General features: G+C 46.1%; 1 protein-coding gene across 4 annotated transcripts; it reads left to right on the forward strand.

Annotated features, from left to right (window-relative positions):
• Positions 1–20,088: 20,088 nt before the first annotated feature.
• On the forward strand, positions 20,089–56,932 carry WT1 (WT1 transcription factor; the record flags this gene model as incomplete). 4 transcript variants are annotated; one of them, XM_084263530.1, is made up of 9 exons in its annotated part: positions 20,089–20,479; positions 24,720–24,842; positions 25,123–25,225; positions 31,605–31,682; positions 40,912–41,014; positions 42,377–42,527; positions 49,898–49,987; positions 51,952–52,044; positions 56,907–56,932. In XM_084263530.1, 9 exons carry the CDS (start codon positions 20,089–20,091, stop codon positions 56,930–56,932), a joined length of 1,158 nt encoding a protein of 385 aa, XP_084119656.1. The 4 variants fall into 4 exon arrangements, with proteins under 4 accessions (XP_084119656.1, XP_084119653.1, XP_084119654.1 ...); XM_084263527.1 differs by lacking the exon at positions 56,907–56,932 and adding an exon at positions 55,451–55,572; XM_084263528.1 differs by lacking the exon at positions 56,907–56,932 and adding an exon at positions 55,451–55,572 and having other exon boundaries at positions 51,952–52,035.
• Positions 56,933–71,574: the final 14,642 nt, after the last annotated feature.

The raw sequence follows: 71,574 nt of genomic DNA on the forward strand, positions 1-71,574 counted from the left end.
AAAAGTCTGTGCAGACAGGTCCTGCCCACGTCCACAACCACTCCATTGTGAGTGCTGTTCTGCCTTTTAGCTGTTGGAATCTCTTGGAGATGCTCTGAATCTCTTTCTCACACTCATGTGACTTTATTTTGTCCCACTATTTATTTGGATTATACCATAACATGTAACACTTCCGTTACTGCATACTGCAGTGTGAACAGCAGAACATCCCCCTGGGCAGTGGTAGGAGAGAACTCAGAATTTGGAACACTCTGTCTAGATACATTGTCCACGTATTTTAAAAGCAAGCCTAGTTCAGGAATCAGTCACATCACCTGCGGTGCTGTGCGAGGCTGACACTAACGTCCGTGACAGGATGATGCTATGTCACTTTGGCACTGAATGTCTTCCTCTAAGGTTGTGCTTTGCAAGCTGGCTTTTCCATGTCAGAATTGTCTTGCTGGACTGCATGGCTGGGAAGGAGGGATTTTTCTGATGTGTAGTCTAGGTAAGGGCAACAACAGCAGCAAGAATTAACACTAGGCTGTTCAAATACAGCACATTTCACCCACTGTAGTGCAAAGACATCTCTCGCACAGGAAAGTCCCGTTTTATTAAGGCAGCCTTGGTTGGAAGGTGGTGACTTGGGGTTTTTTCTAAGGTATTTCACAATCCCAGGAATTTATTTAGAGGATATTGATATGTCTTGTGGGTTTTAATTTTTCTCTGTTACATTTTAAGTGACTAAAATATAGATTGAAAATAAATCCCCCAGAGAATTCTTGTTTCTGTTATTGTTTTATTCTGTGGCAGTGCCTTGGAGCCACAGTGCTGGCTCATTCACCAGTGATAAGGGCTGTATAAGTGTAGAAATAAGTGAACCTTGCTTCAAAGAGAGAGAAAATATTTCTGTGGCATGCAGAGGAAAATAGATATGAGGAAGGCTGTTCTTTTGCTCAGAGCAGCTCCTTCAGAGTGACTTGCATGACAAACATCATCTTTCCTGAGAAGATCTCTTGCTCAGAATTGTGCATGCAATGCTCCTGGGATCCATCAGCACATGCTCTAAGTGCTTCTGGGCTCAAACACATCTGTTTTGTGAACTCTCCTCCCAAACTTCCCCAGATCTAGATGTTAGGAAGTGCACTTCTTCCTTTTTATGCATGGAGGTAGGAACCAAGGTCCGTTTGACTGTGGTCATATGATATGCCACTGAAGGAGCTGCTGCCTTGTAACCCACTCACCTCTGTCTTTTTCACAAAAGGGTGGAGATGAAATGAGTTTTCTTCAGAAAGCCAAAAGTTTCAACAGACTCAAGAGATCTCCAAACCTAAACTGTCTCCAATGCTGCCTCAAGAGTCCAGGGCCTCACCTCTTCCCCTCTGTGCAGCTGCCAAAACCTCTAGCTTCCTTTCACTGACAGCTTCACCGGTGCAGCTGTGTATTTTCAGTGAGTAGCACTAAGAAAATTTGGGGGTGGAATATAATTGAATTTTTTAAACCCACAGGAAAGTTTCTGGTTTGAATATATCAGTAACTCCAGTTCAATTGAAGCTTAATTTCTAAAGAAGTTGCCTGATGCTACCACAGATGATCCAGAGAGCTGTGGGGTGATGCATGCTGTGAACTGCACTAGCCCCAGTACTGTCACTCCCATCCTAATTTGCATCAGTAATAAAAACAAGGTACTAAATGCCAGTGCCAGACACAGGGAAGGATTTGGGTTAGAATCAGGTTAGGTCTCAGGAACCCCTGGCTGCAGTTGCTGTGCAGAGAGCAGTGGCAGCATCCTTTTTGCGAAGCACAGCAAACATCAGGTTCTCCTTGTCATCTGCTGAAAAGAAGGTAAACATTAAATGCACCTCAGTTCTGAGCAGTTCTGAGTTATGATTCATGCAAGCTTTGTTCACTGAAAATAATGTCATATTTCAAATGACTGTGTGCTTGCCTTGTAATCTCCTCTTTTTCTTTTATGCAGCCCTAGGTGCTGCTGAATAGAGGTAGGTCTGCTGCTGGAGCGCACGCCCCTGTAATCCTCCTTGCTTACTAGCAAGGGATTCTTTAGCTTATATGGAGCATTCTTGTAGCTGGTGTCTCCTCTTGGATCTGTTTTGAAAGTAAGGGAAGTCAGTGGTGCTTTATATGATACACTGATATACGAGACACTGATATGCTCTGGATTTATTTGCTGGCTGTGGAGTTGTTTAGCCCTGTCAGAGTCCTTGTCTGGACAATAGGAAATCTAAGAACAAAAATTCCAGATGACTTGAGCCAACAGAAAATGGTCTGGGCTTTCTTGGGTACACAGCTCTCACAGGGACAAGTTACAGTTCTGTGAGTGTGCCTGCCCAGATGAAAGGCCAGTGATGGGAAAGAATTGCATTCAGCTTTGACTATCATAAAAGCAGCTGTGGATTCTCTGGTATGAAAGCTCACTCCTCACCACCGTTTCCACCTTACTTTTTATCTTTTTTCCTTACACAACCAATTAGGTGGCGCTTTGAGAACAGAGAAGAGACACATCTGACATACCCTGAACAGGAAATGGTGGCAGGAGAGTGAGTGCAGCCATATCTTTAAATTCCTTCATGTTCCTGAAACAACTCTGCTGTCTCTTCAGCAAAGACTTTTGCCTGTACTCTCAGATACACAGGTCTGCTCTGCCAGTGAGTTTGCACAGTCCTTTCTGGCTCTTGCATCTTATCTTTCCTCTTACCTCTGCAGAACTCTGCAACCCAAATGATGAAACCACCTATTAAAATGAGCACATCCTGCTACTTTGCTTTCTGTGAAGGTGACACATGTTACATCTGAACAGTCAAGACTCTTGACCTTTGTTCTCAGAGTGTGACCTGGGCACATACCAGTCTCGTTTTGTTCTCTTCTGCTCCCATATCACAATCCAGAGGCCCAGTGGAAGCCATACCAGGCCAGGACTTCAGGACAAATTGTAGCAGGTACCTGCAGACAGCCTAGACACAGCCACTGAGATGGGAGCCTTTGTGTCAAGAAGCTTTAGCCTCGAGTGGTATTGGTCCCACCCTGTAGCTAGCTTGACTCTGAGGAACCGTCCAAACTTCTCCTTACCATAGATATTGACCTTGCTCTTTGGGAACCTCAACTGCTACTGGTATTGGAACCAAATCATGGAGGAGTTAGGTCTCTACACTTAATTGGATCCAGAAAAGGCTTTCCAAGCTTTTGTACCACTTCTTCAGGGGTGGTGTTGTTAGACTATTGATCTGATAGACGCTAGAACTCACTCCTTTGGTAATAATTCTGCTTCTGCCCTTTTCAAGTCCCCTGTTAAGGACTCTCTATCTGCTCTATCTAGAGCAAAATTTTGGATTTTGGATGTCACTGCATACTTGGTGACATTCAGGAATGGAGGGCACCATAACAATGGAACTGGTGCCACAGATCTTGTCACATGGGAAAAACTTACAACTGGGAATGAGAAATCAGACGTTTTTCTTATAAGACTATGTGTTCTAGAGTGACCTGGGCTCTTTTATGTCATCTAGTCAGTTTCTGTCAGAGCAAGGAATTCAAATACAACTCAAAAATACTTCTGCCTGGAGTGGGTTATGTCAGCTGGGCTTTTTTTTTCTGTTTTCTGGCCTCCTTTTCTGTGTGTCACAGGACAACTTTTTATGGGATTCTTTATAGGAAATGGGAGAGAATCGGTTTACATCCTGCTTAGAAAAAATAGCATCAAACAACTTCTTCAAAGTTCAACATGCTTCCCTAAGCACAAGTAAAGGACTAAATGATTAAATCAATCCCAATTAATTCAACATTTGGTAAATTCTGTCCTTACTCACACATTCTACTATTCCCAAGCAGAATGAAAGGTTGGTTTATAGGTGACAATGGTGCAGATGAAAAGAAGCAGAAAATACCCCCCTTTGGAGGGGCACAAGCTCATCTCTGGAGTGTTTAAAGCAACCTTATGTTTGTTGCACCTCTGGTTCAATGTCATCATGCATCTTTTCCTTCCCCCATCACTGTAAAGGCTCAGTTTAGCCTGATGAGGATAGATAAAATCTTCTCCCTGCACAAGCCTCCATGGTTGGAAGCAAGATCTGAAATGCCAGCAAATAAAGGCTTTTCATGACCAGTATCAACTGAGCTGTGCAAATAACTCCACTTACTAGTTTCTTGGCTGAACTGAAAAACTGAGAAACAAGTTGTTCTGTGATAGTGGAACTAATGAATCCTGGCTGCTTGGATTTGTATCCTTGCCTCAGAGCTCTTTGCCCACCCTTCAACCCCTGCTCCCTGCATGTCCCACATGACTCCCTCCCCTCCCACTCCCTTCACTTCCCTTACTTCTCCCCAGATAACAGCTGGGCAGTGGTAGCACGTACTGTAGTTACTTCTGATGAGTAGCTGGCCAGGGGGAGCCAAATTGTGGGAATAACGGCTGAGCTCACACGGCAGGGCTGCTTTAGTGGGGGCACTAGTTTAGGTCCCTTTGTTTCTGTGGAGCTGCCAGTTCCTTGAAGTCTGTGCAAGCTCTGCATTGCTGGGGATGTCACGTCTCTACGGAATCTGGGTGAAACAGGTCTGAGGTTGAGAAGTTATCTGAGAGGCAGACGGATTGGCAGTGCAATCACATAAGCTTTGTTTCCTAAGGGAACCTGCCTTCAAAATGCATCGCTTGAACTGAGATAAAATATCTCTGGTTTGTTTCCCTAGGCTTGTTAACTGCTTGGATTAAATTATATATGCCTATGAAAATGCACTTTAAGCAAGTTAGTACTTTTCTGTCAGTTTATGCATATTTTGTTCTTTAAAAAACAGCAGTGGATTTATTTCTGTACATATTTTACAAGAAAAGCATGGCACAGCTAGCCCTGTCTATTTTATGTTGGCTTCACAGATTTTTTGCTATGATGATGATGCTATTCTTTTGATATTCCTCTTCTTTTCATCTGCATTTGATCCATCCCACAAATGTGGCTGTCTTTATGGGAGAAATGCATGGTTACCTTTGAGATTTTGCAGATTTCTTAAAAGGTTATGGTACTAGTCCAAAAGTAGTTTTCTCCTCACCTTAGGGTGGTTTCAGGTGTTCAAGTGTTAGCTAGCTTTACTTAATATGAAAGATCAAAAATTAGAAAGGAATGGCTAAGTATACTTTAAGTATTAATAACTCATGGCCTTTTGAAATGACAAGTCCTAGTTTGCTATTTCCTTGAACAGATGCCATGTCTGTGTTTGGGCTTTTTTGTTGACAGCTTGAGATGAATACCCAAATGGAGACTTCTGGATGTGTTGCCACGTCCTACTTAATGAAGAATTTGTTTTCCTCTTTGTGACTATAGCAGCCATCAACATTCATTGATTGTCCATCCTTGTAAAAAAGAGACATGACTCTTAAATTCATAAATATTCTCTAGATCCATTTCTCTCAAATTCATCTTCCTTTTTCTAACTCATTCTGGAATTATGACCAGCATTGTGTAATGCACTGCAGGTCATTATGTGGCCTTGGCATTTGCAGAGAAACAACGTGATTAGGGTTTCTTTTCTGACCAAGCAGCTTATTAATATAACGACAGATAACAAAAATAATAAAAATATAACAATGAAAGGCCATCAATACTATTATCACCTATCCAGCTTTACAGTAAGAGTTGTACAAACTATAAAAATTATGCAGCTGGGAAAAGTGATCAGGAACTCTGAGAAGAATTGTGCAGAAACCCAGGCCCTGGTTCCTTAGCACTAGATGTTAAACTAAACTGCTCAGAATTAAGATTTTCTAATAATCACTTTTCATGTGCTGCTATTCTGCATTTGTATTGCTGAAGCAGCTAGGAACTGGTGCTGTACTGTTCTGAGCACTGTATAAACAGAACAGAGATCCCTACATTGCAGGATCATGAATTCCTGTGAAAATTAAATCAGTGCTTTGAAAAACATCAGTAATGACATTATCAGCTACTAATCTATTCAGTAAATTGTAGGTCTCCTTTTAATCTGCCTTCATTTCCAGATGTCATTCAGAAATAACATCCTTCTGCATGTACCTATGAAATTTTGTCCTGTATTTCATTCAATACATTGTGTGAACCTACTAAAAGATGCTACCCTTCCATTGATCTGTGTGATCACTCCACACTACAGGTGTGCTTCAGTGCATCAGACTCTGCAATGTGAGAGCAGACAGATGATTGTTAAGGCAGGAGAAATGCTCACTAAATCTAAGAGAAAATACAAATATCTCAAAACATGGGAGAGAGTGAGAAAGAGGTACATTGGTAGGTTAGAGTGTCGATTATTGTTATTACAGTATTCAAATCCAGTCTTGAGTTATTAAATGCATCACAGTATTAAATGCCCCATTATCACACTGCTGTCTGCTTGGTGTCTGGCAAATATAGTTCCCGGGGTAATTCCTGTTCACAGGAATAGCCAAACTTGATGCTAATTGCCAACTTTGTTGCCATGGTTATGCAGAACAAACACCTCCCTAATTCCCCGGGGCAGGAATCAGGCATAACACAAAGGTAGCTAATTTACTACTCTGAATAGAAATAGGTTGAATAGAAGGCTTTGGTCAGCAAGGATGCTAATCCAGTTCCAGTCATTAAGTATCCCCGTGCAGAAGCGATGCTACGGCTCCCAAGCTGTTAAAGCAGATGCACAGATTTATCTGTACTTTCCCTATTACAAATACCAAGTTCATTTGAGCCTTCTGTTCAGAACTTTGGCAGAAGAGAGGGAAGGTTGGATGGCCACGGCAAGTGAGAGAAATAATTTCTATACATGCATTGTCTGTCTTTGTTCATGTACAGGGGGTGTCTGCTTAGGGGAAATGTCTTGCATTTTTATCCACATGTTCAGCTGTATTAATGCTTCCAGTGGTGGTGAACTTCCATGCTTAAAATATCAGAGAGAGTTTTAGTATGACATGGTCTGCTCCAGCTAAGAAACACCTAAACACTTATGTCTGCTTGATGCCACTGTGTCAATAATAGCAAATAGAGCTCATAATACAAATTTGATGGGTGTGCAGCAGAGATGGGAGGGCTGGGCTGCTTCTTCTAATGGAAGGAGTCTTTGGGGAAAGACATGGGCACACATGGAAAGCCAGAGGAACTGGTGAGGTGCTGGTGAGCTGCCTAGTGAACTAGGTGGAAGGGACAGAAGACCACTGTCCTTCAGGGAGGTCTTTCCCTTCTCCCAGATAAAACTACAGTGCCTACTTCTCCAGTTCTTCCATTGGCTGCAAGAGCAGGTCTGGTGGAAACAAAGGAGATGGTCATTGTGATGTTTTGTACAATCCTCTTGCTTTGGCAACATCTTTTTTGGCCTATGCCCGGAGGGAGTGCTGTGCACAGCTCTTGGTGCTCACAACAACAAAGCGGATACCAGAAGTTGTGCCTCCAGTTCACAAGTGCAATACTGACTCTGTCAACTGGCAGCACTGTATGTTCTGCCTGCAAATGACACAAAAATATATCCTTAATGAACTTCTTCGGTTATAAAGGCCATTTAAATGACATATGACTTTCAAAACAAGATATTCTATGGGGCCTATATATCTTTCCCCACTTCTATGTTTGCTTTTCCTGCTTTGGCATCTGACATTAATGTCTGTCATTGAAGATCTCAACCTTTGGATCTTTCTCATGGGAGACACAGATCAAAGTGTTTAAGCTTTCTAATTTGGCATTGCTGGCATTTTTTGTTCACCACAAACGTTTCCAATGATACTAATGAAGTTTAGCAAATTTTGGAGGAAAAATCATTAAGACTAGAATAAAAAAAGACTCAACCTAAATTGCTCTCTGGGAAGTTTAAACTCAGACACAGCATCGAACCTTTCCATTTGTACTAGAAATGAGGCTATTTGCAGGAGAGAAAAACAATGTTGAAAACTTTAGACAAAACATTTTGGTTTGTTCAGAAAAGGTATAACTATTGATCAAAAATAAATTCTGTGTGGTTCCAGTTTATTGAGGCGTGCTTATTTCCAAGACCAAAACTGCTGTCTTTTTATTTTCAGTCTTTGTTTGAACTGAGATCTACATTCATTGTTACTGAGCTTTAATAATCTAAGGGTCACTTGAAGGGCTTTTGTTTGAGAGACCTTTCAAGCCAAGCCAAGGCAGCAGTTTAGAGAACGTTTCTTGTTTGTAGACAAAAATATATTAAAACAACCAAGGGAGCTATTACTCTTCCACATAATTATTTTTAATGTCTCATTGGACATGTATGAAATGCCTTTCAGTTCCTGTGGGAGAATTACTTTTTTGTTTTGTTTTTACATTTTGCAGCGTGGCTTGTGTTAAATTTCTGTGCTGCTTTTCCATTGAGCAACATTCACCCCAAAAGACTTTATAAATATGACCAGTATCTCTAGGAATATGCTTCCAACATAATCCACATTAGTACTTAGAGTTTTGCCAGCAGTCATATGGCCTGATACCTTGCATACCTTGTGCCACCTATTTTTTCTGGCCATAATCAAGAAAGAACGTGACCCCAGTTCACAGTGGGAAAAGTCAGAGAGCAGCCGAGAGTCCAGGACTGCACAAGGTGAGGCAGAGCCGTATGAAATGCTGCTGCACCAGCTGGTGTTCAAGGCAGGGGAGACGGGAAGGAGGGCTACAACTCCCTTCTCCCCCTTTTCCCTGGTAAATGCACGCCAGAGCAACTTTGTGTCTTTGGTATGAAAATTATCTGTAAATGTTCTGTGTTGTGTAGCTCCTTTCAGTTACCTATGGAAGACCAAAATGGAGTGCATCCTTCTCTTTTGTACCAAGAAGAAATTTGTGGGGAGGAGAAAAAGCACCGAAATTGGGTATGGATGCAAAGAGTAGCTTTATGTGAAAACAGAAACCATCCTGTAAGAATGTAGTTCTAGTACAAATGTGTGGGCTTGGCTTGGGACGCGCCAATATTGTGCCATTTCTGCTCCATGGGGGTGCAGGCTTAGCAGGTAAATGCAGGTGCTTCATTTAAATGTCTCTTTCCTATTGTGTATTCATTATCCTTTAAATCTGCCAGTTGCCCTTTCCACTTTGAAAGATGCCCAGATGTTTCTTGCTCAGGCATTGAGAGCTCCTTCAGGTCACACAGCAGTCGTCTCAATTCTGCAGCCATTGCCCTTCTCTCAGGCATGATGAAAATTTCAGTGACCCGAAATGGACTGTGATGTCAGAGCGGTCCTAGCACACACCTTGGGCAAGGGCCCAGAAAGCATCAGGGCTCACTCTAAACCTGAGACATTCATGGATTAGAAGTTGCTGCTTTATCTGTGTGATGCACACAGCTCACTTGGCACCGTGCCCTGCATGTCGCAGCACCTCTCTCTTGTCTCTTTCCTCGGGGCTCATGTGTGCTCTGAAGTTCCAGTGACTTTACCTGTCTCTTCTGCTATAAAAGGCAAATCAGACTCTGAGTTCATGGAATGACAACGTAGCTCTGTGTCAGTTTTTGGCACCTCACACAAGTATACACCATTATCAATGTCTAGTCAAGAAGCTGGTAAAGTTTAGCAAAAATGGGTATCTAGATAACTGTCTTTCGTAACTGGATATAAAGCCAGTTTGAAATATATAGTGCTCCCAGGTTTTAAAAAGATAAATTACCATGTTCCCCATCTTCAGATGACTGAACCTAAAATCATTTGACCTGAGGTTACAAAATTTTAAGTTACATAGATGAAGTATAATTTGTAATATGCTCTGGTTTGTGGGATGACCTTGCCTTGTTTGTGGATAAGAACCACACCTTTCTAGCAGTGAAAGGCTGTGGAAGGTGTATCTTTGAAGCAGGATATGATTATGGAAGCCAATTATTGTATCTTGGTAATGCAGTGAGTTCTAATGGTTTAAGTATGAGTTGCTCAACAATAAGTGATTTAATTGCTTATAAAATTGCTTTTACGTGAACTTCAGTATCTTAGAATAATAATTGTGTCTCAAACATATATTTTAATATTATAAGGATAATATGCACTTACCAGTACCTACCTAATGTCACAGTGGCAGAATGCTTAGAGAGTATTTTGTACACAAAATCATTGCAAATATGTACTTAATAACACGTTCCTTGAGACAATGACCATAAAGCAAACCAGAGAATTTTTGAAGATACTATTACTTGAGGGATTCCTGGGAAGTTGATCTTGCAGTGTCATCCAAAGTTCCCTATCCTCATCTGACAATTTTATGGCTTTGAACTCTCACTCAGTTGTTCAAGGTGATTTAGTCATTGGTTTGCATGTCCTTACATTTAGACAGTGCCAAATATAATTGTTTGCAGAATATTTAGTTCAACTCGGAGTGCTTCGATTCTGCAGAGGTGCTGCTGGAGGGAGCTCAGAGGAGGACAGCAGGAAAAATGCAGAGGTCTAAATACGCGCGGCCTGAATGCAGGGTAGGAAAAGCTGGGATGAAAGGACATAATGGTCTATATGTAACTGAAACATGTAAGCATGAGAGAGAGAGAGAGAGAAGAATTATGTTGAGTTTGGCAGGAGGATGTAATGAGTAATAGATGGAATGATGAAGGGGAAATAAAATTGGCTGGATGAAGAAAAGCTTCCTGACCACGAGATCTTGTTTGATTACTGAAGTTTCCCCGGGGGACTTCTGTGATTTGGGAAAAGTTGTACAAGACTATTCAGAGCCTTGCAGTGCTCCACAAAGCACAGCTCTGTAGTCACCTAATAACTGGCATCCAGGAGTGGCTAGTGCTTCCCCACTTTTAACTGTGTCTGAGGTTCATTGGATTCCTTGCATTTGCTGGGCAGCCCAGAGCATTCCTTGTGTGCTGGACGGCCTAAGGCTTCTGTTTGAATTAGGATTACTAAGTAATATTACAGCTTCTGGAGAAAACCTACCTCCTGTGAGCTCATGCATGCAAATGTCTTTACTGTGGCTATGGGGTTGATCCTGTTTCTTTGATGCTAAGTGCAGGGAAGTGCAAGGTTGGATCCAGCTGTCCAAGAGGATACAGTCTTTGGAGATGCTTTTGGTAGCAATAGCATGTGCCTTTGTGTATGCACTCATAAAACTGGGCCCAAACCTTTACAATATCTGGGTGGCTATCATCAATAGATGGTGTTGGAGTGGAGCATATTGCTGTGTGTGAAAAACTGAGTCTGAAATACTCTGAAATCCTTATTTAGCTGGAGAGGTTTTTATGCTTAAACAGGCACTAGTAAAATAAGGAAAGTTATCCAAGAACCTAGTCAACTTATTCTAGAACTTTCATTTTGTGACAAAGCAAATGTAGCTATTACAAGGTGTTATGTTACCCACACATAGAATTAATTCATTATAGATTTGGTGTCTGACTAGAGCTGACTCAAGTAGCTCCTCTGAGAGAATTTTATCAGATGAAAAATGAAGTGTGTTTCTAGCTGATAGCCAACCAATTTGCTGAACTTATTTTGACTTCTGCCCAGAGGTTTTGAGAGTAAATTGATAAGGAGAATCTATTTGGATATGAACAATTAGGAGAGAAGCATACAAAAAAAAACAGGAACCCAGAGGCAGTGAAGACTACAAGGCTTCTACAAATTGGAAAGCTCAGATCATGGTGTTAGGAAAATGGGTGAACAGACTTTTCCTGCTGGGTCTCTTCTGCTTGGCCTTTCAGTATACTCCTTGTTTTCTACCAGCTGCTCAAAGCAGTAGAACCCATTTCTTCAAATGCACATAGAAGTTGGATGCTGCTGCTCAGGGTGAAGCAATGAGATAAATATTGCTAAGAACTCGGTTTTGAAACTGCACACAATCTGATGCCTGCTCTGCTCCCAAGAGCTAACGGGTTGGAACTGTGGAAGCCCTGAATTTTTGAAACAAATCACACAGAACTGAGAGGGGTTTTTTTGTGTAGATTAATCTACTAATAATTTGTTTTTTAAAAAAATCTTCTTATAAGGATACTCTTTTTTTAATTATCTTTTTATTTGAATTCATTATTTATTATCTCGTGGGGGCATGATAAACTCTGTATCAAAAGGTATATAACTTGTACATTCTGAGATATATCTAATGTCTACCAAAGAAAAAACATAAATCATTGAGATGTGGAACAGTGATCACAATGGAAGTTTCATTTGCAAAGGATTTATGGAGACTTGCAGTCAGTATTATGTTTTGAATAAATGCACCATTGACCAGTATCAGATTTCCATAGGCTTTATCTTGTTTTTTCTAAGCAACTGCTCATAAACTTTTTTAATATCTTGATTAGCATGATGGTGCTACTTGCAAATCTGTTCATAGGGCTATTAATCTATGATAGTGCAATCTAGAGAAAAGAATCACACTCATTTAGTTGTTCTTTTTCATTGTTTAATTTTAAAAACATAAATAATAAGTTGACAGGGTTTCTTTGTGCCTTGTTTGGCTTCTTTCTTTTCAAATAACATGTTAAGTAGTTCAAGACAGGTTTGTCAAGACAGAACAGAAGTTGGTCTTGGTTCCAATTCTGTACTTTACTGAACTCTACTTTCATGCAATAGGAAGGAAAAACAAGTGGTAGATTTGACCAGTTTAGGAGTCTGTGACTCAGTGCCTACAGCAGAGTCTCTTTTGCTTTTAATTCCTGGGTTGTAGTGGTACTCAGGTGAATTTAGCAGGATCAAACATACATAAAATCTGAAGGGAAAGGATTCTTCTGTGTCTTATGAAGAAATCTGACTTTTAAGCCAAGTTCAACAAAAGGGCTCGCTCCCTCCCCTCCTTTCTTCCCCCACCTCTCCATGCAAGCTTCATTTCTAACCATTCCTTCATACCTCACTCTCCACATGAGCTTTGCAAGGCAGATCTGTTGGTGGCAGTGAGCTCAGTGAAAGCTGCTGCTGAACAGTCACATGCAAACAGCCGACTCGTGCAGTGACATGTTGACGAGAACAGTGCTGGCACCAGCACAGCCCAGTTAGGTTCTACTTGATTCTATGGAGGACACCAGGAATTCTGTCACTGCTTGCAGCAGATCTCTCTTGGCCTGAGACCCCAAAGCCATGGAGTTTTCAGATGACTATTCACCCTCATGGACAGACCACATATCCCATGCAGCAAGCACCATGTGGTACATCCACAAGGGAGCAAAGGGCTGTAAAGCTTTGGTCTTGAAGGAAAAAAAAATAAAAATTGAGTGGAAAGCTTACAAATAAAGAACTGGGAAAGCTCTTGTTTTAGTTGGAGCTAGACTTTCATTGTCTGTTGCTTCCAGCCAACTAGATGAGAAAAATGAGCTTGCTTGCCTTCTGTGTATTGCTGCAATCCACATGTATCAGCGCATAGAATCCAGAGAGGGAAAAGAGACATGTACCTTTGTGTATCCACAGTAAATGAAGGACTGGGTATGCTCAGTTATTAACGAAGCTGAAAGGCTGTGCCGAGGGGCTGAGGGCAGTGGAATCTCTCCCCAGGTTGTGAAGGAGCTGTTGGCGTGTGCTGTGCTAATGGGGATGGAAGAAGGGACTTGCCGTGTTGCAATAGCTCTCCAGCTCCAGCCCTGCCACCCCCTCAGAGGTCACATCCGTGGCAGATCACATGGAGCTGTGCTGCGTAACATGACAACCATCTGCGTTCCTCTGCCTACCCGAGGTCTCCAAGCATTCCACAAATACTGCTGGGGTCCCCCAGTGTGCTGGCAAAACTATTGTCTCCTCCTCTGTTTCTGCAGAGCATGCAGAAGGCACTGAACAGAACCAAGAAGGTTTTATGCCTCATCTGCTTTAGGCACGTGGCACAGAGTCTTTGCTGCTTGCCTTCTGCACTCAGAGGATATGCTTGGTTTTCCTCAATGGGTGATGCAGGGCATTAGACCCTGGTGGACTGGAGTCCATAAGTGCTGATTTCAGTGGAACCACGCTTGCTGTAAGGCACCCTCACTTCAGGTGCTTACACACGTGAATTCTGAAGTGTCTGTAGGACTACCAACCTCCCCCCCCCCCCATGGCAGGGGGATTGGAAATTGATGTTCTTGAAGGTCCCTTCCACCCCTAACCATTCTATGATTCCATGAAAATCCCATGAGAAGGGGTCTAGATCCTCAGATGAGGTAAAACAGACTAAGCTCACTGGAGCCCTGCTAGTTTCACGCTGAGGAGGGTTGGTCAAGAGGGTGTCTTTGCTCAGGGTTGCAAAAGGGCGTTGCAAGAGCAAAGTGAGATTGGGACTTTGCTTGCATTGTTTAAGTGTGTTTGTTTAAGAACAAAGTTGGAAGATAAAGGTATGGATGGTTAGTGTTTAGGAAAAATAGTTCATAGCCAGCCTACTGGAGATATGGGTAAAGGACAATTCATCTTCTGTCCCTGTCCTGTCATACCCAATGGTTAGTGAGACCCGAGGCTGCTGGTGTGTTCAGTTACAAACTGCCTTTCCTGACCTGTGAGGTACCAGAAATACTGCACTGTGTGGCTGGGGCTTTCCTAACACTTCTGAAAGGCTAATGTTAGGCTTGCATTCCCAGTGTGTACCCGTATTCAAAGATGGTGTCCCCGTGGCTCAAATAATTCTCTGGGTTTGTGCCCATGACACGTACTGTCACTGATTTGCTTCTATCGTATTACTTTAGACCTCAGAATCCAGTGCCACTATAAAGGCATACTACAACCAGGGAGAGATTAATTCCTTAGATCTCAGTTGCCACACATCCATTTATGATTTAAGGTATTTTTTTGACTCCCAAAATTATCATTGTATTGCTTTCAAAACCATTTAGAAAGAATGCCAAGAACTGAGCATATTCCCTAAGAGGTGTGTGTGTGTGTCCCCAATTTATTTTGTATGTAAGTACCAAATACCTATAAAAATTCTATATAATCGTTTCAGTTGCTCCATAAGTACATCCCATTGTGTATCTAAGACTTCTAAAATGTCTCATACGCCAGAACTGAAAGATGTTACTGATACTCGGCTTTGTATGAACTCCTATGCACCAGAACCCCGGCGAGGGCAGGATACGCAGGGATACTTTATGGCCCTATACAGCTCCGTGATTTATACTGAGCCTCGGCTTAGCAGCATGCTAATAAATTTAGCAGAGCCCCCGTAGTACCTCGTACCTCGCACCCCTCCGGCACTGAAGTGGGCACCGCCGCGGGGGGCGGGGGGAGGGGGTGGAGGGCGAGCTCCGAGCCGAACGCCGCCGGCCCGGGGCCCCGCAGGTGCGGGAGGCGGAGCGCCGCCGGCCCCCGGGCCGCTCGCCGGGTTGAACGCGGGGTCAGGGCCGCGCCGCGGCTGGGCCGCAGTCCCGGCGGGGCGCCGCGGGGCTGGGCCGGGCTCATCAATTTCCCTTGCTCGGTGCCTGCGTCCCGGCGCGGTACTAATGCGGAACAAATTGAGACATATCCTCTCCGTAATTAGTTCCAGCGTTCCAAAGATTTACGGTAAAATAATGGTCCGAGCCCCACCGGCCAGGCTCGGCCCGCCGCGCGCCGCCGCCGCACGGCGGTCGCGGCGCTGGGGAGGCGGCCCGGGGGCCGGGAGCGGGTCCCGCCGCCGCTCCGCCGCCCGGTGCCGGGCCCGCGGGGTCTGCAGCGGCGCGCACCGCCCGCGGGGGGGCGCGGCGCGGGGGCGCGCTCGGAGCGGGAGGCGTTCCGCTGGCGGAGCCCCCGGCCGCGCTCCCCCGAGTGGCGGGGCCGGCGGGGCGGGGGAAGGAGCCCGGGGAAGGGAGGTGTACAGGTCCCCGGGCGCCGGAGGGCTGTCCGCCCTGCGGCCCCCGCCGCGGATGTTGCCGAACCTCGGCGCTGCCCGCCCGCACCCGTGTCCCTGTCCTCGGAGGGCCCTTAGCGCCCGACCTGCCTGTGCCCTGCTCCGCTCAGCGGGGGGCCGGGGAGAGGGCACGCAGCTCTCCCCTCCTTGTGCCATAAATGATGGCATTTTTTTTTCCCCTTAAAGGACAAAATGTCCTCTGCCCAGCTCGAAAGCGTGCCAGTGCCCCCGTCAGTCCAGGCAGGGAAGGCCGATGCCGTGGTGCCCGCAGTTCTCGGCGCTGCTCTGGCGGGGCGCGGAAAGGCAGGGAGGAATGCAGGATCGGGCCCGCCGTGACGAGTTCCTGCCTCTCTGCGCCCTGCGCTCCTGGAGATGCTTCGCAGCTTTGTTTCTGCTGCTCTTGGCACTTAAATAATCAAACTCTGATCAGCTCCCTGAGTGAAAGGAGACAGATCCCTCTGCGTGTTGTGAGCGGCTTGAGAGGGATTGGAAGGGCTGGGGATTTATCTCTGTTTAAGTCAGGCTCCCCCACCTCCGTGCAGCGAGGGGATCGTTTGTGGAGTTTGTTAAAAATGTAGTAAGAATTACCGGTCCATTAATTGGTTAGCACGGCAGGGGAGAAAGCAGAACAGGGAAACGTCGTTTGGGGAGGTGCTTCGACAGTGCTCAAGTTGGAGCAGATTCCCGAGCCCGTTTTACCCGGGACCGAGTGGGACTCTCAGTAATCCCCGTCCATGAAATACCTGTTGTTTGATCTGGTAGAGTATGCCTTCGAAGATTCGGCGTTTTCAGGAGTTACCATAGCTGTGGAATAGCGGGCAAAGCAATAAAGCTTGATTACTGCCTGGCAGAGATTTGGATCAGACCGAGTTTGGAGAGGAGAGGGCAAATAGTTTTGGACAGCCCGGGTCTAGACACCGGCAAAGGAGATGCTGTCCCTGAACTGCCATCTCTCCGGCCATTGCTTTCAGCTGGGTACCGCGGCCCGGTTTGCGGAGTGTGGGGTGACTTACGCCAGAGTCTGACTGGGATCGGGATCTCCGGGGAAGAGACAAACAAATGTGCTCTGCGCGGTGGGAGCAGCTCCTCTCGGTATGCCGGGGTGTTCCCGAGGGGACCTGCTGCCAGCGCTCCCGGCCTGGGCTAGAAAATGCCCCCACTTTGCAGCGGAGCGGGAGATTTTTCTCTCTAGTGCTGGCTAGAAGGGGACGGCTGCGGAAAGTGGCGCTGACCGTTTCCAAAAAGCCCCCAGCCTGTCCCGGGTTAGAAGGCTCCGGGCTTCCCTCCTCGCCCTCCGCGGGCTGCACCGCTGAGAACATCCCCGAGATGCACCCGCCCTGTTTGCGCCGGGACCGCTCCGTGCCCCGCACGACTGAGGTGGCCCAGGAAGGCGCAGGTGCCGGTGCACAGCGCTGCGCAGGACTGAGCTGACGGCCCCGGAGCCCCTCCAGCCGAGCACGGCTTTCCCCAGCCTCTCTGCAGGCGCTGCCGGCAGCCGCGGACAAGGAGGATGCGCTGGCGGCCGAGGGGTCGCCTTGTTTCACCGCTGGGAAGTGCGAGAGAGGCGAAGGTTTGGAGGGACATTGGCAGTTCTTTCTCACAGGTGGAATAACGCAGACCTGAGCCAGCAAGAAAGTATCTTTCCCTTTCAGAAAGATTTATCAAGCTAGGATATTTCAGCAAAAGAAAGAAACAAACACAAAGAAATAAAGCCCCGTTCACTAGATTGAAACATAGTCCGCTGCCGGAAAGGCTTTTTCTGTTTGTACCAAGAGAGGTCTAGTTTTCGCGGGAAATTAAATACTTCGCTTAGGCTGCCAATGTACGTTGTCATTTTAGAGACGGAGGTGAAAGGGACCGACCTCAGGTGTCGGTCCAACACAGAGCTGAGCAAACCCCGCAGCAGCCCCGCTCACGACTCTGCACCTTCCCGCGGCTCCGCAGAGCCCCCGCGGGCACGGGGACAGGGAGTGAGTGCGGTGTGCGGATACTCCGGTGCGGTCAGAGAGGAGGAACAGAGCGGGAGCAAGAGTCTGGGACCGGCGGTGTCAGTAAGGGCAGCGCACTGCCCCCCGCACGGCCATGGGGGGCCTTCACGACTCTGTCAGAGAGGGTTTTGGTTTGGTGTGTACCCGCAAGACACGGCAGAACCTGGAAGCTTGGACGGTCTTTAATATCGGCAAAGATAATAAATGTTTCGCTCTTACGTTACAAGGATATTTCCGTAATAAATAGGTTTACGCATCAAAAGAGAGATTTTTAAAAGGAATTCTCTGACGATAACTTGTGAAAATTAAAGTGATTTCACTAACAACAAAAGTCAACTATTTTGGTTAAAAAGTTTAAAGAGAAAAGGAAGTTATACTTGGCTACTCTAATAACGACCTATTTTCGTTTCTTTTGTTGTAGCATTTACGTTTTGCAAATTAAAACATCGTTTCAAGATTGGTGATGCTTGAGGTAACCTTTAATGCCGCGGGGAAAAGGAGATACCAAAGTGTAAATTGTCACCGGGAAGACAACGGGCACGGTCTTTCCAGCGGCAGGTAAATGTTCGTGGCGATTCTTTTGTTATTTTATTTGTAAAGGGAGGGTGAGGCGGCCGGAAGGGATGCGGGCTGTGCCGTGCTGTGCTGTGCTGCCGGTGTGCGCCGAGCGACGGCCCCAGCGGCGGTTTCGGTGCCGCGGTGTTAATAGCGGCCGGTGAAGATGCGCAAGGGACAGGGCCCGCAGGTCGCGGTGCTTCCCCCGCGTACTCTGCGAGTGTATCTCGTCGGGGCGCAGCTCCCAGGAGCTGTCCCACGCGTGCTCGTAGAAGCTACAGCTCCCCTCCCCCGGTAATTATTAATTAGTAATTTGGAAGGAAGATGGTAGGATCTCCCTTCTCGCGTTTGGTGAGGGTGTCTCCGTCGGGGGAGGTTGCGGACTCGTCTCTGCCCCGGGTCTCGGCATGCGCCTGGCCGCGGCGGGTACCGCCACGTCCCGCGGGGCTCAGCCGCCCGCCCCTGGTCTTCCTCACGGTCCCGCACAGTGGAAATCACGGCATCCCTTGCTGCCAAGGCAGACCCGTAACCCGTTGTGTCGCCTGGAAGACCGTCGGGAAAGCGGAATAAGATGCCATCGAGGGCTCTCCCGCCGCCGCCCCCGGGATGCATGCCGAGGAGTTGCTGTCCAGGACGCTGGAGAAGCAAGAGAAAGTCGGGGGGTCCCCAGGAACAGTGCCAGGGGAATCTCCCGAAAGCGGGTTACTTACAGCGCTGCCATCCACCCCCGCCCGCCCAACCGCTTCCTTTCCTCTCACATACGGGCAGGGCGGAGGGACGGGGCTGGGTCCGGTCCCCTTGCAAAGGGCCGCCCTCCCCTCGCCGGCGGAGCCCTTGGTACCCTGGCACGGCCGGCTCTGCACGACGTGCCGCGGCCCGGCGCCCCCTGAGGCGCCGCTGCACAGGGACAGGGAGCACCGGTGTGTGAGGGGGCGGGGGCCCGGGCAGGCCGCCCGAACCCCGGAGGAGCTCCGGGGAACGCGGGTTCCTCCCATAGCGAGAGAGGCACCTGGAAAGACACTTTCCCCTCTCAGGGACGGGGTCCGCCCGCCCCGGGCTGGGTCACTTCCCCTGGCTCCTGCAAGGGCGGAGGTTTCTCCGCGCTGTCCCCAAGGCCTGCGACCCCGCCGCCCTCGGGAGTCCCCACGGACATGCAAGGAGCTGGCGGGGGAAGTCATCCAGCACGTACTTACTGGCCACCTGGATCCCTCTTAACAGCCTCGCAAGTCTCTTCTACAGCGAAGGGACGTTAGGGTGAGATTTAGTGACTCTTGCACCAGAATAAGAGTGGGAGTGATGTGTAGGGGAGATATATTCTCCACAGTAACCTCTCCCCCTCCATCCCCGACTCTCCTCACCCCCACCCCCCACCCCCGCGTGTCTGGTCCGGCTGGGTTCAGCAGAGCGGGCTGTGGGCAGCCCCTCGGCGGAGGTTGTGTGAATGGAGGATCGGCGTGGCTGACTCCTCCTCCCCTGCAAGCGCCTCTATTTGAGCTTTGCAAAGTTGAGTGTGAGCAGGCATCCGAGGTGAGGCGTGCGAGGCGACTGTGCCCCCCTAGCACGGACAGACGGACACACGCAGAGGCAGACACACGCACACTCCGCCCTGCCCTGAGCTGCGGGCGGGTGCAAGCCCGGAGGCGATCCTGGAGAACAACCTTTCCCTGTCGCTGTTGCCGGCTCCCGCAGGGCTGGACCCGGGGAGCTGCGTCGCGGAGCAAACTTCACCTAAAGGGCTGAGCTCGCCAGCCTGGTGCCTGCAGCCGGAGCCGGCCTCCGGCTTGGCGGGCAGGGGCCAGGTGTCCTGGAACAAGTGCGGCCCGGGAGGAGACTGGCTGCCCGGCGGCCGGCAGAAGGTCTGCGAGCAGATGGGCTCCGATGTCCGAGACCTCAACGCGCTGCTGCCCTCCGTGCCCTCCCTGCCGGGCAACAGCAACTGCACCATGCCGGTGAGCAGCGCGGCGCAGTGGGCTCCTGTCCTGGACTTCCCCCCGGGGGCCTCCTATGGCTCGCTGGGGCCGCACTCCTTCATCAAGCAGGAGCCGAGCTGGAACGGGTCGGACCCGCACGAGGAGCAATACCTGAGCGCTTTCACCGTCCATTTCTCCGGCCAGTTCACCGGCACGGCCGGGGCTTGCCGCTACGGGCCCTTCGGCGCCCCACCGCCCAGCCAGCCGCCCTCCGGCCAGGCTAGGATGTTCCCCAACGGGCCCTACCTGCCCAACTGCTTGGAGAGCCAGCAAGCGATCCGCAACCAGGGTAAGGGGAGCGCTGCCGGTCGCCCGGGGCTCGGGGGGGTGGCCCCCAGAGGCGTCCGCTTAGGCTTGCCGGGCCGCGGTTGATGTAAACACCAAGCTCAGCCTTTCTCTCCGCAGCAGCCGGGCAGGGTTAGGCAAGCCAGCCCTTCCGCGCCTCCTTTCCCTCCCTCTGCGGCAGCTCCGGGCAGTTTTAGGAGCCACGATTGTTCGCCCCCACCCCTCCTGTGGGGTAGTGGGCTGCAGCGGGCGGCTCTGCCAGGCAGGCTGGAGGCCCCCGTTCCCCTGTCCCCGTCCCTTCCTCGGTTTGGAGCAGCCTTTCGTCTCGCAGGGAGAGGTCGGGAACGGTGTACGACTGGAATGGAGCCGGAGCCGGTACCCCGAGGCAATTCCCTCTACAAATCTTTGCGGGGGGCGGGGGGGTGGGGAGTATGGGGTGTGGGGAGGTGTTATCGCCAAACCTCCTGAATCGGAAAACCGCTGTCCGCACGTTAGTGTTTTCAACGCCTTGCCGAATTAACCTCGGAGCGCTGAATGCCCCCAGGCCGGGGTACACAAACCAAACAGGGGCGACTCGTAGTTCCCTTTCAGCATCTGCGCGGCTGGGACAGGCTACTGTTTGCACCGCCCTGAGAAATTCCCGTGGGCTGCACGGCCGGGCGATGGGTCATCCCCCGTGTGTGGCACCGGCATCGTCATCTAATGGTTTTTCTCCCAGCGGCTGTAGTATAAACATCTGCCGGTGCGAACGCGAGGAAGAAGGGAAAGGGGGCGAGCGTGCGGAGAGCTTGCCGAGACCTTTCGGGTCCTTCCCCCCCTACTTCAGATGGCCCCGTGTTATTGAGCTCCTGCTCCGCACAGCCCGGCCGCGGTGCCAGGGGAGCCTGGCTGAGAGAGGGGTCGGACCGTCGCGACCCCGTGACTCGGAGGACGAGGGAGTAGGAGCGGCGAATGTTGCGTGCCCGGCCGGAGCGGGATGACTCGCCGAGGTCTCTACGCTTTTGGCCGGGGTCTCCTGCGCCCAGCCCGCAGCTCGGGCTTGCTGTGCGCCGCGGGGGCAACCATATACCCACAGAGAAGGGCTGGGGTGGCCGCCTCGGGAGGCGCGGGGGGGGGGACGACACACACACCAAAGCAGAGGGGACGACGTTTGCAGTGAGGAGAGGCGGTGGCGCGGAGGAGAAGTGGTGGTTTAGCAGCCGGGCCGCGCACGGGCCTCCCCCGGGCAGTGCCGGGTTGCAGTACCAACGCTCTGCTGCCTTTGTGCCCCGGTCCCTGTCCCCGCTGTCAAGCCAGTGCCGGGCTCTAACGTTGGAAGCCGCGGAGCGCCAGGGCCGTGCTGCCGAGCCCGGCTGGGAAAAGACGAGCAGCATCCCTGGAGCTCGGGGAGAGGCTCGGCCGCGTCGGGCCGGCGGCGAGGCCCCAGGGCCGCTGCGGGGCCCCGGGCTCCGAGTGTCTGAACCCGGCGGAGAGCAGGCTGCGTTCGCCCCAGCACGCCGGGCCAGGAGCTCTGCCAGGGATTATTGTTTTAGACACCTGAAAGGTTTTCAGGGTGAGCAAGAGACCAGAGAGCTGCGACGCCGCGCTGTCCTATTCGGGGCCTGCGATGCCGCAGACGAAGTATGGCCCGCAGAATAGAGAGGCCAGTACGGGCTCCGTGTTTTCGTGCGTTACAAGGCTCTTGGGATGGTTGAACTCAGACAACAGGGTGTCACGGGGTCGCAGCTATTTGGTGAGCTCAATCACCGGGAGCCCCGCACGCACACACACCTGGGTGTGCCCGGAGATCTGAGGCCCAGCAGCCTTACATCCCTGCATCGACCCGGCCCCGGCCGGTGGAGCTGAGACCCTGTAGCAGCCTGGAGAAAGACACCGTCCCGGGGACCAAGGGTACCAGGTCCTTCCCGTGCTCGGCCGCCGGTCCCTGCGTCTGCAGGGAGCAGGGTGGTGTGTGGGAGTGTGGGGGTCCCTTCAGCTCGGTGCCGCCTCCCCGCACGGGCAGCACCGGCGTTTACCCACAACTATTGTAGGTGACATGCAGCGAGCTCCTTCGGCAAGAGGGAAGTCGGCAAAGGGAGTTTTCTTGCTTTTTTCTTCTTCGTGGATGGATAGTGTTCTTGCTTTGGCTCTCCTCAAGGTTGAAGGTTTTTTTGTTTTGTTGTTTTGGGTTTTTTCAGTCGGTTGCGCCGACCGTGGGAAAGACGCTACCTTGGCTCTGCGATGACATTACTGCCAAGTCTGGGATGGGTGGGCGTTAGGGAACTAAGGCTTTGAAACCTCTGCCCAATTTTCATCTTCTCATTCGCCTGTCTCTTTCATCCAGCTGGGCTCCTCCAACCACTGGATGCCTCCAGCGAGCCCCGTACTCGAGCAGATGTACAACTTTCAATTATTTTCAGCACATTTTAATCAGGCCTGGCTCTGATAACGCCCTAATTAAAGAGACCTCGCTATCGGCAGCTCGGTTCAGAACTAGCTTTCTTATCACATTCCTGAAGCTTTGGGTCAGGCAACACCGGAAAATGCGGCCAAAACCTCGTTCTGCTCCGAGCTGAGTTTTGAAGGTCACCGAAAGCCTGTGCCGGGCCAAAAGTAACGTAGAATGTGTCAGTGTTTTCTGAAAGTTAAAGAGTCCGAGGAAAATAGGGAAAAGGGAGTTGAAGGTTTATCCTCTACCCTGAGGGCTAAGGGAGGAGATAAGGAGCGAGAAACAGCTGTGGGATGGGAGCTCGTGAGGTACCGGCCTGTCAGCGCTGCTCGCATCACCGCGAAAGGAGCGCTGCTCCGAGGCCGAGGGGATTGTGAGGGAGGTTTGACCAGGGACGAGTCAGTCCCACGTCTATCCCAGCCCCGCAGACTCTGGGCCGGCTAAAAATCATTGCGAAGGTGGAGGTTTCAAAGTGTTCAGATATTTTTTTTTCCCGCTCTATCTCTCCTTTAATTTCTCCCGCGCAACCCCGTAGGTTTAATTAACTTAATTTGTCCTGTAATGTCACTGGATCCAGGCTCTCTGCAGAGAGAATAAAATGGAGAAGGAACAGCCGGATCCCTTTGTTGCCTCTCCATTTTATTGTCTGAAAAATCCAATCAGCGGTGGTGAAGCAGAGACCTGCATAGCGCTGAGCACTTGGCACGGGAGGGACCTGAGAGAGGAGCCTGAAAACAGTCCCGAATACTCCCCTTCGGCTGACAAAATCACCCTCCGGCCACATCCACAGCCAGGCGAGGATACTGGTGTTGGAATAAGCGGGTTAAGAGACGGGGGTGTGAGGGAGGGAATCCTCCTCGTCTGTTCGGTTTCTTTTCCCAGCCCGCGTCGGACCTTTTGTTTTGTTTTGGTTTGGTTTTTTGGAAGAGTGACTCTCGGAGGAGCTTGGTTCTCGGGATAAATGCTGATGAGCCGAGAAGCCTCTCAGATAATATTACTTTGTAATTACTTTTTTAGCCGAAGTTGTTTAGCCAGCTCCAAGTCATTAATGAAAGTTGGTGTCCAAGCACCTGATTTACGATTCCGTGTCGGCCCGGGGTCAGCAGAGGTGGTCTCTTTCCATCTGAATCTGCTCGGTGTAGGAAACAAAATAGGCTGTTTATTATTTTGGAGAGCAATTTTCGCTGAAAGGAGGAGTTTTGTTTTTGCATGTAACATTCTGCCTCTTTATTGCAGACTCTTCAGAAAGCTGTTCTTACGGAAAAAAAAAAAGATTAAAGGGTAACTTCTAAATTGGAAACGGCAGAGGAGTACACTGAGCAGATGGGAATCTTCCTTTTTAATATGAGCAACAATTAATGAAAACATCCTTTTTATTGCCGAAGCCGATATGTTCTCTTAAAACACGAACGAGACTTCCGACTTTCCGCCCTTCGGAGCGGGCAGCTCGGCCTGCTTCTCCCCGCGGCGGGGGGGGTCCCACGGGGGTCCTACCCGCACCGCCCTGCTCCCGCAGCAGGTAGTGCGTGTGCTGGGGAGGCGGGTGCGGTGGCAGAGTGAACGAAGGGGCACAGCTTTGCTGTGTCTTTTTCCTCACCGTGGGCAGCAGCACCGGGGGAAGATCACCACGGTGCAATAGATGCGAAGTGTTTCGGCAGCCCGCGGCCGTGCCGTGGGTGCGTGGCAGTGGGACCCTGCGGCACTCGGCCGGGCATGGGCTCCTCTCGCTCGACGCCTGCTCGGAGAGGCTTCGCGGGAAGCTGGCGGTCGAGCGGGTTCAAAGCTTCTCCTAACCCCGCTGTGGTCTCTTCGGCAGGTTACAGCACCGTGGCATTTGACGGGACCCCGAGCTACGGCCACACGCCGTCTCACCACGCCGCTCAGTTTACAAACCACTCCTTCAAACACGAGGACCCCATCAGCCAGCAGCCCTCGCTAGGTAATTTCAGCCTCCGCAGGGTTCGGACCGTGCTCCCGGCCGCGGGGACCCGTCTCAAAGGGGGCTGACGGCCGACTGGCAATCCGCAGTGGCTCCGGAGCCGCGCCGCTGCCCCCCTGCAGGTCTGGCACAGAGCTCAGACTGCCCAAACGCTGGAGGACGGGACCCTGCAGCCCCCTCCGCGGCACGGCGCCGGGCGGGGGACGGGACGGGACGCGACGCAACGGGGACGGGACGGCCGGTTGCTGCAGGGCTTAACTCTTCCCCATTTTCTCCGCAGGGGACCAGCAGTACTCTGTGCCTCCCCCGGTGTACGGCTGTCACACACCCACCGACAGCTGCACGAGTAGTCAGGCCCTGCTCCTCCGGAACCCCTACAACAGGTACCTCTGCCTGAAGGCCGTTTTGCCTTGCCTCCTTCTGCGCGGGTTGTTGCTCGGACGCGGTATCTCCCCCGCATGCCATTCAAACAGCTTTCTGTTCTATGCAAGTGTCCGTTCTGGGTTCGACAGCAAGGAAACAGGTTTGGGTTTTTTCCTTTCTCAAAGAAAAAAAAAAAGATACACACGTAAAACAAACACACACAGAGAAAAAAGCTCAACCAAAACCTCAAACAAGCAAAACCCCACAAAACAAGAAAAGACGCCGCGCCTTCTGCCCCAGACCTGCCGTGTCTCAGATCTTTCCCGGGCTGCCTCGCTCACCCGGGCTCTGGTGTGCGGGAGGTCCGGCGTCGCCGCCCTGCGCTGGTCGAGCATCTTCTGTGGGGTTCGGGCTCTGTGCTCCTGGCTCGGGGGAGCAGCTGCAGATGCCGGCCTCCTTGGAACACTACTGTCCCCGACGGAGCCCGCTGGTGAGAATGGTTTGGGACTTGCCCAGGTGGGGTCATCCGCCCCGGGGAAGTGCCCAAGGCAACTCCCGGGGCAGCCCAGCGTAGCCCGGTCTCAACCCCAGCTCCAGAGCATCCTCTCGCTGCCCGAGGCACACGCGGTCCCCGCCACCTTCGGCTTCTGTACACCTTCGGCTCGGTTCAGGCTACAGAGCGGAGACGGCCCGCTCCGATCTCAGTGTCTGACCCTCAAGTCGCATCAGTCGGCGCGGCCCTGACCCTGCGCCTTCCCCCCGCTCCCGGCGCTGTGAGTCTCCGCTGCCGCTCTTCCCCAAGACCGGGAAGAAGCTCACCGGTGAGCAGCAGCGATGGGCAGACTATGGTACAGGGATCGGGCAGGCGATTAGGCAGTTAAAACTCAGCACCATCCACGGGCTTCCTCTTGCCGACCAAAAGCCCTTTCGATGGCTCCCAGGAGCTATGGGGACTGGCTTGCAGGACGTTATTTATTGAAAACGGGGCAATAAACCTATCGAATTTCCTTCTGAGAGGAAGGTGCATCTGGAGCTTTGCTGCAAGCACGAACTCTCTTTGCCAACAGACAGGTCCGTTGCAAGTCCAGCTTCCAGATTTCTTTGGTCTGGCATGCGGGCTGGGCGTGTCTCTTGCAGTTTTACAATGTTTTTAGTGAGCAAAGAAGTTCCCCAAAATTTATTCTTCAACTTTTTGTGAACTTGGAGCCAGTCCCGTGTCTTGGAGTTGCTAAGTAACTCTCGCACACAAAACAATATGCCTCCGCGAAGGAAGCCGCGAGCGGCTCCTCTTGTAGGCCGGTTATATCATCTCTGAATAATCAAGACTGGACCCGGGACAACAAAATTCTGTCACTTCCAGAAGCCACTTCGCTAATGAACTTGAGTTGACGTCAAGGGAAGGAGGGAATGAGGTAATGAAGGAAGGAAAGAAGCATATCCAGAGATTAGCTCCCAGAATAATTGGCGGGGCGAACTCCTGCGCTGAAGTGACAGAGATTGCTCGCCTCTCAGGGAAATCTATAAATACAGTTCGTAGGGAGGCTTGGAGAGGATAGTCCCGAACCGCCGCGGGCAGCCACCACTCTCCCCAGCCCCGCTGGGCCTCGGGCCTTGCTCTTGACGCCCCGTACCCCAGTCCCGTCCCCGGGCTCCCCACGGCGGCAGTAGCCCCTCGGGCGCTCCCTCATGCGGCGTTTGCACTCCTTTGTAAGTTTAGTGGAGCGAGCCCAGTCCCGGGAGGTGTGAATCCGATAGGAAACCGCTGCCTGTGCCGCGGGGTCTCTCCTCCATGTGCCTCTACTGAGGAAGCATCGGGGAAGGGGTGAGCACAGCCAGGCATCGCCCCGCCGTGGGCACCTCCCGCCCAGCGCTTCGGGACCCGGAACCCGGTGCGAGTGGGCAGCGCGGCGCTACGGGGCCGATTTCTTCCCGACCTTAGCCTTGGTCCTTCCCTGCTCCCGGAAGGTTTACTGCTTACTTCGGCAGGACAAGGATTTAATTCCTTAAACCTCACACGAACCAATACTAATGTGTTGGGGTGTAGGTCAGGGGAGAACTTGTTCCATGTCGAGGGCAGCTCCAGCTGTACAAAGCCTGCTCCAGCACCTAAGCCCCAACAGGTGGGTGAGCTCGGTAGGGCGTCCTCTTGTCCCCTCTTGCACATCTTCACAAACATCTGGAAAAACCGATTTTCCTACTACACTAGTGTTCTTTCTAGAAAGTGTGGTCAAGAAAGTGGGTGACTAGTTGCTGTGCAAAACCGGGCGTGACTCATCAGTTACGTTTCCGACGTCCTGAAAACCGACCGCAGTTAGTTAATAGTTATATCGATCTGGCGGAATCTTAATTATTTCTTTCTTTTTAAAGACCGTATTAATTCCGAACCTTCTTTGCGTAGATTTATTTTGCTTTTAGCAATTTAGGTCCAGGTTGCCAGCTCCGCCCTGACAACCGACGGCTCGATTGACGCATCTGAGCGCCGGGACTGGCAGTGATGGGGCGGTGAGGCCGTGCGCGGCCATGCCCGCCCTCGCTGCGCGCCTCCGAGGGCGCCTAGTGAGCGCAAGGGACGGTGCTCATCCCCGACGTGGCGGGGCTCATCGCGTCTGTCGCTGCTCGCACAGGCTAAGGACGGCTGGCGCTCCCGTCCGCCTGTAGCAGTGGAGAGGGAGCGAGGGCGAGATGGGGGGAGAGGGAGAAAACGAGCTCGGCAACGGGTGGTGTTGCCTCTTTCCACGGCGGAACGTCCCTGCTGTTTGCTCCGTACCGTCTCACCTTTGCGTCTCCCCGGGACGGGCATCGTTTGCGGTCCCTCGCCCACCCATCCCGGCCGAAGCTTCGAGTTCGCTCGGAGTTATACCCGCTCGCTCCGTCCCGCAGGGCCCCCAGACCTCGATCACCCCCCGCCTCGGATTTCTGGTGCGCCGAAACGAGCCCCACAGGGTGATTCTTCCGCGAGCAGAGGTGGAACAAGAAAGCAGCTGCGGGGAGACGCAGTAGTGAACATCATGATGCTCTCTCCTCCCTCATCATGATCTCAGCTGGGAGCAAGAGAGCGCCATGATGCCGCTATCGGCTTCCTCCAGCCTGGCCCGCGGGGAGCCGCGCCGGGTCACGAGTGGGTGTGAGCGGCAGGGTCTTTGGGTCAGGGAGCTCCTCTCAGGGACCTAGGGCTGAAGAGCGTTCCCTTGTCTCCCGTACCAAGGCAAAGCAGTCGGGAAGGCGAAAGCTTCAAAGAAACGGTTAAAAGATCATAATTCTTATACTGGAAGGAAAAGTATCTCTGAAATCTCTCGCCTCGGCAACTACTTGCTCTCTGTTTATAGCGCAGCCTGCTCTTCTGCCAAGGAATACTGCGCCTGTTGTTGATAGCTGGACATGGATGACAAACCAGCACAGATTGCAAGTGTGCATTGGGTGACCAGTATTTGTGGGTCCATTAAAATGGTGATGTGAACTTTTCTACCTCGCGCTGTTTAATGTAGTAAACATGCTCGATGTTGAAAATTTACTGTGAGTCACACTTACAAAGACTTTAAAAGTGGAGGAGTCTCGGTTCAGATTATAGCTCTTTCTGTGCAGAGGTCAAGAACTCGGTAATACTGCAATGCAGGCCAAAACAAACTCTATATGATCTACTACTGGTTTCCTTTTAAGTTCCCTTTTTGCTCAGCGTTGACTTCCTTTTATTCCACTCCAACTTACATTAATCCCCGTTGTAGAAATGTTCCCCCCTTCCTCTCCTTTCTCTTTAAAAGCATCTCTGTAATGAAAATAAGTTATTTTTAGTGTCGTCTTTGTGGCCGTTTGGAGGGCCAAGGATTCAGATTGGAATCAGTGCAGGCGTATCCCCGGAGACCCCGCTTTCCTTCTCATCATTCAAACCTCATCCAAAGCCGAGACTTTGAGAGGAGCTGTTAATTCCATGAGATCATCTCATGGTACTGTCAATAATAAACCATGGCGAGGCGTAAATGGAGTTAGGGATGTCCTGTTCTCTCTCACGTGTCAGATACGAGATGTTGAATCCCGTGTAGGTGCCCGGTGGCCTCCGGGCAAACGGCGGCCGCCACGGCCATTCCTGCCTCCGCGCTTGCCGGGGCGCGGAGCGCGGCGGTTCCCCCGCCTGCCTCCCGCTCTAGGGCCGCGTACCACTTAGCCAAAATTTGTGCAATCCCGAGCCTGCCTGCGGGGTGTGGGGGTGCCCCTCCGTGGACACTCAGGTGCCGGGGCAGAGCCCACACGGGATGTGCCGAGACACCACGGCGCATCCCGCGGGAATCCACTTCCAGGGCCTCAAGTCAAACGTCTCCTTCTCCCCGAGTCGAGCAGCTGAAACGCGTACCCGCTTGGCTCCCGCGCCGGGGGCGGCCAAGGCTAGCGTGAGGTGCCGAGCCCGGAGCCTTCCCTCCCCCTCCTCAGGCAATTATTCCTCTGGTTCCTTCCCCACCGCAACTGCAGCGGGAGGGCGGGGGGAGAAGGCTGCGGGTCTCCCCTGGGGCCGCCCCGAGCCAGAGGCACCGTCTGCGGCCAGAGCGGGATTTAGCGGAAAGAGCGGGGTTTTGCTCGCCCTCTTTCTCCGAGTGCTTTACGTGACGCCCAGCCTGCCCGAAAGCCACCCCGGGCTCTCTTCGAAGGCTCAAGCCAGCTCGGTCCCTGCCGTTAGGCTGTTGTCGGAGCTGCCGACCAAGGAGCGAAAGGCGGCTGTAAATCGGGGAGGGCAGGAGGGAGCTTTAGGCGGGGAGGCGAAGACGGTGCGCTGCGGCTTCACCGCGGCGCGGGACGTTGCGCTGGTTTCGGAACGGTTTGTTTCGGACACTGTCACCCAAAGGCGGCATGCAATACAGTGGCTGGGAGCTAGTGACAAGATGAATAAGTGTATTGCTTTATGAAAAAGCAAAGGAGGGGAAAAAGTGGATATTGTGGGGGAGGCTCTTATAAATGAACTGTCAAGCGAAAGAAAGTTAAAGGGAAATCTCCTGCTGTAAATGCATCGGGCGGGCACTTCTAATAAAAATCAGGGTCCTGGAGGAATTAATTACAGCAGCATTACAGGAAGAATTCGTGGAATTGCAAAACGTAGTTGGCACAGACCAGCACAGACTGCTATTGCAAATGGGGAAACTGCAGGAGAGTTTAACAATTCCTGAGCTGATATGCAGGACATTGTAGTAGCATAATAGCACTTCAGACACACTAATGAATAATAGTGTCCAGTGGTACTGACAAATGATATTACGCATACTTCGAGATTGAAGTCACTTAATTTGCTTTTATATGCAAAAGCTTCCCACTGGAATCTGACTTTTTTAGGTCGCTTCTACCTGCCACGAAGAAAAAAATAAGGGGGAAAAAATACCCTCTTCTAATAAGAGAATGATATAAATTCACTGCATAAGTCCTGCGAATTTAGGTGTAATTAATCAACAGGGAGACTTGCGTTTATTGTGAGCGGCTGTTCCCCGGCCCGGGCATCAATCACAGCCCGGCTGAAAGGCCCGGGGGCTCCCGCCTCGTTCCCTCCCCGCCAACGGCTGCGCTTCGGGGAGAGCCCAGGGCGGGGGAGCCCCCGCAGCCTGCCCCGGGGGGCGTGCCACAGGCGACGGCACCTCTTCTGCCTCGCCGGCAGCGCGGGGAGCTCTTCGTCTTACGGGCGGGGGGAACGGGCCGGGAGAGCCGCTCCGCGGGCGGCGGCTGCCGGGGGTCGCCCCTGCCCGCCGAGCGCCGCCGTGTCCCGCGGTCGTTTACCGCGGCCGCGCTCCCGGGTCTGCGGGTTCGAGGTGGAAAGCGGTGGTAGGGGAGCCGAGGTCCGCAGCAGCCGCCCGTGCTGCCCGCGGTGCGTATCGGGGGGGAAGGAGCCTATTCCAGCGGTGAGCTTCGTTTATCGCCCAGCCACTCCATTTTTCTTCTGCTTGTCAAGGCCCTCTATGTAGTAACATCCATCATGAGTCACGATAGCTGCTTCACTCCATTAACCACGTGGTCTCTCACACTCCTGGTTAAAACAGTTAACAGATTTGCCTTTTTGAAACAAATAATCTGCTTCGTTAGCCCTCCAGGCTGCGTATATTCGTTTTGTTAATTTCAGCGTGTCAATACTGGATATCGCTTTTCTGTAAGGATGAAGTTCTATGTCTCCGCTCCCAGCTATTTACAAGCTGTCAGGCTTGAGGATCCAAAGAGACTTTTCAGTCCACTGTCCTATTCTTTTCTTTTTTTTTTTTCTTTCTCTCTCTTCTCTTCTAAATTGGTATTACATCAATGGATTGTATAAAATTAAATTAATTTTGTGCTGTTATATGTTTAAGATAATAACAAACAAACTGTTGCTATGTTGACGTACCATTTTGCTTTTGATCGCAGTAACTGTAGGTCTAATTCTACATGTTTTCGCAACAGTGACAATTTATACCAAATGACCTCACAGCTTGAATGCATGACATGGAATCAGATGAACTTGGGATCCACGTTGAAGGGGTAAGGTGCTTTATTCTTTTCTAGTCTTTTGCCCCAGGGTAGTTTTATTACTGACCTAACTTTATCTTGCATTTTACGACTTGAACCCGGTCACCAGCAGGAAAAAATACTGACCAGTTCCGACAGCGGCTCACCGTCAGGCTGGACCTTACCGTGGGCTTTAAAACTACTCGTAATGACTCGAGTGAAGGTGCTGGCGCGCCGGCTGGGTCACGCGTGTTAAGCGGGGCGGGCGGCCCCGAAAGGCGCAGTCACCCGCCCCGCTCTGCCCCCGCGGGGCTGCGCGCCAGCCGAGGGCAGCGCGGCGGGGCCGGGGGTCCCCGGGCAGCTGCCGGTCTCGGGGGGCGGCTGCGGCCCCTCTGCGCTCTCCTCGAGTCGTCGCCCCTTCCTACCATCCCTCTTCCCTTTCCCTCCCTTCGCCGGGCCCTGCGTCCTGTGTCCCGGCCCTGCCGCCTCCCGGCTTCCTTCCTCCCGGCCATTGTCGCCCTCCCACCTGCCGGGAAGAGGCTCCAGCCCGCCTCCCCCGCGAGGCTTCCTGCCGCTGGGCGGGCAGGAAGGCCCCGAGGCGCCGCGGGGCCCCGCCGGGGTGGCGGCCGCTGTGGGGGCAGCGGTCCCCGCCCACCCCGGCCTGGGCGGGCATCTCACCCGCCGGGCCTCCCCCAGGCAGCCAGCTCTCGGCCTCCCGCTCTCCCGGGCTCGGCCGGGGTGCTGGGGAGGAAGAGGAGGAAGAGTCACCAGCACAGCGTGGAGCGCTCGGTGCCAGTGCCGAGCCACTCGACAGCCCTCAGCCCCCTCCGGGTGGGTTGTCTTCTAACCCACCCAGGGATGGGCGAGGTAGCGCGAGACCCGCCGGGCTAGTGCCCTGCGGTAACTTCACCTTGTTTCATCTCCAATCGCTACCATGGGCCAACGAGGCTCCTCTTGATCCTAGCCAAGATGAAGGCAAAGGTTGCCTGCTGTGCTCTAAATGTGAAAACTGAGGACTCCCCTACCAAAGGTGGATATTACTGCTCACATTGAGATGTTCTCAGTGTCTGAGTGCCTGCCATCTCAAGTCAACCACAGGAGGAATCTAGAACTAGATTTCTCCTGTGGTTCAGGAGATCTATGATCTATGTTTTCATGTGGTTGTCCATAAATGTGGAAATCCTTGTTCAGTGTGGACTTTGTGTATGGTGCTGTGGCATGATAAAGGGAAAATACTATGGGTCTGCTTCTAGCTCATTCATAAATGGTATTTGAAGGTTAGAGGTAGCGGATAGTAGCATAGTAAACTTTCATATCAGAATGAACTAGTGAATTGAGCCTGGAGAGGTCTGTCAAGGAACTCTACTGTGGTTAAGATGATTCCCCAAATCCTACAGTTATGTACAGTTCAGTGCCTTTGCTGCCAGTCCTCTCTTTCAAAGGTTATTTCCTACTTTTTGTTTTCTGTGTTTTTGATTTCCTCTTTTTACTGTACCCTTTAAAGATCAGTCATTGGAATATTAGACACTGTTTTGTCTCTTCTGAAGAAAATATCCTGCAAAATGGAGAAACACATCAACCTTGACTGAGGTCCAAGTTATTAAAGCAAGGAAGAGGTTATTCTTGGGGAACTCAGTAAAAAAAAAAAAAAAAAAAAGACACAATAGAAATATTAAAGGAGTACTGAACAAAATAAATGGCTTCTTACTTGTCCAGGAGTCAGACTGTTAGCAGTGTAAAGTATGTGACCTAGGATGCATGGAGAGGGGAGGGGGTGGAAATCAAGATGAATGATCTATGGTAAAACAAAGCTGAAAGTTTTGGTATAGGCCAAGATTGTAGAATCTGTGGAAAATCAGTGCTAGACATAGCCTCATCCCTGGTAATATGAGCCAAAATAGTTATCTGTCTTTTCTGGCTGAGAGTTACAATGCACAGTACCTCCAATCGCAGTTGCCACGAACATAAGGTATTCTTCCCAAGATTTACATCTTTAAAATATATGAACTGTTCATAAGTGATTCCCAGGCGTTTAGTATTAAGGTGCTTTTCTCAATCTTGTAATTTAAGAATTTTGGAATAAATCTTTCTGTTGAAATATGGAGCTTCTAGATTCTGTCCAACGATGACAGTCCTTGTTTAGCTCCTTGCCTTAAGTTCTCCCCAGCAATTCTTCCTGGCTTGAGTAAGACTTTTGCATGTTATAAGAAGGAAGAAAACATTACCAGTAGGTTCTGAAAGTAGTTAGAAAACTTTACAATTGCATAAAACTTATGGGTTATACACTCTACTGGACAGCAGACCTGTTCACTAGCTTGCTTTCTGGGTTCATGTTCAGCATAAGTTTAATATACAGACATGAAGCTGTTCCTGTGTGTTTCAGGTAGGGTTAGTTAGCAGCATCTATGCCTAACCTATGTAGTGGTTTATCTGAGAACATTCTGGTTTTAGATGTTTATATTCTTGCCATTTTTTGATAGATGAGGTCCAGAATCTCCTCACTCCAGATTAAAAGTTTGAAATTTGGCAAGGAATACAGTCAGGTGACCAAAACCTGTGTCCTTTTCAGTTGTGAAAATCATTCCCATTGAGTTGCAAGCCTATGAAAAGTCCTGTTCATGTATGATCAGAAGCCAGAGCCTAGCATCCAAACTAAAGCTATTGAATGATTTTTTTTTCTGAATGATTTTTCCTACCTGGATATTTTAATGTCAGATGCTAGAACTGAGGGGAAAACGTTCCATCATCTCAATGGGTTTTAGTCTTTGAGTGCTTTCAGTAAGCATCAGGGAACTGCAGAAGGCATGGCCTGAGGGTCAAGCAGAGGTGGGCAGTAAAAGGTATGAAATAGAGTGCCTAGCCAGCCATTGCTAAGTGGTGGTGCAGGACTGTGGTCATCTGGCAGAGTAGGACAATGGGACAGACTGGTAGGGGAAGGGGAGAGAGATTTAAGTGGGGAAGCAGATAGAAAAGGCTACATCCATGAATTCTACATGTTTCTTGCTGGCAAGCTAAAAGGAGGTCTGATATCCCAAATTGAGCTGCCTTCTCCAAGGAGTTGTTCCTAAACAAGAAGACAACCTCCTACTGCTACCATATAGTTCAAGTGACTTGAATCTGTGTTGTAGATTTTCACTTGGGTTCTGAATGCCAAAAATTAAGCTCAAGTTATGCTTATAACTCATGTGAGGGAAGAGCAGTCCATGTTTGGACCTCGTGAGCTAGTGCATTGATTATGTGTTGCCTGTTTGTTCAGGGACTTCTCTGTCACCTTCTGAACTTGGGGTAGACAACAGGGAGGGCTGGCTTATTGTCTGAGAGAATTGTCACACCATCTGGCAGCTGCAGGGATCTGAAAGGAAAACATCATGGTTAAGGCAGTGAACATCACCGTGGGACTGGATTTTATCTCTTCAGACTGTTTGCTGGTGGTTTGTCCCTCATTTAGAGGTATTTTGTTTGCAGTAGCTGAGATTGGATTTATACTGTTACAGGAAAGTCAGTAGGTCCTTTGCTTATTACCCCAAGAATTCAGGTCCCAGACATCTCAAAATTGATGCCCCCCTGTTAGTGGACACCTTTCCCTTCAGCTTCTGTCCTTAATATTTTTGTGCTTCTTTCTTACTTGTCCAATGTGGAAAATATTGCTTCTCTTTATAGTGTTGTAGACACCTCATGACTGTAAAATTCTCCTTGATATTTTGATGAGATCAGTATAAAAGCAATAGAAATAATTTATACCATACAGCAAATGATATGGCACAGTAGACTACATACCCAACAGCATGACCTAACAGAAATACTGCTTTGCTTTCTTGACTAAAAGGTTTTGATCTGTATTTCCAAGAGTCACCTGAAATCGTGCATATAACCAGACGATTTTTATTACTTTTTTCCCTTTAGGTTTTGCTCAGGTGTTAGATAGCCAGCACGTTCTGTGCACACTTGTGTGTAGTGCAGTTTGCTCAGGCTTACTGGAAGGAAAATTAGGTATGGTCTCTGTAGAACACTATTAAAGCTATGTCTAAAACAAGACTGTGGAGGCTTATTTTTTCCAGGAGTGAATTGTAAAGGTTTTTCTGTTTAGCAGTGATGGTATTATCAGTAAAATTTAGAAGTGCAAAACTTCCTACTTGGTTTCAGTTTTGTAGTCAACATGAATTGGAAATGGACAATGACCTATTGTCTCTACTACCAAATTTCCCTTTTCCCACTGATAGGTGAGGGTTTCATTTTGAAGGGAAGTGTTGGGTGAAATCCTGATTACACTTGGGTCAATGGTAAAAAAACCCAAGCCAAAGACCTATTATTGAAGCCAGAGAGACAAGGGTCCCCTGTAAATCCAGTGCCTTCCTTTCATCATCCAGCTGGTTTTCTCATTGGAGATGGCAGAAGGGCTGTAATCTGTGAAATCACATTTTTTAAATATTCCTTTGCCTAGGAAAGTTGCAGATAAAAACACAGCCTTATACTCCACCCTCTGTAGTAGTATTAGACAAAAAACAGGCAGAAACGTGATATTCTATATAACTAATCAGAATCTTTTTGCTGTCTCTGTACATATTTTTCCCAGGGTGCTAGGATGGTAAATATTTTAGCAGAGGGAATTAACTCTACTTCTCTTCCTTTATGTTCTGTTATCAACGGCACTAGCCCACACCCTCACTTTGCCTCATTTTTGGCTCTGTTTCTAAACCCTAAAATTCCTGTTCCTGCATTGAAACACAATTAAATTGAAGCTTAATGTGGTGCCTGTTTTATGTAATCTCGCTTTCTGGCTTTTTTTATTCTTTCAAGTCTGAATCTCATGAATCAATGTGTATTCAAGTTTCATCTGAAATTTTCTAACTCTCCTCAGTGTGTCCTAAAGCTTCCCTTTTTTAGTTTATGAAATAATAATAAAAAGCTTAACTCTTCAGATTAAGATGTAACTGCTTTATACATTAGACAGACAATTTCAGTTTAACAAAGTAAAAATGGTGTGAGAGAGAAATTGCAGCTTGATTATTTTTTAAAATATTCAGATTAGAATGTCATCTTTTATGAGTTTTTTTTATAACCACTTAGATTGATACAACTCTCTAAAGCTGCTCTGTTTTCCATCACACATTCTCATCTGTAAAACCTTCATTTTTATTAATCTTTGTACAATCTGTACAACTTTGAGATTAATCATTTTAAAAGAGCTACTCTCCGAGTGTTAAGGATTTGCTGGGCTAATGGTAAATGCAAGTGCTTCTAAATACTCTGCAACACAGAGCGCTTGCTTAGCGTTTTATGTTGCGTAAGTATCACTCTTTGTTTCCCAGTTATCTCGCGCTACGTTTTATGGCTGTGTTTCCAGGTCTGTTTCGGGCTGCCTAGATCCAGAGAACAAAATATACTGGAATCTTTTTTCACCAGCTAACTCCATGAATTCTAAATATTTATAGTCCAGTTCTGCCTTTCTACGGTTCCCATTGAAGTCAGAGAGAGTTGTATATTTACAAGTAAAGGCAGAACTGTGAGGCCAAATCCTTCAGTCCTTGCTTGAACAGAAATTTCTGTTGGATCCTGGCAGGCCAGTTTGGCTGCATCTGACCTTGCTTAGTTCTCCTCACTTCTTTTGGGATTTGTGGTGGGATCGGTCTAGTGCCTTTCCTAACTGTAACTCTGGGCTATACTCTTTGGGGTTTTTTTTTTCCCTTTTCTTCTTTGGTTAATTCAACTCTCCCCCTGTCTTGATTGTCCCCCTGGCTTTAGCTAATTTCTCCTGGGGGCTGCTCAGCCCTTGGAATAGGGGAAGACACAGGGTAGGAGCTTTGGCTCCTACCAAAACTGTGGGCTGGTAGGAGCTGTGCTCTGAGTGCACTTGCAGCAGGGCAGCGAGCGGCTTCGTTGGCAGTTCTCCAGGCTGCTGTGGTGTTGCCTGAGCAGCTCATCCTGCTGGGAGAGAACACATGGGTCCTGGTCCCAGAAGCCTGCCTCTCCTGAAACATCAGTGTTTGCCTACCCTGGATTACCACCGTTCATCCAAACAGCGCAGTATAATCTCTAATATGTCTTTTTAATGTATAATGCATACAGGGTTAGTGGACCTGGGGTGTCCAGCATACACATTACAATGCTTTGGTGGAGATCTAAGCTGTTACCTAAGAATAGAGGAATTTTTCATTATTATTATTCTTATGTATTTGGTGGACTAAGTGTATAGGGCATTGTCTCTTTGCCTACTTAGACATGGAGTGCCTGACTAGAAAAGATAAAAGTTAAGGGCTCCTACCCTCTTAAGATTTCCACTTACTTAATGTGCTGCAGTTATAAATTTGCCAGTTACCTGTATCGCTCGTGTAGGTGGGATTGCGTTTGATCACCGTCGCTTGTTTGCAATAAGGCAGGTGTTTGAGTTTCAGTAAAGTATTTAGGGGACTTATATCAGTTCTTCCACAGTGCTTTTACTTTAGTATATAAACTGCAGGGATACGAAACAAGCCAGCTCTGCAAACGATGATACACGCCTTGTGGCGTACCTCATGGGTACATTGAGTAAAGAGGCCAGGAGAAAAAAAAGTATATCACTGTGAGGTTATTATCGATGCAGAGTGCAGGCTGAAGGTCAAGAGAGCAGTGGCATAGGGGCAGCTTGTGAAAACTCCTGCAGTGTTCCAGTTCCTCCACTGACTGGCAAGAACATTCACCTGTGAATCCCCATCTCCCTGAAGGTCAGATTATTCCATCGAGCTTTGTAGAGAATAAATAGTATTTAACCCAAGAAATCTCAGGTGATCTGTTTGGCTGTCGTCATCCATATGACCATGCTGAGTAACAGCCGATGTTGATGGAAATGTGCCCGATGCAATGCAGGAACTAGTGTCCCTGAGTGTTATAGCATCCATCCTAGGGAGCTGGCTAAGTAGATGGCTGCTCATTGCTTAGGATATTATGGTTCAAGAGGCTCAGAAAACAGATTTCAATCTTTAAGGCTTTGCTGTCATATGTACAGTTTTAGGGATGTGTTAGCTAGAGATATGAAAAAGGCTGAAAGTCGAGGAGGGCTTCCTTCCCAGCAATAAAGGAACTGTGCAATAAAAATCGAGATGGAGATCACCTGGAGGATACCTCCCATTCATGAAGCCATTCCTTAGGGCACAAACAGGGTGGTGTTCTGCTGCTTATTCCTGGGAGGAATATTATTTCAGAGCTGACTGGTCTTTACAGAAACGGTTATCACTGAAAGATGAAAACATGACTTTGGAGGGAAAGTTAGGCTGTGTATAAGCTTTTACTGCAGATTCTTATTCCTCCTCCTAAAGTTTCTGTCCTAGGAATTCTCCTTATCTAACTTTGTGTCTCTTGTTTATTGCGACGAGTAAGGTTGCTAGCACAGGCATGAACGAGAGGTTTCACTGTTACTCAGCGTGACTAATGCTGAAGTTCATGTTTACCCTGATTTGCTGCTACGTTACAGATCAGCAGTAGCTTCTACTGCAGAACATCCTCCTTAGAAATAGTAAAAAACCTCCATTAAATAAGAACATTTCTGTTCTAAAACGCACTGTTTAATTTGTGACTCACATGGTTATCACCATGGGTTGAGTACGTTTTGGGGTTTTTTTTAAATATCAGTGGACTCAGTGCCTTTCATCAGAGAGGAAAATTTGATGCTGGTAGGGCACCTGCAGCGAGCAAAGGATCATTTCTTACTTGTATTAGGGAACAAAAGGGCACATCTGGGTCCTGAGCAGAGAGGAGTCCCTATTTAGCTGTCAAAGGGACACATCCAGAGAAGAGTTTAATCTGTTTCAATCAGGTAATGGCATCTTCCTTTCCCTGTTACTACATATAACACAACAGAGCAGAGATACATTCTTTCCACCACCCTAGAACTTACTTCATTATGGTTACCAGTTTAAAGAGAGATAAACAGAGCATACCTTCCTAAAATGTAGAGCCTTTGGTTTGAATAGCCAGGTGGAGCCTGGACTTTAAGCAGCAAAGGACTCGAAGGCATCTGCCAGGTGGCAGCCTGCAAGCTGCTGTGGGGATGGGTAAGGAGGAATGCGACCCACATGCTGCAGTATGAGTGCTTCACAAGTAGTGCCCCCCTCCTGTTCAGTGAGGCTCTCAAACTGTTTAGACATCTCCCGCATTCCAGTTCCACTGTCTGTTCTGCAAATCACTTCAGAGGTTTAAAACTTCCTTGTAATTTTACTCTGCACATGAACTTCGAGTGAAGAGAAAGGAAGGACCAGTGAAATGAGAGTCTGGGCCTCGGGGACTGCTTCAAATTGCTATTGCAAGCATTTGGCAAAGGCTGGGATAACATCCTATGTATCCATCTTTGTCCCTAGCTGTGTGCCCTTGGGCTTTTTTCTGGGCTTTTGTAAAACATGAACGCTTACCCTTGCCAATGTGTATTAATACAGGTGGCAATGGACACTCCAATGCAACATACTCATTTAAAAAGAAAAACTTTTGGTTGCAAACAGGAGACACTGTAATGTTCCTAACAGGCTGTATAGGAGAATGAATTATTAAATAAAACATACTAGCTGTGACACCCCCAAAGCACAAAAAACGTTACAAATTTTTTGTGATGATGCTGCATGAGGAATGTTGAAAATTTATACCTGGTAGGGACAGGCTGGTTTTGGGGTTTTATTTTGTTTTTATAAAGGGTTAATTTGGAGTGCATCCTACAAGCCAATATGTGGGATAAATAGTTTGGACACAGATTTGTAATCTCTGTTTATGAGTACATGACTGCTATTCTTATAAATGTCATCACTTTCTTGGTAGTATCTGGTGATATCTGAGTCATGAGGTGCTGACAAAAATCCACTGCACTTAATGTGAAACTTGAAGCATTTTGCTCATTCCAAAAGATATTAGCAATAGCCAGCCCCACATTTAACTGATAAATAACGTGTACATGTGCACATGACACAGTTATGCTGCTATGTGGGTTTTTTCCTCTTACCTAAAATCTTTGTGGAAATATATCAGAGTTCAAATGATGACAATTTTTTTTTTTTTTAAACTGGGCTGTCTTAATGGATACTAATAAGTGTATGTATGCAGTCAGAGCGTTGTGCCAGCGGGAGCAGATCCATACGAAGGCAGAGCAGGCTTCCTTTGCTGAATTCCAGTTGAACTTGGATATCCTGGCTATAAAAGCAAACTCTGCCTGTGTTATCACTGTCTTAAGAAATGAAATCTCTCACATGGAGCTGAATGATGAAAAATAATTTCATTTTTCCATTCTTCCCCTCTCTATTTACAGCCATACAGCAGGATATGAAAATGAGAACCACAGTGCTCCCATGTTATACAGCTGTGGGGCTCAATACAGAATACACACCCATGGAGTTTTTAGAGGCATACAAGTGAGTATAGTAGGGTATTCTTCATAGGGAAGTAAAACCTCTGCCTGCTTGTAATGTTCCTTTGCTGCTTCACTAATATTTATAAACCCATCCTGGACTTGCGGTTTCTCTGTGTTATCAAGAAATGCTTTACATGTGTCCAGACTGCACTGAAGCCATTGAAGTACAATGTAAGACTTCTAAAATTGTTTGTTTCTTCTTCTGAAGTACATCTGGGTGGCAGTATTCCCTATGAGCTTCTCAGGGTGGTCCAAAGTGTACAATCCCGTTTCCATTGGGCTTCTAGACCCAATCACTTTCGCCAGGTGAAGCTTCTTGTGGTTACAGTGATTTTGTCTGATAACTGTATGTACAAAAGTCTTAGATGATATTTTGCATTTATGCATTTCTGAAACTTTACTAATTCAAATATATTTCCTTAAAACAAAATATAATAAAGGATTGTTTCCTAATGATTAAGTAATTAGTGAATATTTGGAAGGAACTTACCATTAGTGGGAGTTAATTTCCTCCCTTTCTGAAACAGTCATATCATCAATAGATACCATTGTAAAAGACAAACTTTCTTAAACTAATGGCAAAGTCATTACATAATATTCGTTTCTTCTGTGTTCCTCTGTGTTGTCAGCATGCATCAATGGTTTTCCATAGCATCTTTTCTCCTTTTCCTTTTCTATATAGTCTAACAAGTCATTATTCAGTGGCAAGCTTGCAGAAATAGGCTGGTGAGCCAGCTTTTGTTGAGTGAAAAAGCAAGCCGTTGACATTGTTTAAGGGAGCTAATTATCCCAGAAGGAGAAGATCATCTTTGATTGGAACATTGTAAGAGTGGCCAAAACGCATTAAGGCTGAACTATTCACCAGCTCCACCTAGACAGTCTTTCTTGTTTTGTTTCTTCCAATTTGTATTAACCAAATACATTAATTTCCCTGCCCTTTAACCTCATATGAGTATTTAACATGAAGAGGAGAATGCTACTCTGGCTTGTGCTCGTCTCTCTCACACTCGCATGAGCCTAAAACTATTTCATATGCCAATGATTGTTCTTCCAGGATAGTGTGAATATACACGAGCTCACAATGTGGCCCATTTTATCTTGCATATGAATGTTGATGAGAGAAATTAATAAGTAGAGTTCGCTGTGTTTTACCTTAAAATAATTTTAACACTCTGCAAAGACCAGATTAAGGTATAGTAAGGTTGTACTATTAACATAGAATAAAATAAAATTGCCTGTTTGCAGTATAATATACTTAAGTATTCTTTGTCCTGGAGAGAAGTGCCTCTGATGTTTTGCTTTGAATACGTTAAGTAAAGCATGAGTACATATGCATTGCGTTAGCAAGTCTCTGTCATTGCAGGATGTCCGGCGGGTGCCAGGAGTAGCCCCAACTATTGTCCGATCGGCGAGCGAGACAAATGAGAAACGTCCCTTCATGTGCGCGTACCCTGGCTGCAACAAGAGATACTTTAAGTTGTCCCACTTACAGATGCACAGCAGAAAGCACACTGGTAAGTGTCAGCGGGGATTGGTATAAATCACCTTGCAGCACTGCGCAGCGGGGCGGGTAGGCTGATTGTAGAATGGCGTAAGGTGCAAGAAATGATCTGGCAGGTCAGGGGCAGCGAAGATCTGTCAGATGAAGTATGTACGTGCTCTGTCATCTGGGCAATCCCTCTTTTGGATGCAGAAGACTCCCTGAACCTAGTGAAGCAAAACACAGAGCCGTGCTGACGGTAAGTAGATCATGTCCCTCTCTTACTATCACAGAGCATCATTCAGGGCTGTGAATTTTTAATTTTTTTATGTTTGGGAGCATCAAAGTTTGCTCTGAATCTTAACTGTTGGTAACTATTAAGAAGTTTCCTCTGTGGGAGGAACCTCGACACTTAAGATCCTCTTGTCTGCCTGTATAAGCCTTTTCTGGTTGTGGGTGGAGATGTGTTGGCAAATGAGCTTCTTTGCTGTGGGGTCTTTGCATGAAGAATTGAACCTGGAGCCAGTCGTTTGTAGGCTGAGATCTGGATTCCCTTTGAGTTCAGGCAATGCAATTTACATCTCAAAATTTGGAAATCAAATTTCATGCTGCATGTTGCCAGAGTGAACTGAATTATTTTCCCCATTGGGAGAGTTATACTGTTGGAAATGTATAATTGTGATAGACTTTCAGATATGCTTAGGATTTTTTTGATTGCCTATTTTTATTTAGACAGCTCTTTCTGTGTTCATCTAGAAATCTAAAAATCTGTGGATAAAATCTGTAACCATGGATGCTCAGTTAACCATTAGTGTGATGGAAAGTCGAAGAGGTGAAACAGCCAACAGGAAGGTGGTCCAAACTGCTGGGACCTAGCAGATTGCAAGTAGCTTTCATGAAATGTTAGGCAGATTTTTCCTTTTGGGGGATCATCTGGTGGCATTAGTTACTTGTGTAATGTATATAGGTGAGAAATTAACATTACAAAGCATTTTTAAATTCTGAATGGGCAAGTCACAAAATCCTGATAGACGTCTTCAGTGTTGCTCAGATTATACAGTCAGGATAATTGAGATTGTAGCTGGAGTTTAGTCTTTAGAGACAAAGGCCAACAGAAATGCTATTCTATTTTCTGTTAATAAATTAGAAACAGAAGAAAATTTTGAGATCTTTTGGGGTCCATTAACTGTGGTATTTTTCTTGAGTATGCTTAAACAGTTCTGAATTTTTCATGTAATCAGTATTTCTTTCATTCCTAAAGCTATTTGCTCTGTATTTTAACAGTCGTAATTTGTTTGTTTTGGTCCTGTATTTTATTCCATTTAGTTGCTTGGCTTTTGCAGTATTATTTCTGGATGCATCACAAGGACTTCAGCTTACATACATATTTTTATTTTTTCCTTAACTGGAGAAGATTTCCAGCATTATACCACATGTAATCTAGGCATGCAGAGTCATAAAAGCCCCAAAAGACATACAGGATAGGACTAAGGCTGTTTAGTATCACTAGAGAGACGTCTCACGTTGTCTTTGAGGTCATACGTGCCCCTCCTTTGGTTTGTGCTGTAGTGGATCAGGGTAAAGAAAGAACTTTTTTCCCCCCTGCAAACTTCTCTTCTGTAGAGGTTGGCCCAGACCTCTCTGCCACTACATTTTGATATGTTGACAACAAAACTTTCTCATTTCTCACACATTTGCAAGAGGCCAACTTGATTCCCAAAGCTTGTATGTGCTGATACAGAAGTTGCTGTAGATAAGATCACGTAAGCTTTTGAGGTTGGTGGCAGGTAAAGAGAGAAAGCAAAGGATAGTGCTCTTTTGGTATGAGAGTTGCTTGAGGGACTTTCCTGTCTGATGCGTTCAGCTTTATGATTAGAAGAGAGTTCTCCCCTCTATCAGGCTGGCAGGTTTGGCCTCAGCCTGTTGTATGGGTATGAGTCACTTTCAACAGTTACTATCAGGAAATTTTACTTCCCAAACTCCCTGCTGCTGTAGAGGTGGCTGTAATGGTCTTTTTCTGTCCCGTGCTCTTCCTGACTCCTGGGCGGTTGAACAGACTTGTGTGACATACATTCATTTCCATTCTCCTTTGCAACTTTGTGTCTCTCTCTGTCTAACCCCGGGCTGTGTCTCCTGCTTGTGGAAAAGCCACTTGTCAAAAGCAAAGTTTGGAAACCAGTGTTCTCCAAGGACAGATCAGGCATCACTATGAAGAGTGTGTGCATCTGGTTGCTAACAGTTATGGCAGCTACAGATGACTCTTCTCTGCACCTTCTTTCTTTTCTCCACCTGCTTGGATCTGTACACTAAGGGGTGGTGTGCCTGGAGTGAGGCTGTCGCTTGGTGTGGATAATTTCGTGGCTGTGTTGTAGGGTCTCCGATCGTCTTTCTGTTTGTAACCCTAGGAACTCTAGAACCCTTTTCTAGAGATCTCTGATAGCTGCAGAAATTGGACTTGGTGGAATCACCATATTTGAGAGAAAGTAGTTGGCAAAACATAACACCTAATGTTCTTATTAAACAAAGGGACGTGTCTCCTCTTCTTCTGCTTCAGTGTCTTGAGGAGGAATCCTGATGAGCCAGTCTAAAGTCAGGAGAGCTATCAGATGTCAGCTCAAGTGGAGGATAGCTTGGTTGTGTTTTATACCTATGCACAGCCAACATAAAATTTTACTAGCCCCTTTGTAGGGTGGTTCTGAATTCACTCATGGGTTTGAAGCTCTTCCACCTTTCTTAATGTAGTTGTAGGTCAGTTTTGAAAGCAAGCTGTAATATACATAATATTAAACAGTATCTTTGTGTAGTAGTGTTGGCTCTTGATTATCTTGTTTCTTTGTATGATAGATACTTAGAGAGGACTGGCTCATCAGGTCTTTCCTTCTTCACCAGAATTGCAAAATCAAACACGGCCCTGAAACAACAGTGGATTCTGTAATCAGTTTTTACCAATGTTTCAATATGGCCTTAGTTGAAAGTATGTTGACATTTTGTAACCTCCAAGACTGCTTATCCATTGCTAACAATGCCTTTATTGAGACGTGTACAGCCAAAAAAGCTTTTTTCTTATCTTGGTGCATTTTGCTGCAGTAGATAGGCCTCTGAAAGGAAATGCAAAAATACTTAGAACTTTTCAACAGTACAGCAAATACTGTGAGCTGTCATCCTGTGGCAGACTTCAGAGACTTCTTTGCAGAAACAAAGTGATGTCTTGACCTCCATAAATTAAATTTATGGTGGAAACAACAGCATTCTTGCCAGAGACCCTTTGGATTTGGTGCCATACATTGGAAAAATTGTATTTATCCTAACAGAAAGCTGAGCATTTTTGCAGAGAAAATATCCTCTGCCTGTTTGCCAGGGATATTCTTCAGCCTTATTATGCTCAGCTGCAGGGATGAGCTCCAACAATGATGAGTGAGGATCTGTAAATCAGGAAGGTTATCTTTTATGTGGTGGGGGACCCAGATCTTGGTGGTGAATTTCACAGAATCGCAGAATCGTAGGGGTTGGAAGGGACCTCAAGAGATCATCGGGTCCAACCCCCCTGCCAAAGCAGGTTCCCTAGGACACAGAAGGCTCTGAGGAGTCTAAGTAGAATCATAGAATCTCTAAGGTTGCAAAAGACCACGAAGATCATCAAGTCCAACTGTCTGTCCAATGCCATTGTGTCAACTAAACCATGTCCCAAAGGTCCCACATTTACATGTTTTCTGAACACCTCCAGGGATGGTGACTCCAGCACCTCTCCAGGCAGCCTGTTCCAATGCCTGCCTCTTTCAGTGAACATTTTTTTCCTAATACCCAGTCTAAACTTCCTCTGATGCAAAGTAATACAGCCAAATAATGATTTTTATGCTAAGCATCTAACAATGGTTTCCTTGCTTTGACCAAAATAAATATCCTTTCACTATGGTGTGAGCCACCGCGCTGCTAAATGCCTTACCGTCATCACAGCGCCTGGGAAGGGCAGACTGATGCCCTCCATGTGCACAGACAGTAAATGGGTGTAGTTGTGCCTGAGCCAGGAACTGTGCTGGCTGTCCTGCTAAGGCTGCTCTGCTAACTTCTAGGATAGCGTTAGTGTGCTCTGAAGTACTGACCTCCATAGGCAAGCTGTGGAATGCCGTTCTGCGGAACGCTGTGGAAGCTGAGAGCATTCGTGGGTTTGAGAAACAGCTGCACAAGTTGATGGGAAGCAACTCCCATTAACAGGTGTGAACTAGAAAGGTGCTAACTCACCAACTGCTGGATGCTAGGAGAGTGTCCAAGGGGAGTACTGCTGCACTGCATCCGTGCTACCTTCTGCTCTCCTGCAGGCATCTTTGGTGAGTCATGGCAGGAGAGTGCTGGACTGGGTGGACATTTGGCCTCCCCAGCATGTACTGCTTTCATTTCTGTGGCATAATATAAGAATATCGGTGTATTTAAATTACAGGATTAGTATCAAAACAGTAATGACCTCTCACACCTAAACTCCGGTGTAAAGATGACAGAAAACATTTCCTACAAAGGCTCCCTACTAAATAAAGACACATAATACATTTTATCTAAGTTTGCTAAAGCAAATTATTTTGAGTAGAAAAATGTATTAGCGAAGCAAAGTTGTGATTCTGTGGTTGTGCTGGTTCGATACAAGGAAAGGGATTTACGTTGCTGAAGGAAGTATGGACAAGGCTTTGGATTCTCATTCTGACTTGCAGTCTCTTGTTTCAAAGTCAGACTCCTCTCCTGTTTTCTTGCTAATGGCAGCAGGCTTTTGCTCTTGCAACACTCCTTCATTAAATGCAGTGCTTTCTCTGGAGCAAAGGCATTTCCTTCAGAGAAAATGTGTGTGCTTCCTTTGGTTTAATTATTTTTAAGCCAATAGGTTTATTTTATTAGAAGCATTTATTGACTATGTGCAAGGCTGATTCACCCTTCTTCACGGATTGTTGAGCTTTATTTTTTCTAAATATTTCTTTAAATATTACTGAACTGCTGTTCCCTCTGTTCTCTCTCATCTTGGCTATTTCATTATGTGCCAAGCCTAGCCTTTCTTTTGCATGCCCTCTTTCAGTAATGAAATGTAAATAATCATGGAAAGCTCCAACTCACAGGTGGAAGGAGCAGTGAAGCTTCATCTTCGTCTCCTGTTTTGTTTTGAAATTGTATAAGGTCTCATAGGAAGGTGACAGTATTATGGGATATTTTTCATGCATTAAGACTCTTTAGCCTTTTACTGGAGAGGGTCTAATAGACCTGGGGAAACCAGACACTGCTCTAACCCTGCTCTGTGTAGAGATTTAATGAGGTACTAACAGACTCTTTCTGATCTGGGACATTTCTGTTGTCCTGTTCTGATGAAACATAGGGGAGTTAACAGGTATGTGACAGTTGCCTTTGGCAGGCATTTTGCTTGGCAATAGCTGACATGGAAGATGTCAAAGGCAAGAGAAATTAGGATTTCTGTCCAAATATTGTGCCTGGTTTTGTTTGTTTGCTTTTGTTTTTTATGCAGTGTCATCATATCTCTGTCTAAGCATCTTGGGTTGATTCCTTTAATATATGCATGGGTTAAATTTGTCCTTAATTTAATCAAAATTATATTTCAAAGTATTTAAAGAAATCCTTCCATGTGCATAGCATCAGACATGCTACACTGTTTTATTCAGATACCTCCTTCACCATCTTCTGCGTTTATATTGCAATTAGCAGACAATCATCCTGTCACTGCATTCTGCTCTGCTGACATTACCCCTCTTAAATCTGCCAAAGGGCTGAATTCCTTGGAAGTAAGTGGTTTCTGAAAAGCAGGCACCCCCCAGGGAGCCCTTGTGGTCAGAGTGTGTGGAACTATTTCAAACACCTGTGGCAACTTTAATCCCTTATGCTAATAAATTAGGCACAGCAGACATGGGAATTGTCCGCACCTAGGTTTCAGGATCCAGAAAGTCCTGCGGGTGGCTGCGGCAGGAAGTTTGCTTGTTCTTGCAGATTGACTTGCTTTTGTAAAATTTTGATTCACCAGGATGAATTTGGAATGCTCTTCTTAACGTGCTTATACTGGGTTATCTAGATCAGAAGGCTTCCTCTTCGTCATAATAAAATCAGAAATGCAGACACTTGCAGCAAAGATTTATCGGAGCACTATGTGTTTAAAAGTATACCCAGAGAAATTAAACCCACTACCCAGTTCAGCTGATTTTATTTTTAATTTAGGCCCTTCACACTAGACCTTTGTTTTACATCTCATTTTTTCCCAGTAGACAAAGCAGGTCCCAGCTGGTCTCGTGTGTACCTTCCGGATAAACTCGGGATCCTCTGAGCTTTGTGGGGAGAGATGTTTCGTTAGTTCTTGTGCAGAGGCCTCTGCACAGGGCTGTGGCACCTTAAACAGACTTTATGTAGGTATAAATGCAATTGTACCTGAGGCTCTTGCAGGATTCTGGTCCTGTGAGGAGGGGCCTTAGATGTGAATCAGATCTGAAAGGTCACACAGCTTGTCCTGTAACAGCATATGGATTGGGTGTTTTTCTGTGCTGACCACACTTTCAGCAAGGCTGTGGCATGCTACATGCCAGCAGTGTCTCCCTCTTTTCTCGAGCCCCTGGATTGCCTCATTTCTCTTGGCATGTTTATATGGTTGGTGAAGTCTGTTGCATCGAGCAGCATGTTAATTTGACACAGCAGCTTGTAGGGGTTTAATTTTCTTTTTAAAGTTGGAAGCTTGCTTTTGGTCCCAGGGGAAAGACACCCTGAGGTTCTCTGCTGAACTGTATGGGAGGTGAAGGAAGCATTTGTACACATGGCTTTGCAATAATTCATAGGCTTGCCTGCGGGAGGCGTGCAGCTACGTGAGAAGCTCTATTTAATGGTGCTTTCCAGAAGAAATATCAGTTGTGTTTCGGGGAAGAATGTGCATATTACTGTGGTTGAATTTTGCTCATTTTCTTTCAATTTAGTGTGGTTAAAATTGCTGCCTACCTGGATGACATTGGCTTAGCTTTTGCTTCGCTTCGAATTTAGAGCAAACTGCAAGTTTTATGTATTCCTGAAACAGGGGAAAGGGCTTAGGATGGGTTTCAGGGAAATAGAAAGCAGAAGGCTTCTGTTCTTTTCCAACAGACAATAATAAAAAATTTCATGCAACTGGAAATTTTTTTGTAGCTTTACCCCAACAGGCTGTGTTTTTAGAATGAGCAGGTTGAAGATCAGTGTCCATGCAGTGGAATTATGCCAGCCTTTCCCCAATGATTCCACCACAATTACGTGGCTCTATAACAAGTGAGTCCCGGTGTACCACTAGTCTGCTTTAGACCAGAGAGAAGTCTAAGTCTTTCCATGTAGCATGTTTCATGTTCTGATTCTAGTTGATGTGTTCCCTCATTTAGCTCATTTTTCTGATAAACCACTTGTCCTCTGCAGGTGAAAAACCTTATCAGTGTGATTTTAAGGACTGCGAACGAAGATTTTCTCGTTCAGACCAACTCAAACGTCACCAAAGACGACACACAGGTTTGTTGACAGCACATCTCTGCTCATTGGAGTTCATCTTTAAATATGAATTGTGATCCAGACTTTTGTTTTCTGATGTTGTGTCTGCTCATACATGATGCCTCTGGTGCCAAATTCTTTAAGTTAGTTTTAGGAGAGGACTGTAGCTGAGGGGTTTTTTGTTGGCATTTCAGCACTGCTATGGTTCTATAGGTGAGACTTTTAAAGTGCCACCCTCTTGAAACAGCTTTCTTAATGAAACTGTTTGCTCTGTACTGTATCCCCAGTAGAGAGAATATATTATTTTAAGAAAAACAACTCACATTATGAGTGAGTAACCTCATAAATGCCGCTGTTGGTATTCTGATGTTCATGTGGTGGTGCCAATAGGTGCATGTGTAGGGACAGCCGAAACTACTTGTGACTTCAGTCCAAATTCAGTCCAAATTGTTTTTTTGCACATACCATTTTCAAGATAGCTCATTTGGGCATTTCATGAGTTTTTTGAGATCTAAATTAGATTGACAGGGGAGACAGCTGCCCATCTCTCCATCACAGAAGAGGAGGCGGTGGTGACTCCAGCCTCCTAGCTGGGAGTGGAACCATAAGGGCACACTGCTTGGAACTTGGGAAAGGGCTTCAGAGTACCCCTGTGCAGTTTCAGCCAGAAATTGCATTAGGCTCTCCTGTGTCTCGGGGAGTGTCCAGACAGTTGGTTTACTCACTGTTCTGTGACAGGTTGGTAGACAACTGGCTGAGTATGAGTCAGCAGTGTGCCCAGGTGGCCAAGGCAGCCAACAGCATCCTGGCCAGTATCAGAAATAGTGTGGCCAGCAGGACTAGGGAAGGGATTGTGTCCCTGCACTTGGCACTGGTGAGGCCACGCCTTGAGTTCTGTGATCAGTTTTGGGCCCTTCACTACTAGAAAGACATTGAGGTGTTGGAGTGTGTCCAGAGAAGGGCAACAAGGCTGGTGAAGGGTCTGGAGCACAAGCCTGATGAGGAGCAGCTGCAGGAACTGAGGTTGTTTAGCCAGGAGAAATGGAGTCTGAGGGGGAGACCTTATGGCTCTCTGCAACCGGAAAGGAGGCTGCAGCCAGGTGGGTGTTGGTCTCTTTTCTCTCAAGTAACAAGTGATAGGACAAGATGAATTGGCCTCAAGTTGTGCCAGGGGAGGTTTAGGTTGGATATTGCCAAAAAGTTCTTTACTAAAAGAGTTATCAAGCACTGGAACAGGCCTTTCAGGGAAGGGGTTGAGTCACCATCCCTGGAGGTATTTGAAAGATGTGTATATGTGGCACTTTGGGATGTGGTTTAATGGGTAGGGTGGTGTTGAGTTGATGGTTGGACTCAGTGATCTTAAAGGTCTTTTCCAGTGTGAATGATTCTGTGATTTCTGCTTACTACATTTCTTGCTAAGGATGTTCTATCCCACTGAAACGCTGTTATTGAGACATGTAGGAAGTGTCTCTGAAAGCTGACAGTAAAAGTACTCTGTTGGGATGATACATTTTTAACAACTGCATGCTAGAATATATTGTGTTCAGCAGTCCCCAAGACTTACATGTAGTGTGTAAAGTAGCTAGAAGAAGTATAAAGTAATTTAAGCTATGGGGAGTACATAAAAATATGCCTCTGTACCTCAATTCTTCTTATTGGTTATATATGGTCATAGATGGTACCACTGGAGACAAACTACAGGATCAGAATTAACATCTAACATCTGACAATCTCTGTAGTCCAACAGTGTAAGTGGGTGTTTGTTTATGATGGTGTTCTTTGGATGCCTCAGACCCAGCCATGAGAAGAGGAGGTGGTAGCCTGATTCATGACTTCCTGTATCTTGTAGGTATGAAGCTGGGAGGAGCAGTTACAGTAACTAGTGCAAAAAATCCAGATGTTAGGAAATTCAGAAATAGCTGATTTAATTCACCCTTCCTAAAGGCATTGGGATATAAGAAGAGACTTTTTTTGTGTCTTTTCAGGTGTGAAGCCCTTCCAGTGTAAAACCTGTCAGAGAAAGTTCTCCAGGTCTGATCACCTGAAGACTCATACCAGGACTCATACAGGTAAAACAAGTGCGTAAACTTTTCTTCACATTTATATTTCATTATTTTTAAAGTTTAAATCAATGTTGTTGTAAATTATGTGATTAGAAAGTCTCTTAACCAGAAGTTAAATGTTCAAAACAACGGAAAGAATTTCAGTGTGCTGATTTTTTTCAGTGTGACTGCAGTCCCCAAGTGTCACAGTCACTTTTCACAAAGGGATTGAGGTGGGTTTGGAAACTGTGCTTGCTTTCTTTCTTTCTTCACGTTTAAAGAAATATCAGCCTGACAAAATATATTTTGTCAGCTATTGTGGAATGAACATCATGGTCTCAGCCCACAAATGTCAAGTTGATCTACTGCCTTTACTGAAAAAACCCTACAAGACAGAAATTTTAATTCTAGCTTCAGCCGAAGGTCTGTAATCTAAAGTATTCGTGCCTACTCATGCTTCTCCTAAGTGTCAGTTGAGCCTAATGCAGGGTAGCACGGCAAAGCTCTTGCTGTTGCTGCTTGTACTGTAATCTCTCCAGAAGATAAAAGGAGTGCCTTTTGCAAGCTCACACTGACAGATGCTAAAGTAAAAGCTTACTCAAATATTCAAGGACCTTTTTGCAGAAACCATAGCATTTCATATAAATATGGGGGGAAAATAGGGGGCCGTTTTAGCCTACTCTGCCCTGACACAAATGTAAACACCATTAAGGAGCAACTGCAGCAACCTCTATATTTTAAACTTTTAGAATTATTCCTATGAACTGACGTTTTCTGTTCCCTTCATTCAACTATGTATGGCTGTATTTTTACCAAGCAATTCTTTGCTGAGCACTTTGACAGGTTATGCGATGTCACAGTGTTTTCTGTACTGGTGTTAACCTTTTAAATTCAGTTTCTGTACAGATGGACAAGGAGCCTGAAAATCTTTTTCTTTCTGCTAAGGATTCTTTTTTCTCTTCTGGAACATAAACCCCACCTATTTAAGACTTTCAAAAATGAAAGAGAATTTTAATAAAGCAAATGATTCACCTGAGAACAATGGCATTTCTGTGGCACTGGCCAAATAAATGCTTCAGGTAACGGACCCACTGGCACTTGCAGTCTGCAGACGGTACAGGGCATGGCTGTGTTCTGGGTTGTCCCCGTAGCCTCATGCTGAGCTGCAGGGCCTGTGTCTGTGTGTATTTGCCTGAAGAAAGATATTTTCCTAATCAGCGAGATGTACAAAATGGCAGGCAGTTGTCACATGCTAGCAGGACAGCATACACTCTATTTCCCAGCAGATTTCAGTGCTGTAATTCATGACTTCCCAGTAATTTTTTAAATCCCAGATTAGCTAAACTAGGGAAGAACTTCCTCTCTCTTTTTTTTTCTGGTGAAACTCACCTCCCCATTCTAGTTCCTCACCTCATGTGATGCAAGCCCACGCTGCACTCATTGCTGGAAGCAGCCTTACTTGAGCACTGATAATGTCATAGCACAAACCTCTGCGTGGGCTTGCTGCTTGGCACTGGCACAGTTTCTGTGCGAGCTCTGCAGCCCAGCTGCGTCCTACTGCTGCTGATGCTCCTGTCAGTGGTTTTGGATGTGTCATGGTCCTCTGACTGTAAAGTACTCGTATCCTGAGGGGAATGAGCACGAGTGGTGGGTGGGGAGTTTTCATCTCCCTCTTGCCCTGTAGCTTCATTTCTCTCTCTTTCTTGTACCCCCTAAATTTTGCATCAAAACACCTAGCTCCAGTTAACTTTGTCCATGATAAATCTCAATGAAGCAAAGCACTGGTGACATGTAATTCCATCCTAATTTTAAGTCAACTGACAAACTATTTGTTAAGCTAGAAATTGTCTCCACAAGGAATGTTACCGTGACAGCAATCTTTGCTGTTGAAAGCAAAAAATAAGTGAAAGGAAAACTCCACCCATATATATATATAAATTTTTAGCAATGGAAATGTGATTTCTGATATCTGTTCAGTGAAGCTGTACAAAGCAATTTGTGCCTGGTCCCGAACTAATAGAGATTGCCACTCCCTGTTGCAAGAGGACAACCAGAATTGCTTGTGAAACAGCAGAACCATGCCGCTTTTACTGTGGTAGTTCAGTAAAAAACTGGTCAGTGCCAGATAGCTCACATGGGTTCAGAGGATGATTTTTCTAATGCTGATGAAATGAAATTTGAAATAAAAGAAGACCACTTTACACAATCTGTGATTTTTTTGTCAGTACCTCTGGCCAGATCAGTTTTGTCCCGTACTGTTTTATGCGCTCCTGTGAGATGAGGGTTTTGCCAGAATGTATGTTAAGTGGATAAAGTAGACTTCAACCCCCTCTCGCCCCCTTTGCTTATATTGTATGGGATTTTGCGACAGAAGTACACAAGAGGTATGCCAATCCCAGATCCCCTTCTGCCTGAATTTGGAAGTTTGTGAAAAGCAGAAAGTGTGAGGCAAAGAAAAGGAGATGTCTGGGTGAGCTCGTACCACCCCGGTGTGTCTTGAGTTTGAGAGTACAGAGGTGGTCCCAGAGCTGAACCCACTTTAAAACATTGCATCTATTTTGGGGGGGGGAGGGCAGAGAAAATGCAATTCTAAAAGAAACATGAGTCAGTGGGCACTGCTCTGAGCTAATGAAAGCATTCCTTCAGCATTCCTGTGGCATCAGAGATGTGGCCTGAAATTCCACTTAAACTTTGTGGAAAATTGAGAGACCGGATGAAAGTGTAAAGAGGTGATGGCATTTCTTGTTCAAATTGAATGCACTTTGCTTGCAGTCATTCCTAGTGAATATTGTGCTCATGGGAAAACACTGAATATTTTAAGCCTTTAACATCTTCCATAGATGTGAATCTACTTCATGTAGACAGTAGAGGGAAACTTTCAGCCTGGCTCAGCAGGCTTCATGCTGAACTCTTGCTTCTACCACACTCACTTACACTCACCAGTTTCAAAGAACTTCAGCCAAAACTCACAGAATTAGCTGGAAAAACTCTCCTTGACTTGAGGTCAAGCTCTACACAGTCACTGACAGTTTTCACAGTGACTAGCAGCATGTCTGCCCCGCAGTCCGAGGCGTGACTGAAGCTTGTACGAATGCCAGAGTGACTTTTCAACGAGTTCATTGGGGAGGTGGGCGTAGCGTAGAGGTGGCAGCAGGGTGCTCGGCAAGGGCTTTGCCTTCAGGAGCGAACCGCTGCAAAGTGTTCTACGTCATCCAGAAAGGCTGTCGTTAAAGATCAGCTGAGGGAGATGTAAGAAGTGCTCAGCGCTGATGTGAGCAGGAATTGAGGGCACTCCCACACCCTCCTAGGACAGACAGCCCAGGATGCCGTTCCTCCTGGCGGGGCCTCTGCCTAGCTCCTCGCTACCCTGCAGAAGGAGAACCCATAGCAGTGTCTCGGGCGAGCCGTGTGCCCGCTTAATAACGGGGTGTTTTGTTAACAGGTGAAAAGCCTTTCAGTTGCCGGTGGCCCAGCTGTCAAAAAAAATTTGCCAGGTCTGATGAATTAGTTCGTCATCACAACATGCACCAGAGGAACATGACAAAACTGCAGTTGGCCCTTTAGACAGTTCAAACAAGGGAATAAACCAGATGGGACATTATGAGCTACTGCAAACTTTCTCAGCCTTCCTTCGATCACCTCTGTCAGAGAGCGGCCGCTGTCTTCGCATCCCATTTGACACAAGTTAACTAAACCGTAGGATTCTGCTCAGCCTTGTCTTCCATTTGGACTGACATAAGTTCCTGTTCAAAAGCTCAGTAGATTTTTGTTTGTAACTTTGTTTAAAAGTAAGCAAGATTGCCAGCGTTTCAAGATTTCTGTGAACTGTGCTCACCTTCCACATCTGTCTCAACTGCTCTGTTTTACTTTCACTAAAGGTTTTCTAGGTGCATATGGTTGTACCTTTTTAATCTCACAGGGGGTAGGGTGATTCCTTGTTGAAGGCAAGCTTTACCCTCGTGTCATCTGTGCATACGCTGAGGTTTGCAAGTAGCTAGTACAGCTGTCCTCACTGATGGAACAATCACCTGAGATGTTTTTGGTACACTTTGTACTTGTACTGCCAAAGGGCAAGCTTTTAAAGTTTGAAGCTCTGCTTTTGAATTTTACCAATTTAACCTTTTTTAAGGACGTATTTCTAGAGCAGCTAAATCTAGATGAACCAGAGCTTCTCTGTACAGAAAACGAGAATCTTACCATTAAGTTAACTTGCTTTTTAAATAATCACATAATTGATCCCCCAAACTGTTTTGTTTGTCAAGTAACTCTCACCCTTTCTCTCTCTCTTTTTAATGTATTGGTTTAAATGTATTCTATCACGAGATGCATAGATCTCCTTTACACAAAGCTAATTCCAATCATTGTAGACATTTGGGATTTGTTTACAATGTAAAGCCACACTGGTTATGTGGCTAGCAAGCTGTATAAACTTAAAACTGAACTTTTAATGGGGCTGGTCCAGGATCTCCATTAACAGATTACTCTTAAGATAAGTAACTTAAAAAGACTCTTTGTCAAGTATATGTGAAAAAGACATTATTAGTGTAAGGAAATATATTGTTTCAGGGTTTTGGGAGGAGGGGTTTATTATTTACTTCTAATTGCTTGAAATTGTTTGTATATATATATATCTGATAATGTATTGCTCTTAGACATCTAAAATTAGAAAGTGTATAAATATTAGATGCATCACTGTTCGGATGTTGTTGCTGTTACAAACTATTGATAACACTAAGAATGTAACCTGCATTTTTCACTGAGCTTTCAATTAAAGCCCATTCAAAGAGAAACAAATGAGAGTCCAACAGATGTCTTGTTTCATGTCTGGTATTAAATTTCAAATGCCCTGTCCAATAGTATCCTTTTTTTCTTTTTTTTTTTTTTTTTTGTATATAAAGGTACCACCAGCACTGATGACCACTAGTTAACCTGCCCAGGTCTTGACCACAATTTATCCATCTCACTTGGGAATCATACTGGCAGCAGCAAACAGTGTCAAGTTTCATATTGTGCTAGAAAACAGTTGCTTCAACTGTTCATCTTCTTACCAAACTATTCCTTTTCTTTCTCCCTGTAAGATTTGTATAGAGCTGCACAGAGCAGTGAAACCCAGTGTATAAACAGCAGTGCTGGCCTTCTGCAGAACTGCGCCGAACCCGTGAGCACAGATAACTTCTTAGATTAGGATGTCACGGGCTGACTTTTAAGTAAAAGTTAACGTAGAGTTGGGGTGGCTTAAATCAGTTCAGCAGGTTGAAAAAGACAGTCGTTCTTAGATGATGAAGTGTGAAACTGAAGATAAAAAAATATTACTGTTTCTTTGTCATACTGCCTACTTTTCTTTGGAAGTAAGTACAGCCTGCCTCAGCGCCCTTTGACCTTGCAAAATATTTGTATCTCTTTAGCAAAAATCTTTAATGTATCTTGCCAAGCTTTTTTTCTCTAATGTACACAATGGAGTTCTATGATGGGTTGAGCTTTCTGTCTTAAAGTGCAGCTGCATCGTCAAGAAAACTCAACAGTTAATTCTTCAAGTCCTCTTTTTCGCATGGGTATTGCATCACTGTTAATTACTGTTGGGGTACTGTGACTCATTTGTATCAGTCAACTTTATCTTTTGCTGCCATAAGACAGCATCTCTCTGGAGAAACTCATAACAAGTGTGGCAAACATCAAATGCTTGGAGCAAACGGTGTACCTAGAGCTGCGCAGGATTGAAAAATAAAGCAACTCCTGCTTGCTTGAGAGAAAAGTTTGGTCGCAATAACACTGGCCTCTGGTTTACCCGGCAGTCTCCTGCAACTACAAAACAATCTGTGTTTCAGTCTGCACCCAAAATGGAGACCTGCCATGAGTGTTTACACTAAAAGCCAAAAAAAGAAAAATCAGCCTCCGGTTGTGCCTGCATCGGTCAAGCATAAATAAAACTCTCTCTTGTGAAATACAACCAAACCTCCGCTGCAGCACAGGCCAGACTTCCAGTGAGCTGTAACTAACTACAGCCATGGCTTTGCTGCTTAGTGAGTTGCGTGCCAGGTAGTAATGGTAGGTGGCTACGAAAAATGAAGCGTGGGTTGATGAGTGACAGAGCATGTCCCTTTGTTTTTGCTTGTTGCCACTTTTTCAATGAAAGTCCTTATGCTACTTTGTTGTCTGATGGTTACCCCCCCCACCCCTCCCCCCACCCCTCTGAGTACAGTGAAGATAATGGTGAAAGTTTACAAGATTTAAAAAAACCCACACATAGTCCTGGTTATTTTACAGTCTTTGTCCTGAGAGACATTTTGTGTTTCTCCCTTTCTTTTCCCTGTTTTCAAGATTCTGTCAGCAAGGTAAGCCACCTCTCTTGAAGTGCTCTACCACATGAAGTTCTCAGAAGCAGCCCCCAGACGCTGGTTCTTGCAGCATGCAATTCCTCATTGTGCGTCAAGCAGAAACTTCTCAGCAGGACGAGTTTCTGTGATCTTGACCTCCATGTGAAAGATGAGGGGGCTGCACTTTATTATATCTTACAAGTATCCTTAGCTCTCTGGAAAGTTTTCAATCCCACGATTAATTGAGCAAATCTTTTATGCCTCTGCACTCTGTTCTCAAACTGAAAATAGTGACCGATGCTGTTGTGGCTGGTGGTTAATGTCTTGCAGTGATTGGCGTCCTGTTCCTGTCCTGTAGCTTCCCTGGCCCCGCAGGACGGAGAACGTGAATTCTGTAGATAAAGCTTCTACTTTTTCCTGTCACTTCATGACGTACAACATGTGTTGGGTAGGAAAGAGACCGTGATCTCTTCTCTCTTTGATGATGTCAGCTGGGATTCAAGGGTTCACTTGCATGGATTTTTTTCAAGGTAGGTGTCCCTTCTACTTTAGGGCAGCGAGAGCTAACTGCCTACATTGTAACCGCAGGATCCTGCTTTTGGTGTGTGCCATATTCTTTAAGGGTGTGGACTGTACTGACCGATGAGGAGGTACAAAGACGTTACCTTGCCACAGTCAGGCCACTGTCCTGCAGGTGGTTCAGGCAGGTGCTGGTTCCTGCAAGGGAAGAGGGTACTTGCAAAGAAGTAGCTCTTTGCTTCTCTTCCTGTGGTGGGTTAGGCAAGTTGTTAGCTTTAGAAGCCACTCCAACCAGGCCTATCTGTTTCAGGATGTCAGTAGGATTCATTTCACTGCTCCACCAACCAACCTTACAGCAGATGGGTCCGGCTCCTGAAGATGCAGGTAGGTGCCTTAAACCAGTGTTTCTTCCTCCTTCCCTTTCCCCAGACAGGCCCTAAGGACACCCTGCCGTGTGTGGTCTTTTCCCACTGTCGGTGTGACCTGACAGCAAATCCAATACCGTAAGCAAGCTGCTCCCAGCACCTTCTCCAAAAGCCTGACAAGGCTTTGGAGTGGATTGAGGAGCTCTGAGGAGGTGTTCACGGCCCCACACCTCAGAGCTGCCAGGACCGAGTGGGAGGTGGGTACACAAAGACAACCGTCAGGCAGAGGTGTGCTGCCAGAGGACAGGAAAAAGTTCCACGATTCAGTCCTGCTTGAGCCCTGTTTGTACCTTCCCTGTGGGGCAAGTACAGCCAGGGGAGTCACTCAGCTCTTCCTTACTTGGGGAAAATCTGTCCCACACCCCCTCCAATTAACAAAACTGTAATTAAAGGAAGTGTCTGCTGTTCAGAGTGGCACTAAGGCACTAATGGACAAGGAAACCCAGCTACAATATTTGGGAAGATCCAATAAAAGATTCATTAGGATTCTTTTAGTTATTGGAAGTCCTGATGACATGAAGAAGCCTAATGAAACAGAAGACCTGGTCACAAGAGCAGTGCGTTAAAGAAAACCCAAACCCAAATCCCAACCCCGCTGACACCATTCTAAAAATTAGACAATTAAGAGTAAAACCAGGAATGTAGCCAGAACTATTCCACCTCAAATAATAAACACAAGGATAAGTTGCCAAGTGAGGTCAAAGAAGCAAATGGTAAAGTGAGTTTAAGAGACAGCTAGACACTTTTATGGGGAGAGAGGGGATTGAAGGATACAGTGACAAAACCGGGGGTAGAGTTGAGATAAGCCCAGAGGACAGGCACGGTGGGCCAATAGCCTCAGAGTGCTCGGAGCCCCCTTGCTCACTAGAGGAGCAGGGCGGCTCTTGGTGTTTCGGGGGAGACATACCAGGGGGGAGACATACCAGGGCTGTCGGCAGGTTCCTGTGAGGGGTGAAGGGAAGCTGCCAGAGCAGTTTGAGAGGAGGATGAGCCTGGCAGGCAGGAATGGCTCTGCTCTCAGAGGCACTGCTTCCACAGGCTGCCCTTGGTTCTGCTACTGAGATGCCTGGGCAGGCCTGTTAAAACAATAGTTTTTTGAAGAACTTCCACCTAAGTTGTAGACAAGTTGTTGTTGCAAGTTAACAATGCAAAGCACAGGAAGAGACACAAAAAGATAAACAGAAAGAAAAACTTTTTAATTTTTCACAAAAGACTACTTGTGGCATAGGAAAGAACAAGGTTGTTTAGAATATGGTTCAAATGAGGCAAAGTCAAAATATTCAAAGGTTCTTTGCTGGTAGGAAGCTTTGCATACTTTCACTGTATGCAACAGTCAGCACAGCCTGTGTTGATACCCATTAAAAAAGCTGGCAGAACTTCTGTGGCTTCAAATAGTGGCATGATGAAGCCCAGTTTTAAGTGCTCAGTTTGCCCTTGCTGTGCTGACTAGCCAGTGTGGTTCCACCAGCACCTTAAGGTTCTTAAACGGTGGTGGTAAGGGAATGAAGACCAGGTGGTTGCTGGAAGTGAGCCAGAGCATCAAGTAAATAAAGTGCAGTTTTCTGTGTAGATTGCAATACAAACGTAAATGCCAGCTTCTACTGCTAAAAAAGAAACCAAACTTTGAGACCTCTGAGGACTCCGAGCACCGAGGATGGTCTGAAAGATGACATTCTCCTCGAAGACACACGTAACATGGACAGATCTTGTGCTAGGGGCTGTAGGAACACTGAGTAACAGGAAGACTCTGCCCCACAATGGGTTGCAAGCCACAGATAAGGCTTTAAAGGCACTGAAAAACTTGAATGAGAAATTATAGTCCCAGGCAGGGCTGTTCTAATCTGGATGACTAAACGCCTATCCCACAGGTATAAATATAATTTAACAGCGTCACTGAGTTTTATGTGAAACAGGCTAGTTATATTCTGATGAACTCTGGCAGAACCAAGATCTTTATCTGCAAAAATAGGCTGAGCAGTCATAGAAAGACCTGGCTGATCATCCTGGCTTGAATGAGTAGATAAATCTAATATAAAACTAGTTGCCCTTCCCCAGCATCGAAAAAGCCCTTTTGGCGCAAGGGGATAATAAAAAAAACCACAGGGCACTGAGACACATCAGTATGGAGGTGCAGGAGAGAAATACAACAGTATTTATTCTCAGGCTGTTTCTTTTTATGGCTCGTTCTCATCTGAGTCATGCCCCAGAACTCCCATTCATTTGAATGAAATGTTGAAAACCATAACTACAGAAAAAAAAAAATGTAACCTCACTGCCCAGAAAAAACCCTGCCCTGGAGTTTCTTGGGAAATGGTATGTCCTCGTGTGTGCTCTACTCGTACGATAGCCACGTCTGCTTAATGTTTCCTCCCAGGAAGGTCCCTGACATTTTTAACTGTATTGTTGAGGTTTTTAGGTTAAATTATCGGTCTAGCTGCACCGTAAAAGCACATTGTAAAGGGAAATGAAGTGGGTTTTTACCTACTGTACGGCAAGCACTCCCAGCCCAACAAAGAAGCGTGCCAGGAGCAGGAAGCTTTTTCGCTCAGCCACCAGACGGCTCAGCCTGGAGGGCTTGCTGGCTCCTGGGACAGCGGCCTTGCGGGACTGCAACCCAGCCAGGCTGGCTGCTGCAGCTGGAAGGGTTTCCTAACTTGCAACAGAAGGTTTTGGGACTTACAGGGCAGCAGTCGGAGCTGTGGACTATCATGTAATACAACTAAAAATGTGTTTCAGTAAGCTGAGGACAGTATTGCTGCTGTGGTAATTACAGATTTATGCAAATGGGTCCGGGTAGCTACTGAGAATTCCAGGGTTTTAAGAATCTGGTTGCCTGGGGCATTCTTCAAAGGCTCAGCTCCTACTGTCCCTGAAGCTGCCTAGGATGGTGCTTTATATGCTCAAGCGATGTGTACTGTAAATCACCCACTGCTCCTTACCTCGGAAGTGCAGAGATGCATGTTTCTGTTACTAGCAGGAAGATTTAGTAGAGAATCAAAGCAAGAGAAGTCAGACGACAGCAGGATTTGAAAGCCTGCAGTGGACATCGCCCTGGTGAAAGTCCACTGGGCTGTCTGAAATACAGGTCTCAAATTATTTTTTGGTACTGCTGTGGAATGAATGAGACCCTCTAGTGACCGAGCTGCTTCCCTCTAGTGACTCTGCTCCGAGCCTCAGGACCTCCCCTTTGTGAAGCCGGTCTCGGGAGGACAAAATGCAGTTTGCAATACTGAAGGTCATCGCGCAGGACAACCAACCTAATAACAGTCTAATATTTCTAAGCTGTATAAATTCCTAGTGTCTGCTGCAGGCAGAGTCCAAACACTTGTGTCAATTCTGTACCAAGCTCCAGACTGCCAAAAAACATTAATATAAGCATATTTATCTGGGCTGCAGTGTGTTACAAAAATTCATTAGGACAATATGTGATACGGTGCTGAAACAGAAGGCTGGGTTTCTCTGGCCAGAGATGAGGAAGTCTAGTCCCTGCTGAACTTTTACTACTGATAAAGACAATGTCTGCTGGCAGCATTCATTTTTTACTAGGCCATCTGCATCTAGTCAAGGATAACTTGACTTTCTGAAAAAGCCATTCATCAGAATCAACCCTGTACAACTTTCGCTTGATGAGTAAAGCAACACAAAGAAAGACCAAGATGGTTAATAAACTTCTTTGGGAGCAAAAGGTCAATGCTGCTGTAAACAAAGCAGTGTCATAGTACTATACAGAAGCATTGAAGTTTCTTGCGTGTTTATACGGCTGATGCCCCGTTTCTTTTTTATCAGCGTTTGTTATCATTTATTTTGCTCTGCTTTAGCTGATCTATAAATCTTTATAACAGTGTTCTTTATTTTCTTAATTTTGTCATCTCTCTTATCGCCTTTTATCACCTGTTTGTGTCCAGTATGTTTGCTACTCTCTGCTGCTTGATGGCTGCCCACCATTAGGCCTTTTAACCCTTTAGTTCTCATCTGCCACACACAGGTCTAAAAGTAGTTAGTCAGATCCTCCCTTTTTTCTAAAGCTGAATCAAACACTGAAGGCATTTTCATTGTCTCCTTAACAAAACACTAACTGTTAAAGGTAAAAAATGAATTGAGTGCATTGATAGGGAAGTGTTCCAGCCCCAAGTCACAGAGCCTTGCTTTTAGCTGCACAACACAGGGACTTGGCAGCGGTTGTGTACTTTTCACTTCAGACCTTTACTACTGTACTTCAGATCCAAAGTGGAGAGTCCTAGACCTGCACCCTGTGGGGAAGTGACAGGTCACCCCTCCTGCTCTCCCCGCCCCTAGTTTTTGGGCTTTGTGCCTGTGCATGTGGTGAATGCAGCTGTTAGAAGCTAGACTGAAGTCCCCAGGCTCCCTTCTTATCAATCACTGATCATCCAGACACACATTTTATTATGAGATCTGACTAAATTATAAATGGTCAGCTAACAGGAGACTATTCCCTGACTACAGTGACAAACATGAAGCAGCTGATACCTTGGGAATATTATTTAGCTATTCATCAATGCCTGCTTTAGAGCCATGGCATTTAAAACCTCATAGAGAGGTGACATTTGTCAAGAGAAAAATGTTCTTCAGCATTTTGGAGAGCTAAAATTATTCTGTAAAATAAAAAAGTTATTTCTTCTCAGTGAAGAGCATCTAGGGTTCACCTTTTTTCCTTTCACGTGTTATTTTGTTTCGTGTTTCTCTCTACCAATGATCTGGATGAGGCGACTGAGTGCTCCCTCAGTAAACTTGCAGGTGATAACAAAATGGGCAGGAGTGTTGATCTGCTCAAGGGTAGGAAGTCTCTGCAGAGGGACCTGGATATGCTGGATTGGGGGACTGAGGCCAGTTGTATGAGGTTTAACAAGGACAGGTGCTGGTTCCTGCAACCCCAGCCTTGGGAAAGAGTGTCTGGAAAGCTGCCCAGCAGAAAAGGACCTGGGGGTGTTGATTGACAGCCTGATGAGTATGAGCCAGCAGTGTGCCCAGGTGGCCAAGGCAGCCAATAGCATCCTGGCCAGTATCAGAAATAGTGTGGCCAGCAGGACTAGGGAAGGAATCGTGTCCCTGCTCTTGGCACTGGTGAGGCCACACCTTGAGTTCTGTGATCAGTTTTGGGCCCTTCACTACTAGAAAGACATTGAGGTGCTGGAGTGAGTCCAGAGAAGGGCAACGAGGCTGGTGAAGGGTCTGGAGCACAAGCCTGATGAGGAGTATAAAGCTAGAGGATGTTCTGTGATAACAAGACTACAGGGATGTCTATGTATTTGGATTATATTTTGTATATCGTGCAGTTCAGCTGGTTCCAGCACAGCTGATACATGATTCTGCATTGAACACTGAGATTTATACATTATTTATGTAGAATAAAATTTCAGGTGACAGAGAAACCCAGGACAGGTTTGGGGTTTGGGGCTTTTTGTTTGTTTTTTTAACTTCTTTCTGCCTGGAATAAGAATATAATGTTATAAGGCAGGGGTGAGCCAATCTTCAGACCCAGTTGAAATACGGGCCCAAATCATGAACTCACTTCAGGAGCAATGCAGTGAACAGTCATGAAATGTGTAAGCTTGGCTTTAGTCAGGGGAAACATTGTCATTGTGTGTTGTTTAACTTGGCCATTTGCTGGAAAGCGCTTAGTACATTCCTGGCTCTTTTTGCAGAGATCCATCTTTAGAGGCAGGGTTGGTGTTTTACATTCTAAATGTTTTTATTCAGACATATACTAAACTCAGAAAAAAAATTGTAGGTAACCCAGCTGGATTTTTCCATTGTACTTTAAAATCAAAGATTATTGTGATTGAAGTTTGTATTTCTTCACTTTGATATCGGTGCATTTCGAATTCCAGCCTTTTCTGAAACGTTAGTAAGCGGTGAGCACAGTGTTGCCTTCTAGTTGGAACTCTGGATTTTGGTACCCTGTGCAGATTGCTTGAGCTGACTGGCATGAAATTTAATTTGCATTAATTGGCCACGGGCAAGAGCAAAATGAAATGACTGTGACCCATGAAAGTAGGATTTTAGAGTATTTACAAAATCACGCTTCTGAGCAGCATGGAAAAGCAATGGCCAGTGCAGGGCATGTTCTGTCTGATTCATGAAGTGAATCATACTAATCCAACCTGGTTGTCAGAAGAATTTGGGCTGTGTTCCTTGAGCAAGAGGCCCTTTAGCTGCAGTTTGACAGAGAACATAGGGTGTGATAGAAGATGGAGAATTTGCTGTACTGAATACAAATGGAAACATTCCAGGTTCAGCAGGTGCCTGTGGTCCAGCCACAGACACCCACCTGACCAGCACCAGTGCTAACGCTGCAGTCCCAGTGACTTGGACACCTCTGCGCAGTGTTGCCCAGGTTGGTTGTTACTTTTGACTGAGCAGCCACTAGAACTTTCCCTCCTGTGTGCTGTAGCCTGTGGTGGGGTGTGAACAAGGCACTTCAGGGATTCTGCAAAAGGTGTCTTTGAGGGCATGGTTTGGGCCATTGAGATCAGAGTTTGAGGCCTTTTTGTATGAAGTGGGCTGCAGAAACATTATGTCTGTGAAATGGCTGGGACTCTCTTGAGCCTGTCTGCTTGAAAAACACAAGATGGTTAATACAGGCTTGCATTTTCCACCATGTTCCAGTGCTAAATCAGCCAGTATCTATACAACAGGTAAACGTGCTTGCTTGACTAAAATGTTCCTTGAGAACTTTTTCAGCCATACCACACCTGATTTTACTTCTACACTTAGAGCCTGAACCAGGCATGGAGTTGGTAACAAGCTGTAGGTAGAGAGTGTTTTAAAGATACAGGATGCAGTTAGGTAATTCTGAAATTATATATATCTATCTGTCCAGCTCACAGAGCTCACTATGAACACTTAATGTAGCTAAACATTATGGTGATTGTTTATCAGATATGATATTGCATATGGGGCTGCTCAGTGTAGGTGTACAAGGAAAAAATATCACTGCTGTGTTACTATAAGGAGATACTAATTCCCTCCATTAATTTATTGTGGTTTCTTGTGTGGAGTTAATGCATTGTTATTATTATATTCATGGGGCTTTGAACTCTGAAACATTGTGGTATGAAGCACATTGCTAAGTTGATTAAGGTTATGAACTGATTTTTCAGATGGGCAGCCAAACTTAGGTATCTGTCCCAAATACCTATTTCATTGGGCTAAACATATATTTAATCCTTTGGGTCTTTTTTTTATGGAAATACAATGCTGAAGACCACTGTGTCAAGTTGAGTGAAATATTTCTCTCAAACCCCAAAAGTGAATGTTTTGGTTTAGCTTCTTGTGAGAAAAGAAAATGGATTGAAAGGTACAGATCTTCTTAAAAAAGAAATCTTGTACTCAGCACTATGGAATGAGAACATTTGGGCTGCAGAAAATGCAAGTTCAATTTTCTCCTTTGTCTGGTATAATTCCAGTGAATCATTTTCATAACAAACAAGTACAACATGGAGATTTCCATCAGGCAAGCAAACCACATTTTTATCTATAGATACAGGAATGCTGGCTGGTTTGGGTTTGGTTTTTGGTTGGGTTTTTAAAGTTTTTATTACACCAGATAAATCAGAAAGACTGATACTGGCGGCACTGGAAGAGTTTGTTCAGTTATACCAGACCAGAGATCTGGCGGGTGTTGAAGCTGGCAGGTCACACAACTACACTCTCATGGTGTCATTAGTGAATGGTACCGTAATCAATTAGTTTTAATTGACTAGTTGAAGTCTGAGTGAGAACAAAGATGAACAAAATTTGCTGCTGTTAGTAGCATGCCTGAAAGGAGGCTTTTGGTCTGTGCTGAGTTCTCCACAGCTGGGTGTCCACACCATGGAACCTCTGTAACTGAAGCACTATAGAAACAGCCAGAATCTCAGTCCATCTATACCTGCAGTTAAGAAACTGCCTCCGTGTTCAGAATATCAAAGGTGTAGATTTTACAGCCACAGACCAGAAACTTTTTACATTTCAGAGAGCTACTGTTTCCTACAATAAACTAACAAAACCAGGTCGTGGTAAAACATGGATACATGGTACAGTGGGAAAAATCTCCACTGGAGAAAACTTCGGATAGGGGTCACTAACTTGAGGGAAGTGCTTATCTCCGTTATTTGTTTCCATTATGTAACGGGGAGTGCCAAATAGCATCCCAGTACCCCACTGTGCCTTAATTTTTTCAAAACAGGACTGAGAGATGTACATACATGTTAGTTCCCTGCAGGAATTGTGTTTTTCTTTTCTAGAAGATATGCTGGTTAATACATACAAACAATTTAATAAAATACATAATTAAATGTTGCTCTGAAAGGCTGCTTCCCTTTACAGGCTAAAAAAATAGCCACGGAAGCAAACAATTTTTGTAAATGACATCTCTCACTGCACTCTGGCTCTGGTAATTTATGAAGGCTCACAGTCATCATTATTTCAAAAGATTAATTCTGTTTAAATAGTCAATTGAGCAGAACAAGACGTTAGTGGGATAGTTAGCTATGTGTCACAATATACTAGATAAAGGATTATGCCCCACTTAAGAATTAATAACATTTTAAACCTCTACATAAACTATTTTTTTTATCAATAAACATGTCTCTGACAGAGGGCCAGATGCACTCACAGGTCTTAATTGTTCAATTCAGTGACTAATCCCCACTTGATCAAGATTTTACTGACTTAGCAGCTGTCTGGAGAGTGACAAATTTATGATTCAATTGCAATTTCATCTTAAACTTGAAACTGCACGATCATTTGTGGGAATTAGCTACCTGATAAGATAACGAGGGTGGAAGAAGTGCACATAATTCTGTGCAGCAGAATCGGAGTGTTGCAGAACTCTTTAGGATGCATTGGAAAGACACAAATGGCCATTAAGGGATTAGCCCATCACTGATTGAGTGGCTGCACAGAGTTGAGGTTTACTAAATCACTGGAGTGGTAGGTCATTATCCTTGGATACAGGAGACAGTTGAATCTGTGTCCAAACACACGAGCAGTAAATTGGAGCGGACAGAGTGTGCCAAAAATGAAAAATAAAAAATGCTGAACCCTTGTTCTTCAAGTGTTCAAATTTCCAGGTCATACCCCAAGTTTTTTTCTTTCTTGGCATAAAAAATATTTTTTCACTGCCTCCAGTATCAGCATATTCTTGTCTCCGTAATCTTTTTTGAGTGTATTGCTTCTCCTCAATGCTATCAAATTTGTGCTTAGTTAACAAATGCTGAAACTCAGATAACATTTTAGAAAGTGATTAGGAAAGCAACGTTAGGAGTTTCCCTCTCCAGTTTTGATGGCTTGTGCACAGTTACTACCAAGTATGTAATTAAAATGAGTTTTCCTCATTTGGGTTTTGTAATGATATGACATCTGGGTAAGTTTCTCTAATTGTTTTATGTGCTATTGAACTGAATTAATAGTGTTATGTAATAGTCTTGTTTCTTTTGAAGACTTATGGCAAAAGTAATGTCTTTGTTAGAAATAAATACAAATTCAATTGTGTTTTCTTAAAAGAAAAATTGCAAAATGGTGAAGGAATAACATAACACTCCTGCCTCGCTTGAACATGTGTTGATGCAGCTGATGAGTAAAATTAACTGCTGAGCAATTCCACTTCAGGGCTCTGTAACAATGTGTCTAAAGACTATTTGGCAATTCAAATTAATAGCTTAAATATGTCAAATTTTGGATTGTTTGCTGTGCTGGCTATGGCCTTTGGCTAGCCTGAATAAGCCCAGGATCCCTTGGGGCTATTTCTCTGTGAGTTGAACTTAATGATCTCTTTTCCCAAGCTATAGATGTGTCTAGTGCTGTTCAATTTATCTCAGTCTAGAGGGGCAATAACTTCAGAGGGACTCGTTTCCTGAGGTACAGTGCATTTCACTAGAAATTTGTGAGCTAATAGATTGGGAAATTCACCTTCAGAGAAATTCAGTTAATTTTCATCATGCACTGAGCAATTTTCACTTCCTAACACAACGATGAAATATGCAGTACAGAACAGAGATGGAGCCGGAATCCAAAGCTGAATGTTGTACTCATCTGTAAGTGAATGTTTTTAACATAATTATACTTTACTGAGATTAACAGAGAAGGAAAATGAATGCCTCCAGCAATAACTCTGTGTAAGCTTACATAACCCCAAACAAATGCCCCGTTTAGCCCAGCACTCATCAGGTGGTGCCAGGAAGTGGTGGTGTTTCTCAGTGCTTTTGCCCTCTACCAGTCCCAGTCTAAATGTTGAGAAACTACTGAGATGCCTGAGCCTTTGGGAACATGCTAATACCTAAGATAGAAAATAGAAGAATTGGCTAACTCTTGACTTCAGTGGGAACAGGAACAAGATAAAGCAGGGGCTAGTGTAAGCTTGAGGAAAATAAATTAAAAGGAAAAAATAAATATGAAAAAAAATCACTGAGGAAATGACTGTTTTCTAGATTTTGACATAACTCTGATGGCAAGCCTGAAAGTTTAAATTAGCTGAAAAGCTTTATCCACTTTTTAAATGTTGAAATCCTTGGCCAGCTCTACCTCCTAAGATTCAACTCGTGTCCAGAAGATTTGAACAAGTAGATGGTGACTAGGACTGGGAGAACAAACTAAAAGGAAGGAAAGTACAGGAAGAAAATCAATCTGCCAAATCAGACAGAGCAAAGGAACAGGAAGAAAAACAGGAAATAACCTAATAAAATATAGTGGGAAATAAATATCTTCCAGTGCCCCAACAATTTCCTCTCACAAAAAGTATTGGCAGTATAAAGCAAATTACAGGCACATTTCTGTCTGGCTAGGAAACTATTTAGGGACGACATATGGCATTTCCCCCTTGCCCCTCTAATGCAGATTACTGTATTGGGCATGAGTCTGGAAGTCCCACAGGTGAAGATGAGAGCCTAAATACGACCCAAGCAATGCATGAAAGCAATGCAGAAATGGATGGTTAATGAAAGTGAACTTTCTGAGGTGCAGTCATGGAAATCCTTACCCATTTGATTAGATATAGGAAACATGGGATGAAGGTAACATTTCTATGCCACAGCATCTTACATGTCTGGAGATCTCCCGGGTAAGCATGCACAGGGGTTCTTTGGGACTAGAGCAGAGAAGGGGACATGTAAGATAGTTCATTTTATCTGCTCACTAGTTAGGTTAGGTACTGATCTCCACCCTATTAGGTAGTAAAGAGGCCAAAGAGACTGTCACTCTGCCCCAAAGGTTGGGCTCTCAAAGGTGGCATTTATTCAGGAATGATGTCACAGCACCGGGTGCTCAGTTCCACCAAGTTACTGCAACTGTTTTCCCAGCAGTTACCTACAAAGACACCTTACTGAGAGCAGCCAATCCCCCTCAACTTCCAGGAAGTTTGGCAAGTAAGTAATGAATCTGTTTTCAAGTGGAATCCTCGCTCTGCAGTGTTTACAGTTTTTGCACTCTGCAGAGTGTGGTTTTAAAGAGGCTCAGAGCTTACTTCAGTTTATTAAAGTAAATATTGTAGCGTTAGTTATTTGCCAAAACCAACAGAAATATAATTAACTTGAATAGCTCTGTACCGAGCATCCACATACTTGTTTTATTTATTTCACTGTGTTTAAACTGATCTTCCATGGAAGCAGAGAGCATATTCGGCCCAGCTTAGTCGTGTGAAAATTAATGTGTTTACTTTAAATGAACCAGTAATTCTTAGGAAGGATTCCGCAGGTATAGATACTATGAGATATAGAAGAGAAGAAATTAACTGCCATTAAAGCAAATCCAGATTATGGAATGCACTTTATGGAGTAAGAATCTTTAAAAATGCCCATGAGTTTTCAGCTTTGAATTTATCATTAAGTGGAACAAAATGACTGTTTCTCATAGCACTAAAAAGTAAGTGTGCTGCTTTTTTGTTTACGTCATTTCTAGCTTTAAAATGACAAAATGAACCAGGGCTATGGTACCATGCTACGATTTCACCCGTTGACACAAACGAAAAGGATAGAACAGACATAATACATCTGGTTTACGACTTTTAATTGCCTTTGTGACCCAGTTCATACCAAACCCTCTCAAGGCAAAGTCTCTTTCTTTGTATGCAACACAGGGCTAAATTCTATCTGAGATATATTCCTTAAAAAAACATCTCCATGTTAAAAAGTTAACAATATTTCTTGCTCACATAAATCTTTAGTACTTGCAGGTGACCTGAGAAAGTGAGAAGTAGAGAGTTCAGTTGTCTGGTGAATGAGTATGTTAAACTTTCCAAATAAAAGCTACTCCTAAAGCACCAGATTCTTTTAGCAATTAATCACTATACTTTTGTTTATTAGGAAGACACG

The sequence above is a fragment of the Gallinula chloropus genome, assembly GCF_964237585.1.
Source record: "Gallinula chloropus genome assembly, chromosome: 4".
NCBI classification, from domain to species: Eukaryota; Metazoa; Chordata; class Aves; order Gruiformes; family Rallidae; genus Gallinula; species Gallinula chloropus.